This window comes from Oryx dammah, unplaced genomic scaffold (genome assembly GCF_014754425.2).
Source record: "Oryx dammah isolate SB20612 unplaced genomic scaffold, SCBI_Odam_1.1 HiC_scaffold_6, whole genome shotgun sequence".
NCBI classification, from domain to species: domain Eukaryota; kingdom Metazoa; phylum Chordata; class Mammalia; order Artiodactyla; family Bovidae; genus Oryx; species Oryx dammah.
Window position 1 is genome coordinate 2564796 of NW_024070190.1, and position 72089 is coordinate 2636884.

At 40.5% G+C, this 72089-nt stretch overlaps 1 protein-coding gene, 1 long non-coding RNA gene and 1 other non-coding gene across 3 annotated transcripts; 2 read left to right on the forward strand and 1 right to left on the reverse strand.

The window, feature by feature from the left end:
• The first annotated feature begins 2209 nt into the window (after positions 1 to 2209).
• LOC120865399 lies at positions 2210 to 13666 on the forward strand. Its single transcript, XR_005721387.1, has 3 exons — positions 2210 to 2352; positions 4468 to 4477; positions 13656 to 13666. It is a non-coding gene; the product is annotated as an uncharacterized LOC120865399 (long non-coding RNA).
• Positions 13667 to 36289: 22623 nt separating this feature from the next.
• Positions 36290 to 43232, reverse strand: LOC120865397 (zinc finger protein 37A-like). The gene is made up of 3 exons (XM_040242675.1): positions 43110 to 43232; positions 42520 to 42615; positions 36290 to 37608 (listed from the first exon to the last, which is right to left on the reverse strand). The coding sequence occupies exons 1-3, from the start codon at positions 43159 to 43161 to the stop codon at positions 36290 to 36292; spliced, it is 1467 nt and encodes a 488-aa protein (XP_040098609.1). The 5' UTR covers positions 43162 to 43232.
• A 2691-nt stretch (positions 43233 to 45923) lies between these two features.
• On the forward strand, positions 45924 to 45996 carry TRNAG-UCC. The gene has a single exon. It is a non-coding gene; the product is annotated as a tRNA-Gly (tRNA).
• The last annotated feature ends 26093 nt before the right edge of the window (positions 45997 to 72089 follow it).

A 72089-nucleotide genomic window follows, 5' to 3' on the forward strand; every position in this document is an offset into this window, starting at 1 on the left:
GCAATTTGATCTCTGGTTCCTCTGCCTTTTCTGAAACCAGCTTGAACATCTGAAAGTTTACGGTTCATGTATCACTGAAGCCTGGCTTGGAGAATTTTGAGCATTACTTTACTAGCATGTGAGATGAGTGCAATTGTGTGGTAGTTTGAGCATTCTTTGACATTGCCTCTCTTTGGTATTGGAACGAAAACTGACCTTTTCCAGTCCTGTGGCCACTGCTGCGTTTCCAAATTTGCTGGCATATTGAGTGCAGCACTTTCACAGGATCATCTTCTGGAATTTGAAAGAGCTCAACTGGAATTCCATCACCTCCGCTAGCTTTGTTCATAGTGATGCTTTCTAAGGCCCACTTGACTTCACCTTCCAGGATGTCTGGCTCTAGGTGAGTGATCCAGGTCAGTCCAAATTCCCCTCAAGTTCCAACCAAGGGACATATCTGAGCTAACTTTTGTGGAGGGGGTGCGCTAAGTTACGGGGGTAATTTTGGATAAAATGGGGAAGGAGTGCTAAGGAGCTTGGGAGCTGTGGGAGGTGAGCCTTCATGGCAGACTCCTTTTTCTTGGATGTGTGTGCCCCAGACCATTTACCTAATAGGCTACCATTTAAGGCGTACATCAATCCTATACTCAAGGCAAAGTTCCTTCATGTCTGTTAGTTGGAAGAAATTTGGACACTGGGATCTTTGCCCATTTTCCTTGTCTTTTACAGGATAAATCTAGCTTTAGGATGGTATAGTAATTTAGTCTCACATTCTCAAACCAGTGTTTCCTATTCTCTAAAGGCTACTGTAGCTCTGCAGTATTACAAAAGAATCTTTAAGTGTCTTCGTCTCAGAGTCTGAGGGTATAACAGATCTATTATCAAGGACACATCTTAAGGGGATCTGTCAAGGAATTGACTGGTTGTTTTCCATCTGTAAAGCTGGCCATGTCAAAAAAAAAAAAGTTAATAGGCCTCTTTATCTCAGGGGTGGACCCCAGAGCGTCTTTCCTGATATTTATTAAGATAGGCTCAGAGACTCCTGCATTGTGGGTCAGCTCCTGGGAGGCCAGTGGCTATACTGAGGCCAGGGTGCCCTCCAATCCTGGGCGTCCTCCAACATCGGCTCCATCCTTCCCCAGATCCCCTTCCCAATCACTCCAGCAGGGCTTTTGCCTTGACCCCCCAACTGCACGTTGACCGACAACCAACAGCCAGTGAAGGTTAATGAGAACCAGCAGTGGAACAGGGGTAGTGGGCATGTCATCCTGCTATGCTGAGTGGCTGAAGGGCATGTCCCTGCTAGGTAGGGCCTGACAAAACATGGTCCACTGGAGAAGGGAATGGTAGACCACTTCAGTATTCTTGCCTTGAGAATCCCATGAACAGTATGAAAAGGTGAAAAGATGTGACACTGAAGATGAACCCCGCAGGTCCGTAGGTGTCCAGTATGCTACTAGGAAAGTGGAGAAATAGCTGCAAAAGAATGAAGAGCATAAGCCAAAGTAGAAACGATGGCTCCCTTTGGGTTGTTTCTGGTGGTGAAAGTGAAGTCTGATGCTGTAAAGAACAATATTGCATAGGAACCTGGGATGTTAGGTCCATGAATCAAACAGGATGATGTGGTCAAACAGGATGATGTGGTCAAACAGGATGATGTGGTCAAACAGGAGATGGCAAGAGTGAACATCAACATTGTAGGAATCAGTGAACTAAAATAGACAAATATGGGTGAATTTAATTCAAATGACCATTAATCTACCACTGTAGGCAAGAATCTCTCAGAAGGAATGGAGTAGCTCTCATAGTCAACACAAGAGCCTGAAATAAATGACATGGGTGCAGTCTTGAAAGTGACAGAATGATCTTAGTTCATTTCCAAGGCAAAACATTCAACATCACAGCAATCCAAGTCTATGCCCTAACGACTAATGCTAAAGAAGATGAACTTGAACAACTTTATGAAGATGTACAAGACCTCCTAGAACTAACACCAAAAAAAAAAAGATGTCATTTTCATCATAGGGGACTGGAATGCAAAAGTAGGAAGTCAAGAAACACCTGGAGCAACAGGCAAATTTGGCCTTGGAGTACGGAATGAAGCAGGGCAAAGACTGACAGAGTTTTGCCAAGAGATTGCCCTGGTCAGGGCAAACACTCTTCTTCCAACACAAGAGATGACTCTACACATGGACATCACCAGATGGTCAGTACCGAAGTCAGATTCTTTGCAGCCAAAGATGGAGAACCTCTATACAGTCAGCAAAATGAAGCCCTGGAGCTGACTGTGGAGCTGATCATCAGCTTCTTATTGCATAATTAAGGCTCAAATTAAAGAAAGTAGGGAAAAGCACTAGACCTTTCAGGTATGACGTAAGTCAAATCCCTATGATTATACAGTGGAGCTGATGAATAGATTGAAGGGACTGGATCTGGTAGACAGAGTGCCTGAAGAACTGAACGGAGGTTCATAACATTATACAGGATGTGGTGACCAAAACAATCCCCAAGAAAAAGAAATGTAAGAAGGCAAAGTGGTTGTCTGAAGAGGTCTTAGAAATATCTGAGAAAAGAAGAGAAGTGAAAAGCAAAAGAGAAAGGGAAAGATACACCCAACTGAATGCTGAGTTCCAGAGAATAACAGTGACAGATAAGAAAGCCTGCTTAAGTGAACAATGCAAAGAAATAGAGGAAAACAATAGAATGGGAAAGTCTAGAGATCTCTCCAAGAAGATTAGAGATACCAGGGGAACATTTCATGCAAAGACAGGCAAAATAAAGGACAAAAACGGCAAGGACCTAACAGAAGCAGAAGAGGTGACAAGAATACAGAGAACTGAACGTAAAAGCCCTTAATGAGGCGGATAACCTTGATGGTGTAGTCACTCACCTAGAGCCAGGCATCCTGAAGTGTGAAGTCAAGTGAGCCTTAGAAAGCATTAGTGGAGCAAAGCTAGTGGAGGTGATGGAATTCCAGCTGAGCTATTTGAAATTCTAAAAGATGATGCTGTTAAAGTGCTTCACTCAATATGTTAACAAATCTGGAAAAACTCAGCAATGGCCATAGGACTGGAAAAGGTCAGTTTTCTTTCCCATCCCAAAGAAAGGCAAGAATGTTCAAATTACCATACAGTTGCACTCATTTCACATGCCACCAAGATTATATTATGCTCAAAATCCTTCAAGCTAGGTTTCAGCAGTACATGAACTAAGAACTTTCACATCTACAAGTGGGATTTAGAAAAGGCAGAGGAACCAGAGATCAAATTGCCAACATTTGCTGGATCAAAGAAAACGCAAAAGAATTACAGAAAAAGACTACTTCTGCTTCATTGACTATGTTGAAGCCTTTGACTGTGTAGGTCACAACAAACTGTGGAATATTATTAAAGAGATGGGAAAACCAGGCCACATTACCTGACTCCTTAGAAACCTGTATGCAGGACAAGAAACAACAGTTAGAACTGAACATGGAACAATGGACTGGTTCAAATTGGGAAAGGAGTATGCCAAGGCTGTATATTGTCACCCTGCTTAATTAACTTATATGCAGAGTACATCATATGAAATGCTGAGCTGGAGGACTCAAGTGGAATCAAGATTGCTGGGAGAAATATCAACAACCTCAGATATGCAGATGATACCACTTTAATGGCAGGAAGCAAAAAACTAAGCCTCTTGATGAAGGTGCAAGAGGAGAGTGAAAAAGGTGGCTTAAAACTCAACATTCAAAAAAGATCATGGCATCTGGTCCCATCTTTCATGGTAAATAGATGGGGAAACAGTGGAAACTGTCAGGTGTTATTTCTTGGACTCCAAAATCAATGCAGAAAATGACTGCAGCCATCAAATTAAAAGACACTTGCTCTTGGACAGAAAGCTATGACAAACCTAGACAGTGGTTTAAAAAGCAGAGACATCACGTTGCTGACCAAAGCCCATATAGTCAAAGCTGTGAGTTTTCCAGTAGTCATGTATGGATGTGAGAGTTGAACCATAAAGAAGGTTCAGCACCAAAGAATTGATGTTTTCGAACTGTGATGCTGCAGAACTCTTGAGAGTCCCTTGGACAGCAGGGAAGGTCCATCCAGTCAATCCAAAAGGAAATCAATCCTGAATATTTATTGGAAGGACTGGTGCTACAGCTCCAATATTTTGGCCACCTGATGCGAAGAGCTGACCCATTGGAAAAGACCCTGATGCTGGTAAAGATTTGAGTGCACGGGGAGAAGGGAGCAACAAAGGATGAGATGGTTGCATGGCATCACTGATTTAATGGACATGAGTCTGAGAAAACTCTGGGAGTGAAGGCCAGGGAAGCCTGGAGTGCTGCAGTTCATGAGGTCGCAGAGTCTGACAGAACTTAGGGACTGAACAACAACAGAGACCTTGGATGGGTCTCTTGGAATAAGGACTGGCAAGTAGACAGCTGGTATCCCAGATCAGATGCACATGACTGTGAGAGTGCCCCAGAGCCTCTCCAGCCAGCTATGTCAGAGTCTAGGTGTCCCTAGGTCTCCTGATGGCTCTGTGCTGTGCCTCATGGGAAGGGATCTGAAGTCTGCTGCCTTAATAAGGGTTGCATCCTGAGAGCCAGGCTTTCTCAGGTCAAGATGCAGATCGCAAGGCAGGGCTGTGATGCTCCTTGGGACCCCCTTTACAGAGTTGGGTGTCCCCAGGGACTCTAGCATGGAGGAAGGGTGGATGTCCGGTAAGCCTGAGCAGAGACAGAGGCTGGATTCATTGTCATTTTGTCCACCCTGGTATGGGAATAGCATGATGTAGAGACATCCAAGTCTGTGCCCTGAGACTGGGAGGCTGGCTAAATAACCATAAGTCTAATTCTTGCATTGCCCTGAGGGAATGTGAGTTCTTGGTTTCCTCTCTCAATCCCCTGTAGTAACAGGGTATTCCCAGTGGTGAATGATTTCCTATTATGGACCCATTCTAGGTAATAACGGAAGTAATGGTAAAGGTGAGAGAATTGTCTGACCCTGTGTTCAGTTGAGTTCAGTCGCTCAGTCATGTCTGCCTCTTTGTGACCCCATGGACTGTAGCACGCCAGGCTTCCCTGTTTATCACCAACTTCCAGAGTTTACTCAAACTCAAGTCCATTGAGTCGGTAATGCCAACAGCCATCTCATCCTCTGTCATCCCCTTCTCCTCCTGCCTTCAATCTTTCCCAGCATCAGGGTCTTTTCAAATGAGTCAGTTCTTCACATCAGGTGGCCAAAGCATTGGAGTTTCAGCTTCAGCATCAGTCCTTCAAATGAATATTGGACAGGACTCACAGAAGGGGCATATCCTCCAGAAATAGGAAGCTGACCCTCCAACCACTTTGGAGAGAGTAGCATAGATAGAAGGGAACAGGAGGATGGGAGGAGAAAGCAGTATGAAAGACATGGTAAGGAGTCTGCCTCATAGTCCTACCGGGAAGGCAGTGGCCAAGAGGAAATGGGCTCAGTGTTTTGCTTGAACCAGTATGTGCCTGAGTTTCACAGAAGTTGTCTTGCTTGAGGAGAAGTGTAATAACTGTCTGGTCCATTCTGTGACATCCTTATCCTGCCATGCAAGTCTTCAAGCAGCAGGTGCCCTAAAGGCTTGTGTGTGCCTCCCCGTGCCCACACAGTTTTAACTGGCCTGTTCCACAGCACAAGGGAGGTAGAGGAAAGAGAAGCTGTCACCTGCCTGGGAAGCAGCAATTGGGGCACAGTGGGCAGTGATGCCTGTAGAGCAAGCCAGGGGGTAACCCTGGCCAGAGCTCCTCAACTGCTTCCACAGCCACTCACCTGTTCACAGAGGGTTCAAGGAGACAAGAAATGAGAAATTGTAGAGGAGGCTCTAGAGGGAGTCAAGGTCCTTCCAACCATAGGGGGCGAGGACACTTAACTGAAGGAGGTCTTGGATCCAAGTCACAGCACCAAAATGTTGGCTTGGTTCCCTTGGTTCTTGTCTTGTCGCAGCAAAGAATTGAAATGGATAGCTCAAAAGGCAAGATTTATTGAGCAAGCAGTAAGCAGTACATTCTCAAGATATGAGAGCAACCAACCCCCACAGGAGTGTCCTGCCCCAATTTCCCTTTTTATATCCTTTGTTTCCTCCCCTGGGTGGTCCCTGTGGCCTGATTGGATGTGCTCTGTGCAAATGAGGTATGAGCCCAAGACCAATCAGGGAAGATGTGCTGGGTGAGTTTTCCTGCCAGAAATCTTCAGTTAGGCTCCTGGTTCTCCTTTTTTCCCAAGGTTTTTCCCTTTGTTCTCCCTCCAATGTGTGATCTCCTAGCTGCTGCTTTTTCTGACCCCTTTCTTCCTACTCTTAACTGCCTAACATAACCACGCCCCTGCCCCTGTAAAAGAGTTTTGTTGAATGCTTTGAGAACGTTTAGGGTTTTTGAGACATGAGTTACCTGTCTCCTTGCATGGACCTGACCTTTCTCTGCTCCAGACTCCAACGTTTTGGTTTGTTTTGCTTCACTGTGCATTGGGCACACAGACTTCGATTTGGTGACATGGTGACTGTGTTGGTGAAGGGGATGAGTGTGCAGATAGGCACTCAGTCCTGTGAACTGCAACCCCGGGAGAGTGAGACCGTGGGGTTCATGGTGGTGCTGACCATTGGTGAAGCAACTGGGCTAATGGCTGTGTGTTAATAGCCCCAAGCTCACCCCTCTCCCATCATAGCCTTCTTGCCCCTGTTACAGTCCTTCTTCTTTCATGAAGATGGGGTGTGGGCTGCCCAGAGATGACTCCCAGAAGTGGCTGGTCCTGAATTTGCCTGCTCTAGACCTCCTGGTAAATTACCAAAGTTGCTGGGTTTGGGAGTTGAACCAACCTTTATAGCATCTGTAAAGGTTTTAACTCAGAGGTTTCCTGAAGCAAGAACCCTGGTAAATCAGGACACAGCGGGAAAGCATTTTTCCATGTGAAGTGTCTCCAGCCAAGTGAGCTGACTGTGGGGCTGTCACTGATGTGTGAGTGCCTGGTTACCAGGGTTCCGAGTTCTGCTGGACTGTATTGTCAAGGAAGTGACTTCACTTCCTGGGGGCCCCTTACTTGAATCCCTTCCTCAGACACCTCTGCACACAGCCCTCTGGGGTTGTTCACTCCTTCTCGATGCAGCCCCATGTCTCAAACAGTTACACCACGCAGCCCTTTTCACAGCTCCCAGGAAAGGTCTGTGTGCAGTTCTGAGAAGGCAGACCTGGGTGCAGACTCAGCTCCCCATTCTTACCTGTTCTACATACTGGATACATCCTTGTGTTTCTCAGGACCTTTCTGTTTCCCCACTTGCACACTGGAGGCTGCTGTGGCATATACTTCTAAGGATGTCCTCAGGGATAGGTGGAATAACATCTGTAAAAGTGGAGGAGTAGCATCACAGGTTTGCAGCACCTCCAACCCCTTTTTCCTTTCTCTTATAATCTCCCCTTTGTCTGTTCCTCTTCTGACACCACACCACAGTCTAAATGTCTAATGTCACTGTGTGTGTATTTGCCAGTGTTCACTCCCTGAATGCCCAGTAGAAAGTTCTCCCCCAGTAGGGAGAAAAGGGCAAGAACTTTTTAAGATGTCAGGGTTTCTCATTACCAAAATAGCCCCTGTGGGAGAAGTCTGAGCCTGGCCTAGAATGTCATCAGTCAGTCAGTTCAGTCGCTCAGTCATGTCTGACTCTTTGTGACCCCATGGACTGCAGCACGCCAGGCCTCCCTGTCCATCACCAACTCCTGGAGTCCACCCAAACTCATGTCCATTGAGTCAGTGATGTCATCCAACCATCTCATCTGTTTTCCCCTTCTCCTGCCTTTGATCTTTCCCAGCATCAGGGTCTTTTCAAATGAGTCAGTTCTTTGCATCAGGTGGCCAAAGTATTGGAGTTTCAGCTTCAACATGAGTCCTTCCAATGTATATTCAGGACTGATTTCCTTTAGGATGGACTGGTTGAATATCCTTGCTGTCCAAGCGACTCTCAAGAGTCTGCTCCAACACCACAGTTCAAAAGCATTGATTCTTTGGTGCTCAGCTTTCTTTATAGTCCAACTCTCACATCCATACATGACAACTGAAAAACCATAGCTTTGACTAGACGGACCTTTGTTGGGAAAGTAACGTCTCTGCTTTTTAATATGCTCTCTAGGTTGGTCATAACTTTTCTTCCAAGGAGTAAGTGTCTTTTAATTTCTTGGCTGCACTCACCATCTGCAGTGATTTTGGAGCCCCTCAAAATAGTCTGCCACTGTTTCCACTGTTTCTCTATTTGCCTGAAAGAGATGGGACTGGATGCCATGATCTTTATTTTCTGAATGTTGAGCTTTAAGCCAGCTTTTTCACTCTCCTCTTTCACTCTCATCAAGAGGCTTTTTAGTTCTTCCTCACTTTCTGCCGTAAGGGTGATGTCATCTGCACACCTGAGGTTATTGGTATTTTTCCCAGCAATCTAGATTCCAACTTGTGCTTCATCCAGCCTAGCCTTTCTCATGATATACTCTGCATATAATTTAAATAAGCACAGTGACGATATACAGCCTTGACGTACTCCTTTTCCTATTTGGAACCAGTCTGTTGTTTCATGTCCAGTTCTAACTGTTGCCTCCTGACCTGCATACAGATTTTTCAAGAGGCAGGTCAGGTGTTCTGGTATTCCCATCCCTTTCAGAATTTTCCAGTTTATTGTGACCCACACAGTTAAACTGCTAGAAGGTCATAGCACACTCTTATTCTTGGACCCTGTCTGTCATGTGCCCCGCGCCAAACTCTGTCTCTCTACGGTCTTCATTTCAACTCTCCAATGAGAGAGATATTCAGAACTACAAAAACTAAACTCAGCATAGAGCTGTCCCTGGATCCCTCTTCCCTGGTTGTGGTGTGGACAGGGGTTCAATCAAGGTTCCCATAACATAGGCTTCTCCTAGGAAAAGAAGTTGTCAAATACCCATCTAAGCTACAAAATACTGTCCCTCATCCTCATGCCATCTATATATCTGCTCTAACCAGCACAGCCTTTTCCAGAGCCCCCAAAAGAACCTGGGTGCATCCAGGCCCCAGCTTTGAGGACACAGAGTTGGGATTGTACCTGGATCTGCCTTTTGCCAGTCTCTGGTTCTGGGTAAGGCAGTAAGCCTCTAAGGGCCTACCCCTTCTCCAGTCATGGGGGGACACTCTGTGGCCCCCATGTCCTGGTGGATACATCCTTGTGTCACCTCTTACTTTTTAATGTGGACTGGTCTTAGTATCTTATTCTGTTCCATAGAAGATGGCATAATGACACAAGGTCACTTCCAAGATTTGGTTGTCAGCAGTGTCTAAGCTCCTGTTCACCTTGTCTTGCTCTCTTTGTCTTCCTTTTTGTCTCCCCTTCTGTCTCTCTCTCCTGCTCTTTATCTGGTCCCTTGCTATCTGTAGAGGTCCATAGGGCCCAGAACTTGAGGAAATCGTGAGACAGAGGAGAACTCAGAACTTCAGTCCAGACTGAATCTTTACACTACCCTTCAGTGAGGTCAAATCCTGACTCAGTTTTATTCACAGCCCTGTAAACCTCTTGGGAGATACTACAGAACCAGCCAGCTGAGCCACGCTCTATTCTTGGTCCCAGAAACCTGAGGTAATAACTGTTTGTTGCTTAAGCCACCAGGTTTGGGAAATGTTGTCCCCCAGCAATAGATCACTAATCCAGTCATCACATACCTAGACCATGGTTTCCCCATACTCTTGTCCCCTTCTCTCTGCCCAAGGCCCCTTCAAGCCACACTGATCTTACTAAACTCATCTTAGGCCAAACACATTCTGGTTCCATGTCTCTACACAGCTGTGCATTTTTCTCTGCTAAACATCTCCAGACCTGTGGCTGACTGGCTGTTTCTTGTCATACTGCTAGAAATATTAATAGAAATGTCACTCTTGTCAAAGTGTCTTGCACAGAACACTCATATAACCATTTTAAATATGTATATATATTTTCCTTTTAAAAATCATGTTTATAGAAAAAAATATTCACCATATTGCACAAAATTAAAACAACAAAGTCCCCACTGATCTCCTTCAATATGTAAGGCAGTAGTTTATTTTTTTTATTTTTATTTTTTAAAAATTTATTTATTTTAATTGTAGGTAATTACTTAACAGTATTGTAGTGGTTTTGCCATACACTGACATGAATCAGCCATGGGTGTACAAGTGTTCCCCATGCTGAACCCCCCATTCCACCTCCCTCCCCATCCCACCCCTCTGGGTCATCCCAGTGCACCAGCCCTGAGCACCCTGTACCATGCATTGAAACTGGACTGGCGATCTGTTTCACCTATGACAATATATATGTTTCAATGCTATTCTCTCAAATCATCTCACCCTCGTCTTCTCCCACAGAGTCCAAAAGACTGTTCTATATATCTGTGTCTCTTTTGCTGTCTCACATATTGGGTTATCATTACCATCTTTCTAAATTCCATATACATGCATTAGTATACTGTATTGATGTTTTTCTTTCTGACTTACTTCACTCTGTATAATAGACTCCAGTTTCATCTACCTCATTAGAACTGATTCAAATGTATTCCTTTTAACGGCTATGTAATATTCCATTGTGTATATGCACCACATCTTTCTTATCCATTCGTCTGCTGATGGACATCTAGGTTGCTTCCATGTCCTGGCTATTATAAACAGTGCTGCAATGAACATTGGGGTACACGTGTTTATTTCAATTCTGGTTTCCTCAGTGTGTATGCCCAGCAGTGGGATTCCTGGGTCATATGGCAGTTCTATTTCCAGTTTTTTAAGGAAATCACCACACTGTTCTCCATAGTGGCTGTACCAGTTTGCATTCCTACCAACAGTGTAAGAGGGTTCCCTTTTCTCCACACCCTCTCCAGCATTTATTGTTTGTAGACTTTTGGATAGTAGCCATTCTGACCTGCATGAAATGGTACCTCATTGTGCTTTTGATTTGCATTTCTTTGATAATGAGTGATGTTGAACATCTATCTTTTCATGTGTTTGTTAGCCATCTCTATGTCTTCTTTGGAGAAATGTCTGTTTAGTTCTTTGGCCCACTTTTTTTATTGGGTCGTTTATTTTTTCTGGAATTGAGCTGTAGGAGTTGCTTGTATATACTTGAGATTAAGTCTTTGTCAGTTGCTTCATTTGCTATTATTTTCTCCCATTCTGAAGGCTGTCTTTTCACCTTGCTTATAGTTTCCTTCATTGTGCAAAAAGCTTTTAAGTTCAATTAGGTTCCATTTGTTTATTTTTGCTTTTATTTCCATTACTCTGGAAGGTGGGTCATAGAGGTGATTTGCCCCTTCTTCTCCTGCCATCAGTCTTTCCCAGGATCAGGGTCTGTGATTTATGTCGGAGAGTGTTTTGCCTATGTTTTCCTCTAGGAGTTTTATAGTCTCTGGTCTTACATTTAGATCTTTAATCCATTTTGAGTTTATTTTTGTGTATGGTGTTAGAAAGCGTTCTAGTTTCATTGTTTTACAAGTGGTTGACCCATTTTCCCAGCACCATTTAAAAAATAGATTGTCTTTTCTCCATTGTGTATTCTTGCCTCCTTTGTCAAAATAAGGTGTCCACAAGTGTGTGGATTTATCTCTGGGATTTCTAATTTGTTCCATTGATCTATATTTCTGTCTTTGTGCCAGTACCACACTGTCTTGATGACTGTAGCTTTGTAGTATAGCCTGAAGTCTGGCAGGTTGATTCCTCCAGTTCCATTCTTCTTTCTCAAGGTTGCTTTGGCTATTCTAGATTTTTTTGTATTTCCATACAAATTGTGAAATTATTTGTTCTACTTCTGTGAAAAATACCCTTGGTAGCTTGATAGGGATTGCATTGAATCTATAGATTGCTTTGGGTAGTATACTCATTTTCACTGTATTGATTCTTCCAATCCATGACCATGGTATATTTCTCCATCTATTTGTGTCCTCTTTGATTTCTTTCACCAGTGTTTTATAGTTTTCTATATATAGGCCTTTAGTTTCTTTAGGTAGATATATTCCTAAATATTTTATTCTTTTTGTTGCAATGGTGAGTGGAATTGTTTTCTTAATTTCTCTTTCTGTTGTCTCATTGTTAGTGTATAGGAATGCAAAGGATTTCTGTGTGTTAATTTTATGTCCTGCAACTTTACTGTATTCATTAATCTAGTAATTTTCTGGTGGAGTCTTTAGGGGTTTCTATGTAGAAGATCATGTCATCTGCAAACAGTGAGAGTTTTACTTCTTTTCCAATTTGGATTCCTTTTATTTCTTCTTCTGCTCTTATTGCTGTGGCAAAAACTTCCAAAACTATGTTGAATAGTAGTGGTGAGAGTGGGCACCCTTGTCTTGTTCCTGACTTTAGGGGAAATTCTTTCAATTTTTCAGCATTGAGGATAATGTTTGCTGTGGGTTTGTCATATATAGCTTTTATTATGTTTGAGGTATGTTTTTTCTATTCCTGCTTTCTGGAGGGTTTTTATCATAAAGGGATGTTGAATTTTGTCAAAGGTTTTCTCTGCATCTATTGAGATAATCGTATGGTTTTTATCTTTCAATTTGTTAATGTGGTGTATCACATTGATTGCTTTGTGCATATTGAAGAATTCTTGCATCCCTGGGATAAAGCCCAGTTGCTCATGATGTATAATCTTTTTAATACATTGTTGGATTCTGTTTGCTAGAATTTTGTTAAGAATTTTGCTTCTATGTTCATCAGTGATATTGGCCTGTAGTTTTCTTTTTTTTGTGGCATCTTTGTCTAGTTTTGGTATTAAGGTGATGGTGGCCTCATAGAATGAGTTTGGAAGTTTACCTTCCTCTGCAACTTTCTGGAAGAGTTTGAGTAGGATAGATGTTAGCTCTTCTCTAAATTTTTGGTGGAATTCAGTTGTGAAGCTGTTTGGTACTGGGCTTTTGTTTGCTGGAAGATTTCTGATTACAGTTTCAATTTCTGGGCTTGTGTTAAGATTTTCTATTTCTTCCTGGTTCAGTTTTGGAAAGTTGTACTTTTCTAAGAATTTATCCATTTATTTCAAGTTGTTTGGTTTGGTGGGCATTTATCATGTTCCTTTACCTGCTGAATATTTCTCTGCCTTTTCATCTTGTTTAGATTGCTGTGTTTGGGGTGGCCTTTCTGTATTTTGGCAGTTTGTGGTTCCTCTTTATTGTGGAGGTTCCTTGCTGTGGGTGGGGTTGGACGGGTGGCTTGTCAAGGTTTCCTAGTTAGGGAAGCTTGTGTCGGTGTCCACTAGTGAGTTTTGAGATGTCAGTGGGTTTGGTGTGACTGTGGGTACCCTGTATATTGAAGCTTAGGGCTATGTTCCTGTATTTCTGGTGAATTAGCATGGTATGTCTTGCTCTGGAACTTGTTGGCTCTTGGCCAACACTCAAGAGCCAATAGAATTGGCCTCATAGAATGAGTTTGGAAGATTACCTTCCTCTGCAATTTTCTGGAAGAGTTTGAGTAGGATAGGTGTTAGCTCTTCCCTAAATTTTTGGTAGAATTCATCTGTGGAGCCGTCTGGTCCTGGGGTTTTGTTTGTTGGAAGATTTCAGATTATGGTTTCGATTTCTGTGCTTGATGTGTCTGTTAAGATTTTCTATTTCTTCCTGGATCAGTTTTGGAAAGTTATACTTTTTAAAGAATTTGTCCATTTCTTCCAAGTTGTCCATTTGATTGGTATATAGTTGCTGATAGTAGTCTCTTGTGATCCTTTGCATCTCTTTGTTGTCTGTTGTGATTTCTCCATTTTCATTTCTAATTTTGTTGATTTGATTCTTCTCCCTTTGTTTCTTGATGAGTCTGGCTAATGGTTTGTCTATTTTATTTATCCTCCTGAAGACCAGCTTTTAGCTTTGTTTATTTTTAATATGGTCTCTTTTGTTTCTTTTGCATTTATTTCTGCCCTAATTTTTGTGATTTCTTTCCTTCTACTAACCTTGAGGTTCTTCATTTCTTCCTTTTATAGTTGCTTTAGGTGTAGAATTAGGTTATTTATTTGATTTCTCTCCTGTTTCTTGAGGTAGGCTTGTATTGCTATGAATCTTCACCTTAGCACTGCTTTTACTGAATCCCATAGGTTTTGGGTTGTTGTGTTTTCAGTTTCATTTGTTTCTATGCATATTTTGATTTCATTTTTTATTTCTTCTGTGATTTGTTGGTTATTCAGAAGTGTGTTGTTTAGCCTCTATGTTTGTATTTTTCATAGTTTTTTTTTTTCCTGTAGTTGACATCTAATCTTGTGATCAAAAAAGATGCTTGTTCACTTCAGTTCAGTCACTCAGTCATGTCCAACGCTTTGAGACCCCAAAAGCTGCAGCATGCCAGGCCTCCCTGTCCAACACCAACTCCTGGAGCCCACCCAAACTCATGTCCATTGAGTCGGTGATGCTATCCAACCATCTCATCCTCTGTCATCCCCTTCTCCTCCTGCCCTCAATCTTTCCCAGCATCAGGGTCTTTTCAAATGAGACAGCTCTTTGCATAAGGTGGCCAAAGTATTGGAGTTTCAGCTTCAACATTAGTCCTTCCATGAACACCCAGGATTGATCTTCTTTAGGATGGGCTGGTTGGATCTCTTTGCAGTCCAAGGGACTCTCAAGAGTCTTCTCCAACACCACAGTTCAAAAGCATCAATTCTTCTGTGCTCAGTTTTCTTTATAGTGCAACTCTCACATCCATACATGACCACAGGAAAAACCATAGCCTTGACCAGATGGACCTTTGTTGGCAAAGTAATGTCTCTGCGTTTGAATATGCTGTCTAGGTTGGTCATAACTTTCCTTCCAAGGAGTAAGCATCTTTTAATTTCATGGCTGCAATCACCATCTTCAGTGATTTTGGAGCCCCCAAAAATAAAGTCAGCCAGTGTTTCCACTGTTTCCCCATCTATTTCCCATGGAGTGATGGGACCGGATGCCATGATCTTTGTTTTCTGAATGTTGAGCTTTCAGCCAACTTTTTCACTCTCCTATTTCACTTTCATCAAGAGGCTCTTTAGTTCCTCTTTACTTTCAGCCATAAGGGGGGGGGTGTCATCTGCATATCTGAGATTATTGATATTTCTCCCAGCAGTCTTGATTCCAGCTTGAGCTTTGTCCAGCCCAGCATTTCTCATATTGTAGTCTACATAGAAGTTAAATAAGCATGGTGATGATATATAGCCTTGATGTACTCCTTTTCCTATTTGGAACCAGTCTCTTGTTCCATATTTGGTTCTAACTGTTGCTTCCTGATCTGCATACAGATTTCTCAAGAGACAGGTCAGCTGGTCTGGTATTCCCTTCTCTTTCAGAATTTTCCACTGTTTATTGTGATCCACACAGTGAAAGGCTATGGCATAGTCAATAAAGCAGAAATAGATGTTTTTCTGGAACTCTCTTGCTTTTTTGATGATCCAGTGGATGCTGGCAGTTTGATCTCTGCTTCCCCTGCCTTTTCTAAAATCACCTTGAATATCTGGAAGTTCATGGTTCACGTATTTCTGAAGCCTGGCTTGGAGAATTTTGAGCATTACTTTACTAGCATGTGAGACGAGTGCAATTGTGCAGTAGTTTGAGCAATCTTTTGCATTGCCTTTCTTTGGGATCAGAATGAAAACTGACCTTTTCCAGTCCTGTGGCCACTGCTGAATTTTCCAAATTTGCTGGCATATTGAGAGCAACACTTTCACAGCATCATCTTTGGGGATTTGAAATAGCTCAATTGGAATCCCATTCCCTCCACTAGCTTTGTTCGTAGTGATGCTTTCTAAGGCCCACTTGACTTCACCTTCCAGGATGTCTGGCTTTAAGTGAGCGATCACACCATTGTGATTAACTGGGTCATGGAGATCTTTTTTGTACAGTTCTTCTGTGTATTCTTGCCACCTCTTCTTAATATCTTCTCCTTCTGTCAGGTCTGTACCATTTCTGACCTTTATTGAGCCCATCCTTGCATGAAATGTTCCGTTGGTATTTCTAATTGTCTTGAAGAGATCTCTAGTCTTCCCCATTCTATTGTTTTCCTCTATTTCTTTGCATTGATTGCTGAGAAAGGCTTTCTTTTCTCTCCTTGCTGTTCCTTGTAACTCTGCTTTCAAATGGGTATATCTTTCCTTTTCTCCTTTGCTTTTCACTTTTCTTCTATTCACAGCTATTTGTAAGGCCTCCTCAGACAGCCATTTTGCTTTTTTGCATTTCTTTTCCATGGGGATGGTCTTGATCCCTGTCTCCTGTTCAGTGTTGTGAACCTCTGTCCATAGTTCATCAGGCACTCTATCAGATCTAGTCCCTTAAATCTATTTCTCACTTCCACTGTATAATCATAAGGGATTTGAGTTAGGTCATATCTGGATGGTCTAGTGGTTTTCCCCACTTTCTTCAATTTAAGTCTGAATTTGGCAATAAAGAGTTCATGATCTGAACCACAGTCAGCTCCTGGTCTTGTTTTTTTCTAACTGTATAGAGCTTCTCCATCTTCGGCTGCAAAGAATATAATCAATCTGATTTCGGTGTTGGCCATCTGGTGATGTCCATGTTTAAAGTGTTCTTTTGTGTTGTTGGAAGAGGGTGTTTGCTATGACCAGTGCATTGTCTTGGCAAAACTCTATTAACCTTTGACCTGCTTCATTCTGTATTCCAAGGCCAAATTTGCCTGTTACTCTAGGTGTTTCCTGACTTGTCTCTTTTGCATTCCAGTCCCCTGTAATGAAAAGGACATCTTTTTTTGGGTGTTAGCTCTAAAAGGTTTTATAGGTCTTCACAGAACTGTTCAACTTCAGCTTCTTCAGTGTTACTGGTCGGGGCATAGACTTGGATTATCATGATATTGAATGGTATGCCTTGGAAACGAACAGAGTTTATTCTGTAGTTTTTGAGATTGCATCCAAGTACTGCATTTTGGACTTTTTTGTTGACTATGATGGCTACTCCATTTCTTCTAAGGGATTCCTGCCCACAATAGTAGATAAAATGGTCATCTGATTTAAATTCACCCATTCCAGTCCATATTAGTTTGCTGATTCCTAGAATGTCGACGTTCACTCTTGCCATCTCCTATTTGACCACTTCCAATTTGCCTTTATTCATGGGTCTAACATTCCAGGTTCCTATGCAGTATTGCTCTTTACAGCATTGGACCTTGCTTCTATCACCAATCACATCCACAACCGGGTGTTGTTTTCGTTTTGGCACCATCCCTTCATTCTTTCTTAAGTTATTTCTCCACTGCTCTCCAGTATCATATTGGGCACCTATTGACCTGGGGAATTCATCTTTCAGTGTCCTATCTTTTTGCCTTTTCATACTGTTCATGGGGTTTTCAATGCAAGAATACTGAAATGGTTTGCCATTCCCTTCTCCAGTGGATCACATTCTGTCAGACCTCTTCACCATGACCAGTCCATCTTGGGTGGCCCCACATGGCATGGCCTAGTTTCATCGAGTTAGACAAGGCTGTGGTCCCTGTGATCAGATTGGCTAGTTTTCTGTGATTGTGCTTTCAGTCTGTCTGCCCTCTGATGCCCTCTCTCAGCGCCCACCATCTTACTTGGGTTTCTCTTACCTTGGACGTGGGGTATCTCTTCACGGCTGCTCCAGCAAACCTAAGCCACTGCTCCTGACCTTGGAGGTGGGGTATGTCCTCATAGCATGGCTCTTGACCTTGGACGTGGGGTATCTCCTCTCTGCTGCTTGCTGCTTCTGCACCACCCAACTGCCCACTAGCTGATCCTGTGCCACAGCTGCCTCTTGCCATTCAGTTGCTGTTCCCTGTCTTATCAGCTACTGTCTTACTTGGGTTTCTCTTGATTTGGATGTGGAGTATCTCCTCTCTGCTGCTTGCCACTCCTGCACCGTGCAGCCACCGCTTGTGGCTCCTGCACCAAAGATGCTTGAGATGATTTCCATTTTTTTGAATTTACCAAGGTTAGATTTATGGCCCAGGATGTGATCTATCTGGAGAAGGTTCCCTGTGCACTTGAGAAAAAGGTGAAATTCATTGTTTTAGTGTGAAATGTCCTATAGATATCAATTAGGTCTAACTGGTCCATTGTATCATTTAAGCTTGTGTTTCCTTGCTAATTTTCTGTTTAGTTGATCTATCCATAGATGTGAGTGAGGTATTAAAGTCTCCCAGTCTTATTGTGTTACTGTTAATTTCCCCTTTCATATTTGTTAGCATTTGCCTTACATATTGGAGAAGGCAATGGCAACCCACTCCAGTACTCTTGCCTGGAAAATCCCATGGACAGAGGAACCTGGTAGGCTGTAGTCCATGGGGTCACTAAGAGTCAAACACAACTGAGAGACTTCACTTTCACTTTTCACTTTCATGCATTGGAGAAGGAAATGGCAACCCACTCCAGTGTTCTTGCCTGGAGAATCCCAGGGATGGGGGAGCCTGGTGGGCTGCCATCTATGGCGTCGCATGGAGTTGGACACAACTGAAGTGACTTAGCAGCAGCAGCAGCAGCCGCCTTACATATAGTGGTACTCTTATGTTGGGTGCATATATATTTATAATTGTTATATCTTCTTCTTGGATTGATCCTTTGTTCATTGTGTAGTGTCCTCCTTTGTCTCTTTTCACGGCCTTTATTTCAAAGTCTATTTTTATCTGATATGAGTATTGCTACTTCTGCTTTCTTTCGGTCTCCATTTGCATGAAATATCTTTTTCCAGCCCTTCAGTTTCAGTCTGTATGTATCCCTAGGTTTGAAGTGGGTCTCTTGTAGACAGCATATATAGGGGTCTTGTTTTTGTATCCATTCAGCCAGTCTTTATCTTTTGGATGGGGCATTCAACCTATTTACATTTAAGGTAATTATTGATAAGTATGATCCCGTTGCCATTTACTTTGTTGTTTTGGGTTCAGGTTTATAAACTTTTTCTGTGTTTTCTGTCTAGAGAAGATCCTCTAGCATTTCTTGGAGAGCTGGTTTGGTGGCGCTGAATTCTCTCAGCTTTTGGTTGTCTGTAAAGCTTTTGATTTCTTCTTCATATTAGAATGAGATCCTTGCTGGGTACAGTAATATGGGTTGTAGGTTTTTCTCTTTCATCACTTTAAGTATGTCCTGCCATTCCCTCCTGGCTTGAAGAGTTTCTTTTGAAAGATCAGCTGTTATTCTTATGGGGATCCCCTTGTGGGTTAATTGTTGTTTTTCTCTTGCTGCTTTTAATACTTTTTCTTTGTGTTTGATCTTTGTTAATTTGATTAATATATGACTTGGGGTGTTTCACCTTGGGTTTATCCTGTTTGGGACTCTCTGGGTTTCTTGGACTTGGGTGATTATTTCCTTCCCCATTTAAGGGAAGTTTTCAACTATTATTTCCTCAAGTATTTTCTCATGGCCTTTCTTTTTGTCTTCTTCTTCTAGGACTCCTATGATTCGAATGTTGGGGCGTTTGACATTATCCCAGAGGTTTCTGAGGTTGTCCTCATTTCTTTTCTTTTTTCCTCTCTGCTTCATTTATTTCCACCATTCTATCTTCCACCTCACTTATCCTATCTTCTGCCTCAGTTATTCTACTATTGGTTCTGAAAGGTTGTTGCTGAACGAAAAGACACCAGGATTCTTGGCCTCTGGAGGAGAAGAATTCAATCTGGGGTCAGAGACACGGCTTGATCGCTCAAAGCTTTTGTATAATAAAGTTTTATTAAAGTATAAAGGAGATAGGGGACAGAAAGAGTACCCCTTCCCCTCCACTAGTCTTCAGCTGGGTGTTATATAGTCACTAGCAGTCTGTTAATGAAAGAAAGGAATGTCTTAAAACTCAGAAGGGCACCAGGCCCCTCACCCATAAGATGCATTTTGGGATAATCTTGGCACCAGATTCATCCTGGGCCATAAAATGATTAACTTGAATCTTGTAGAAGGGCAGATTACCATACAGATAGTTTCATTTACATAGATTTCTACTACTACTACTAAGTCTCTCCAGTCGTGTCCGACTCTGTGCGACCCCATAGACAGCAGCCCACCAGGCTCCCTCGTCCCTGGGATTCTCCAGGCAAGAACACTGGAGTGGGTTGCCATTTCCTTCTCCAATGCATGAAAGTGAAAAGTGAAAGTGAAGTCGCTCAGTCGTGTATGATTCTTTGCGACCCCATGGACTGTAGCCTACCAGGCTCCTCTGCCCATGGGATTTTCCAGGCAAGAGTACTGGAGTGGGTTGCCACTGCCTTCTCTGTTACATTGATTAGGGGAACAATATCTGAGTATAACATACTGGTTTGTCAAGTAGGTTCTGAGCCATTAGGCAGAACGGACTTGAAGACAGAGTCTGGGGTAAATGTATAGTACATTAAAATAGCTTAAGACAAACATTTCCATAAGAAAAATGAATTGGTTAACTCAAGGTTTGAGAATAATTAACTTAAGGTGAAACCAGGTGTCACTGTGGCAACACAGTATTTAAGAGAAACCTCCTTTTAAATTTGTATAGAGAAGAAAATAATATCGCTAGTTTGTTTCCTCCTGCTTAAGAGAGATAAAAATGTCTGACACGGGTGCAGCAAAATATCGCTAGTTTGTTTCCTCCTGCTGCTTAAGAGAGATAAAAATGTCTGACACTTGCAGGCTATTCTCTCCGTTTGGAGACCCCTGGCTTTCCTGCCTGTTACCCTCTCATTCCTCCCTTTTCTTTTAGGAGAATTATGTTGCCTAGGGAAAAGGGGCATCATTCTCATTCCATAACTGCTTCCGAGCTGACAAGGGGCGTTGTCCCTAAATTGATGAGGCAACATATTCTCCTAATCCGCATACTCAGGATATCTGATCCAGGGGTCCCAAATAGTAGTTGGAAGAAGCTGCAGCAGTAGCAGGAGTTTGAGCAATCATTTGTAACATAAAAGCTTTCATGAGACTAGAAATAAATCCAGTTACACAGTTACAGATGCAGGGAGCAAACAGCAAAAACAAAACAATCAGAATTATTATAATTAAGATAGCTTTTCACCATGAGGAACTAGCTAACTCTCCCAAAGTGAGGCAGTTGAGGCTTCAGGAGTATCCATGGCCACAATCATCTTGTTCATGTGTTTAGTAAAATGAGTAACATTAGTGCTCATATCAGGTATATATGTACAGAGTTGGGTATGAATAATGGCACACGTTCCTCCTTGCACAGCTGTCAGACTATCTAAAGCCAATCTGTTTTGTAAAACCACCTTTCTAATTTGTGCTTGTTCAGCATTAAGAGCTGAAATAGCTTTTTGAGAATCTTGTAATGCCTGTTGAGTAAAATTAGTCAGAGCATCCACTCATAGCATAACACCTGTAGTTCCCAAAGAGGGAACAAACACTGCAGCCAAATAATCACACCAGTGAAATACAGACCTTGCCCACCGAGTTTTAAGGTGGCATAAATTAGCAGGCTTTTCTGGAAGCTCTGAAAACACAAAGCCATGAGTAAAGGCTATACCCAGGGTGCATCTCCCTATCCAACCAGGGGGAAGCCATGCCCATAGGTAAGAGCCACATATCCAATAAGTCCCATTTGGAGCAAGCCAGCATGACTGAGATATCCAGTCCCAATTAGTGCCTGGTCAGACAAAGGGAGGACCTGAACTGGGGTTCGGAGAAGGCAATGGCACCCCACTGCAGTACTCTTGCCTGGAAAATCCCATGGACGGAGGAGCCTGGTAGGCTGCAGTCCACGAGGTCGCTAACATTCGGACATGACTGAGTGACTTCACTTTCCCTTTTCACTCTCATGCACTGGAGAAGGAAATGGCAACCCACTCCAGTGTTCTTGCCTGGAGAATCCCAGGGACAGAGGAGCCTGGTAGGAGGCTGTCTATGGGGTTGCACAGAGTTGGACACGACTGAAGCGATTTAGCAGCAGCAGCAGAACCGGGGTTGGAAAACACGGGAATGATTATGTTGCATATTTCCTGAGGCAAAAATCCCAACTGTTTCCAGTCATTGTAATTAAGTTGTGAGCTAACTTTTGGGGATGGCTCTGTTTATTCCCAGCATATAGGGGTAGTAGATATTGGACGTCCTTTTTCAGGAGTTAGCCATATCACCTCATCCCATATTTGAGAAATGTCAGGTAAAAAACAATTAGATCTAGACCTATTTGCCTTATGTGTAGCAAGATAGTCATTGAACCGAGACAATGTATAATCAAAATTAAAAGTCACATTATGTCCATAGTTAAAGTGCAACGTGTTGCACCAGTCCATTTTAGGGTCGTTAGATGTCATCAGATGAAGAAGAGGCATCCCATATGATTGTTGTTGAAGGTATTCACAGACTTGGAGAAAGTCTTTTCCTTGAAGTGGAGATGTCCACCATGGGAAGCCTTCCACTGATGAAGAGGAGAGTGCTCCGCAGACCTAGCAGTTAGACTGTGGAATGCAGCGTAGGAGTTAGCCCAGGACAGGAAGGCATTGTCTTGGAGATCAAATGGCAGACTCAGGATTTTTGGAGTCAGCAGAAGTAAGCTCACATAAGTTATCAGGCCCATCTGAAAAGTACAAAGTCAGAGCCATAGGAAGTAAAGACATAAAATGAAGTCACTTAGTTTTGGTCAGGGTGCCACCTCTTAACTTGAGTGTGATGTACCCACGAATCAATTCCTGGCACTTTGACAGCTGTGGGAGAAGAAAGAATAACCTGGTAAGGGCCTTCCCAGAGGGGCTCGAGGGATGGGCCCCTAAATCTCAATGTTTTTATGAGGACCTTGGTTTCTGGCTCAAATAGAGGCTTGCTTGACTTAGAGGCTGGGTCAGGAGTCGTCTCTTGGAGTTCTGTTAATGCCTGTTGAAAAGCTGAGAGCTAAGTTACATAACTAGTTAATTCCAAGGCTTCAGGGTCTATAACAATGTCTGTGCATAAGAAAGTCCTTCCATAAATACATTAAAAGGGGGACAGTCCCTCCTTTTTTGGGGGGAATTCAAGCCCTCATTAAAGCTATGGGTAGGACTTTAATCCAGTTATCCTGAGTCTCTTGAGTTAATTTGCACAGGTGTCTTTTGATAATGTCATTAGCTTTTTCAACCTTTCCTGAGAATTGGGGTCTCAAGGAACAGTGTAAGTGATATTCTATTCCTAGAGTGTTAGATACCCGCTGAGTTACAGCAGCTTTAAAGGCAGAGCCATTGTCACTCTGAAGGCTCCATGGGAGCCCAAACCTGGGGACAGTCTCATGCATTAAAATCTTTATAATCTCCTTAGCCTACTCACTATGACAGGGAAAAGCCTCAATCCATCCAGTAAAAGTATCCACCCAAACTTGTAAACAAGAATACCCATTAGCTTTTGGCATATGAGTAAAATCAATTTCCCAGTCCTCTCCAGGATACTTTCCACTTCATTGTAACCCAGATTTTGCTAGCATTGGTTAACTCAAGGTTTGAGAATAGTTAACTTCAGGTGAAACCAGGTGTCATTATGGCAACACAGTATTTTAAGAGAAACCTTTTAAATTCATATAGAGAAGAAAATAATATCACTAGTTTGTTTCCTCCTGCCACTTAAGAGAGATAAAAATGTCTGACACGTGCAGCAAAATAACGCTAGTTTGTTTCCTCCTGCTGCTTAAGAGAGATAAAAATGTCTGACACTTGCAGGCTATTTCCTCCGTTTGGAGACGCCTGGCCTTCCTGCCTGTTACCCTTTCAGTTCCCTCCAGAGTGCTTTTGATCTCAGCTATTGCATTATTCATTATTGATTTACTTAAAAAAAAAATTCCTTCTAGCTCCTTGTTAAACTTTTCTTGCATCTTCTCAATCCTTGTCTCCAGACTATTTATCTGTAGCTCCATTTTGTTTTCAAATTTTTGGATCATTTTTTCTATCGTTATTCTGAATCCTTTTTCAGTTAGACTCCCTATCTCCTCTTTTGTTTGGCTTGGTGGGCTTTTATCATGTTCCTTTACCTGCTGAATATTTCTCTGCCTTTTCATCTTGTTTAGGTTGCTTTGTTTGGGGTGGCCTTTCTGTATGCTGAAGTTTGTGGCTCCTCTTTAATTGTGGATGTTCCTCCCTGTAGGTGGGGTTGGACGAGTGGCTTGTTAAGGTTCCTGGTTAGGGAAGCTTGCATCGGTGTTCTGGTGGGTGGAGTTGGATCTCGTCTCTCTGGAGCACAATGAGTTTTGAGGTGTCTATGGGTTTCGTGTGACTTTGGCTGCCTGTACTTTTGTGCTCAGGTTTATGTTCCTGCTCTGTTGGAGAAGTAGCTTGGTGTGTCTTGCTCTGAAACTTGGTGGCTCTTGGGTGGAGTTTGGTTTCAGTGTAGGTATGGAGGCTTTTGGATGAGCTTTTGTCAATTAATGGCCCCTGGAGTCAGGAGATTTCTGGTGATCTCAAGTTTTGGATTTAGCTCTGGCTTTCCATCTTATACTTGTAGTAGCCTCAAGACTTCTCCATCCACACAGCGCTGATAACAAAACACCTAGGTTAATGGTGAAAAGATTTTCCACAGTGAGGGACACCCAGAGAGGTCCACAGAGTTACATGAAGAAGAGAAGAGGGAGGAGGGAGATAGAGGTGACCAGGAGGAGAAGAGGGGGAATCAAAAAGGGAGAGAGCAGTCTAGCCAGTAATCAATTCCCTATTTGCTCTCCACAGTCTGGAACACTCAGAGAGGTTCACAGAGTTCCATAGAGAAGAGAAGAGGGAGGAAGGAAATAGAGGTGACCAGGAGGAGAGGAGGGGGAGACAAAAGGAGAGAGACCAGTCTATCCTGTGATCAGTTCCCTAAGTTTTCTCCACAGCCTGGGACACCCAAAGAGATTCACAGTGTTAAGTAGAGAAGAGAAGGGGTAGGGAGGAGATAGAGGTGACCTGGGGAAGAGAAAGGAGAGTCAAAAGGGGAGAGAGCAATCAAGCCAGTAATCACACTCCTAAGTAAAAATGGGTACTGAAGATTGGATTTTTAAAGGTACAATTTTGATAACAATTACCAAAAAGCAAAGATTAAAAATCTAGGGTAGAGGTTAGACTCTCAAAAATACAATATTAAAAAAGCAAAACCAAATAGCAAAAGTTATATAAAAAATGAAATTTGCTTTAAAAATAGGGTCTTTTTTTTCAAGGTTAATAGTAGGTTTTAAAAATGAAAGTTAAAGGATTATTAAAGAATTTAAAAATAAAAAAATTAAAAAAATTTAAAAATGATAATAGTAAAATATATCTAGGAATATCTCTGGAGCTGTTGAGGGCAGTGGATAGTCAGTTCAGTTTCAGATAGTTCCTTGTTCCACCTTATACTTCTTCTCAAAGTCTATAGGTCCCTTCCAATTTAGCCAGTGTTAACTACAGGGTTTTACTCTGTTGCACCTGTAACTTCCAGAGCCCTTCCCTCTTGGTTTATTTTGGCTTCCTCTCTTTGCAAGTCTCTTCACTATCTAACTTCTGCCCTGACACAAGGGGGCGAAGGTGGTCATTTATTTAGGCTCACTTGTTCAAATGTGCTACAGGGAGGGAGCAACACTGCAAACAAATACCCTTGGTGTGTGTGGGGAGTGCTCGCAGTGTCTGGGTCACACTGGGTTTGCCCCCACTCACGGCATGTGTGCTTTCCCAGTCTACACTGCTTAGGCTCCAGGTTGCTCTGCTGGGGAACTTTCTGGGGTGGGCCCTGGGTTGCATGCACTTCCCAGATCTACACAGCTCAGGCTCAGGTTTTCAGGTACTCCACAAAGGCACAGACTCAGTTGTGCCTGCGTTTTGTGCCCTTCCCAGGTCCAAGCAGCTCAGGCGACCAGGTGCTTGGCGAGCGCACACTCCCCAGGTGCCATGCATCTTATCACCTCCCTGGTTCCAGCTGCTTGGTTTTCTGGGTGTGCAGCTGCATCTCAGGCGTGCCATCTGTCTCTTCTGGGGAGCTGATCTCTGGCTGTGACTCTCCTGATGTATGTCAACTGTCTAGGATCCCAGGAAGATTTGGTTAGCGACTGAGAACCTGTTCACAGTTTGGTAGAGGATGCCCCTTTCCTTCCAGCTCTGGCTGGCACCCGCCTGCCTTCCTGCCTCCAGCGGGGGGTTGGCCGGTCCCCAGCCGGCTAGCTGTCCTCTGGTATTCGCTTAGTCCATTGTTCTGTGTGCTGCCCGGCAGTGTTAGGTTAGAGCTTTTTGTGGGAAAGTGCTCTCTTTCTCTCTCTTTCCTCCCCCTCTCCTTTTTTTTTTTTCTCTCTTTGGCTATCTCATAGTTTGGGTTGCTGTCTCATGTTAGCTCCCTCATATTGCCCTCAGGGCATTCAGGCCTGGTCCTTACCTTAAGCAGTGCAGCCCGCGCCTCCCTGTTCAGCCCCCACTTGCTGGTGGCGGATGCAAGTGCCTGGGCTACTTCTCCTCTGGGAGTTGTAGTTAGACCTGTAATCTGTGGGGTTTATTTATTTTTTCCTTCTGGTTATGTTGCCCTCTGAGATTCCAAAACTCCCCACAGACCCGCTAGTAAGAGGGTCTCCTGGTGTTTGGAAACTTCTCTTTTAAGACTCTCTCCCTGGGATGGGTCACCATCCCTACCTCTTTTGTCTCACTTTTTACCTTTTATATTTTGTCCTACCTCCTTTCAAAGACAATGGGCTGCCTTTCTGGGTGTCTGGTGTCCTCTGCCAGCCTTCAGAAGTTGTTTTGTGGTATTTGCTCAGTGTTCAAATAATCTTTCAATGAATTTGTGGGGGAGAAAGTGGTCTCCCCATCCTATTCTTCCACTATCTTAGGACTGCATCCCTGTCTCTGCTTTTCAATACACTGTCTAGGTTTGTTAAAGCTTTCCTGCCAAGAAGCTTTCTCATTCCTTGCCTGCAGTCACCGTGTAAGGTTTACCTTGCAGTATAAGTCCTGTAGCTTTATTTTGCTACTCCAGCTATGGCCTTTGGTCATTGCATCTGCACATACATTTTAGATTCAGACTTGTTAATTTCCAACAACAAACCTGCTGTTGATTGGTGATTAGTTTTGTACTACATTAGTCATTCAGTTTAGGAAGAAGACAGTTTTCAAATCAACACTAAGTAAATGTTTTATTTTTGCTGTTTTGGATTTGTTTTTGCAGGTGTCTTTCTTCCCCTTCTTCTTTTGTTATTTCTTGTGATTTGATGACTAACTTTAGTGTTGTGCTTAGATTCCTTTTTCAAAGTATCTGTTGTAGATTTTTGGTTTGCAGTTATAATGAGGTTTTGATATATCAGACTGTCTATAAACAAGATTGTTTTAAGTTGGTCATCTTGTAATTTCAGATTCACCTCCAATATCTTGCATTTGTGCTCTGATCTTTTCAGTTATATGTTTTCATATGTTTGTGTGCAAATGATTTCCTGCCTTTACTGTTTCCCTTTACTGGTGAGCTTCTCCAGTCATAATTTTCTTATTTCTAGTTGTTGCATTTTTTTCTTCCCCACCTGGAGAAGTTCCTTTAGTATTTGCTGCAAAGCTGGTCTGGTGGTACTGAATTATCTTTTATATTATTGGTCGTAGATTGTTCCCTTTCATAACTTTAAATAATTGTGTCACTCCCTTCTGACTTGCACAGTTTTTGCTGAGAAATCAGCTGATGACCTTATGGGAGTTGCCCTGTACATTCCTTGTTGCTTTTAATATTTTTTATCTTTAATTTTTGTCAGTTCAATTACTGTGTGTCTTGGCATATTTCTCCTTGGGTTCATCCTGCCTGAGACTGCCTGCTTCCTGGACGTGGATGACTGTTTTTTTTTTTTTTTTTCCCATGCTAAGGAAGTTTTCAGTAGTTATTTCTTCAAGTATTTCCTCAGATCCTTTCTTTCTCTGGATCCCTACAATGTGAATGTTTGGGCATTTAATGTACCAGAGATCTCTAAGACTGTCCTCATTCCTTTTAATTCCTTTGTCTTTATTCTATTCCATGGCAGTGATTTCTAGTGTTCTATTTTCCAGGTCACTGATCTGTTCTGCCTGTTTTTCTATTGATTATTTCTAGTGTGTTTTTCATTTCAGTTATTGTTCATCTTTTTTCTTTAGTTCTACATCTTTGATAAACATTTCTTGTATCTGCTGTATCTGTGCCTCCATTCTTTTTCTGAGATCTTGGATCATCTTTACTATTGTTACTCTGAATTTTTTTCAGGTAGGTTGTCTATCTCCACTTCACTTAGTTGTTTTTCTGAAGCTTTATCTTGTTCCTTCATCTGGGACATATTCCTCTGCTGTCTGATTTTCTGACACTGTGGTTTCCACTCCATAGGCTGCAGGACTGTAGTTTTTCTGGCTTCTGCTGTATGCTCCCTGATGGATGAGGCCAAGAGACTTATGTAGGCTCTCTGGTGGGGGGAGGTATTGGTAACTGCCTACTGATGGATGGAGCTAGGTCTTGTCCCTCTGGTGGAAAGGGCAGTGTCAGGGGATGTTTATTGGATAGCTCTTTATTCAGGAAGGCTTTAAGCAGCCTGTCTGCTGATAGGAGGGGATGTGTTCCCCCCTTGTTGGTAGTTTTGCCTAAGGCATCCTAGCACTGGAACCTGCAGGTCGTTGTCTTGGTGAAAAATGGAAACCTCCAGTGGCACCAATGAGTATGCACCAGAACTGCTACTACCAGTGTCCTTTGTCCCTGCAATGAGCCACAGCCACCCCCTGCCTCAGTGGTTAAGTCCAATACTAGTGGTTAAGTCTGGCGCAGTCTCTTATGAGGTCACTGCATTTCCTCTGAGTCCTGCTGTGTATAAAGACCCTATGTATGCCCTCTAGGAGTGCAGTTTGTTCCCCCAGTACTGTGTAATTTCTGTGATCAAATCCTGCTAGCTGTCAAAACCAGATTCTCTGGGGACTGTTCCTCCCAATGCCAGAAACCCAGGCTGGGGAGCCAGATGTGGGGCTCAGAAGTTTTACTCCTGTGGTATGTTTTCTAGTTTTTGGGTCACCCACCTGGCATGTATGGGATTTGATTTTATCATGATTGCCATTGTGTTGTGGATTTGGATGTAGGGTATCTTTTTTGTTTAGTTTCAGTGTTTTTTTGGTCAGTGGTTGTTTAGCAGTTAGTTTTGATGTTGATGTTTCTGTAAGAAGGGGTGAGTTCATCTCATTCTGCTCCTCCATCTTTAACCTTCCATTTTGTCTTTAAATGTCTCAATTTTGTGATACTGTTTTTTAAATTATTATTTCTGGAACTGTTTTAGGGCTGCTGTATGTCTAATGACTTGAAAACAATTATTTCCTTTATTTTTCTTTACCCAATTTTGTCAGGCAGAATAAATCTGGTCTGTGTCACCCTATCCAGGAAGGATATATTTCTCCTGGTATTACTTAAATTTTCAATTTGTTATTTATATATAAAAATGATTTTAAAATCATTTGCTAATTCACTTCTAATACTTTTCCCATAGACATTTTTAATGCATACAATGGCATCACCTGCAAATAATTCCAGTTTTTGATGCTTTATTTTTATTTGGCCTTAATGACCTAGCTAAAGCATTCAGTCCAGTGTTAAATAGAAGTGGTGGTAACAAGCATTCATATCTGACTATTAATATAAAGAAGAAACATTCCATTATTTATCTGTTTAGTATGATGCCTGTTGTATGTTAGCTTTTTGTTTTTAGTTAAGTCTTCTATTTCTATTTTGAAATTATGAATGTGTGTGAAAGTTTTATCATATTTTTCTGTATCTGAGACACTACTATGGCTTCACTTCTTTTTCTGTAATGTGGTAGGCTCTATGTCAGTTAACTTAAAACTTTCAAACATTTGCTTGAGAATTTCAAACTTACAAAAATTCACAAGCATAGTACAAAAAACTCGCAATTCCCAATTCTGAATTGCATTTCCTCCATCTACCCCTTACACGTGCTTGAACTCTATATACACAAATTACTTTTTCCTTTCTAACACATTTTAAAATAATCTGCACATGAAACTTCATCCCCCCATACACCTGAGTGTGTATGTTCCCCAAACAAAACACTTACCTACAGACCCAAGTGTGAAAATAAACACTATCTAGTCTACACTCTTAGTTTTTAAATTTTTCCAACTGTTTACCTTAAAATTGAAGTATATTTGCTTTACAGTGTTATTTTCTGATGTACAATGAAGTGAGTCAGCTATATATATATACACATATACCCTTACTCTTGGACCTCCCATTCCCCATCCTGGTCATCATAGAGCAACGAGCTGAGCTCCCTGTGCTATACTGTGCAGGTCTCACTAGCTACATATTTTTATACATAAGTGTATTTATGTCAGACCTAATTTCCCAGTTCATCCCACTGTCCAATTACCTGCCTGTGTCCACACATCCATTCTCCATGTCTATGTCTTTATTTTGCCCTAGAACTAGGTTCATCTGTACATTTTTTCTGGATTCCACATACATACATTAATATGCGACATTAGTTTTTTCTGACTTAACATCACTATGTATGACAGACTGTTGACTCTCACATCTCTCCAGATGACTCAATTCTGTTTCTTTTTTTGGCTGAGTAATATTCCATTGTACCACCTATTCTTTCATCTGTCAATGGACACTTAGGTTATTGCTGTGTTCTGAGTATTGTACATACTACTTCAGTGAACACTGGGTCTTTCTGAATTATGGTTTTCTAAGGGTTTATGCTCTTTAGTGGGATTTCTGGGTCAAATGGTAGTTCTACTTTTACTTTTTTAAAGAACCTCCCTACTGTTCTCCATAGTGGCTGTATCAGTTTACATTCCTACCAAAACTGCAAGAGGGTTCTGTTTTCTCCATACCTATTTTATAGACTTTATGTTAATGGTCATTCTGACCCATATGAGATGATACTTCACTGCAGTTTTGATTTCCCTTTCTCTAATAATTAGTGATGTTGAGCATCTTTTCATGTGCCTGTTGGCCATCTGTATGTCTTCTTTGGCACGTGTATGTGTGCTCAGTCGTCTCCAACTCTTTGTGACCCCACTGATTACAGCCCACAGGCTTCTCTATCCATGGGATTTTCCAGGCAAGCGTACAGAAGCAGGTTGCCATTTCTTCCTCCAGAGGATCTTTACAACCCAGGGATAGAACCCGTATCTCTTTGCATTGGCAGGCAGATTCCTTACCATTGCACCACTTTTGGGGAAGCCCATGTCTTCTTTGGAGAAAAGTCTATTTAGGTTCTCTGCCCATGTTTTGATTAGGTTGTTTGTTTTATACTGAGCTGCATGAGCTGTTCATATATTTTGGAGATGAATCCCTTGTCAGTTCCTTCATTTGCAAATATTTTCTCGCATTCTGAGGGTTATCTTTTTTTCTTCTTTATAATTTCCATAAAGTTCTATTTGGTCACATTTTTTTTTTTACTTTCTAATGAAAGTAGGAGGTTGGTAAAAAAAAAATCTTGAGGTGGTTTATGTCAGAAACTGTTGTACCTATGTTTTCCTCTTAAGAGTTTTATAACACCTAAACTTACATTTAGGCTATTAATCCATTTCTAGTTTACTTTTGTGTGTGGTGTTAGGGAGTTCATTCTTTTACATGTATCTGTCTAATTTTTTTAGCACCACTTACTTAAGAGATTGTCTTTTCTCCATTGAATGTTCCTACCTCCTCTGTCCTAAATTCAGTGACCACAAGTGCATAGGTTTACCTCTGGGCTTTCAATCCTGTTTCATTTCTATTTGTTCTGTGATAATGCCATTATGGTCTTGATTGCTGTTGCTTTGTAGTATAGTCTGAAATCAGCCTCATTTCTCCAGCTCTATTTTTCTTAAGGTTGCTTTGGCTATTTGAGGTCTTTTGTCTTTCCATGCAAATTTTAAAATTTGTTGTTCTCAGTTCAGTTCAGTCGCTCAGTCGTGTCTGACTCTTTGCGACCCCATGAATTGCAGCACGCCAGGCCTCCCTGTCCATCACCAACTCCTGGAGTTCACTCAGACTCACGTCCATTGAGTCAGTGATGCCATCCAGCCATCTCATCCTGGGTCGTCCCCTACTCCTCCCGCCCCCAATCCCTCCCAGCATCAGAATCTTTTCTAATGAATCAACTCTTTGCATGAGGTGGCCAAAGTAGGAGCTTCAGCTTTAGCATCATTCCTTCCAAAGAAATCCCAGGGTTGATCTCCTTCAGAATGGATTGGTTGGATCTCCTTGCAGTCTAAGGGACTCTCAAGAGTCTTCCCCAACTCCACAGTTCAAAAGCATCAATTCTTTGGTGCTCAGCCTTCTTCACAGTCCAACTCTCACATCTATACATGACCACAGGAAAAACCATAGCCTTGACTAGATGGACCTTAGTCGGCAAAGTAATGTCTCTGCTTTTGAATATGCTATCTAGGTTGGTCATAACTTTTCTTCCAAGGAGTAAGTGTCTTTTAATTTCATGGCTACAATCACCATCGACAGTGATTTTGTTGTTCTAGTTCTGTGAAAACTTCAAGTGGTAATTTGATAGGAATTGTGTTGAATCTTTAGATTGCTTTGGGTAGTATAGTCATTTTTACAATACTGATTCTTCCAATCCAAGAATATGGTATAATCTCTCCATCTATTTGTGTCATCTTTGATTTTCATCAGTTTATGGTTTTCTGAGTCCAGGTCTTTTGCTTCCTTGAGTGAGTGAAGTCGCTCAGTCGTGTCTGACTCTTTGTGACCCCACAGACTGTCCATGGACAGGCTCCTCAGTCCATGGAATTTTTCAGGCAAGAGTACTGGAGTGGGTTGCCATTTCCTTCTCCAGGGAATCTTCCTGACCCAGGGATTGAACCTGGGTCATCTGCATTGTAGGCAGACACTTTACCATCTGAGCCACTGGGGAAGTCCTTTGTTTCCTTATAGAGCTGTATTCCTACATATTTTATTCTTTTCTGGGGATGATAAATTGGATTATTTCCATAATTTTGCTTTATCTTTCATTCTTATTGTACAGAAAAGCAGGAGATTTCTTCACATTAATTTTGTACACTGCAACTTTACCAAACTCATTGATTAGCTCTGTTAATTTTCTGGTAGCATGTTGAGGATTTTCTACATATAGTATGTCATCTGGAAAAAGTGACAGTTTTACTTCTTTTCCAATTTGGATTCCATTTATTTCATTTGATTGCCTTGGCTAGGACGTCTAAAACTATGTTGAATAAGAGTGGTGAGAGTGGCTATCCTTACATCCTTATTGTGTACAACCTTGTCTTCTTTCTGATATTAGAGAAAATATTTTCAGTATCTCACCACTGAGAATGATGTTTGCTCTATGTTGGTTATGTTTATGGCCTTTACTATGCTGAGGTAGTTTCCCTCTTTGCCCACTTTCTGGAGAGCTTTTTTTTGTTTTTTTAAATCATAAATGCTGTTGAATTTTGTTAAAAGCTTTTACTTCATCTATTTAATTTTTTAATATAGTGTAGCACATTGACTTGTGTGTATTGTGAAGAGTTCTTGCAATCCTGAGAGAAATCCCACTTGATCATGGGGTGTGATCCTTTGAATGTGTTGTTGGATTCTGTTTGCCAGTATTTTGCTGAATAATTTTTTATCTATGTTAATCAGTGATATTTTGGTATCTGTTCATCAGTGACCAGTGACATTGATATCATTTTCTTTTGTGTGTGGTATTTTTGCCTGGTTTTGGTATCAGAGTGATGTCAGCCTTGTAGAATGGATTTGGTAGTGTGCTTCCCTCTGCAATTTTTGGAAAGACTTTGTGAATAAGTATTAACTCTTCTCTAAATGTTTGCTAGAATTTGCCCATGAAACCATCTGTTCCTGGACTTTTGTGTGTTGGAAGACTTTTAAACTATACTTTCATTACTTGTGATTGGTCTGTTTCCCAATCTGGGAAAATCCTAACCTGGTTCAGTCATAAAAGGTTATACCTTTCCAAGAATTTGTCTATTTCTTCCAGATTGTTGATTTTATTGGCATATAGTTGCTTGTAATAGTCTCTTATGATCCTTTGCATTTCTGCAGTGTCAGTAGTAATTTATCTTTTTCATTTCTGATTTTCTTGGTTTGAATCCTCTCCTTTTTTTTCTTCTAGATCAGTATGGCTAGAGGCTTATCAGTTTTGTCTTCTCAAAGAATCAACTTTTATTGTTATTTGCTATTGTTTTCTTCATTTCTATCTCATTTCTGCTCTGAACTTTCTTTCCTTGTACTGACTTTGGGTTTTGTTCTTCTCTAGTTGCTCTAGGTATGAAGTTAGATTGAGATCTTTGTTTCTTGATGTGAGATGGAATTATTATAAACTTCTGTCTTAGAACTTTTTTTGCTCCATCACTTAGGTTTTGTATCATTGAATTTTTATTGTAGTTTGTGTTTTTTATTTCCTCTTTGATTTCTTTGGTAATCTCTTGGTTATTTAGCAATGCAGTGTTCAGCCTCCATGTTTGTGTGTTTGTTTTTTTTTTTTTTTTAGTTTTCCTGTAACTTGATTTCTAATCTCATAGCATTGTGGTCAGAAAAGTTGCTTGATAAAATTTCAATTTTCTTAAATTTTCTGGGGCTTGATTTGGGACCGAAGATGTGATTTTATTCTGGAGAATGTTTCATGTGCACTTGAGAAGAAAGTGTACTCTGCCACTTTCAAGTGGTGTATCCTGTAATGTAAATTAAATCTATCTGGTCTGTTGTGTCATTTAAAACTGTATTATTTTGTCTGGATGATCTGTCCATTGGTGTTAAAGTCTCCCACTATTGTGTTACTGCCAATTTCCCCTTTTATGGCTGTCAGCATTTACTTTATGTATTGAGATGCTCCTAATTGTTGTATCTTTCTTGGATCGTTCCCTTGATCATTGTGTATTTACTTATAATATTCTTTAAAGTCTGTTCTATCTGAGTATTGCTATGCCTGCTTTCTTTTTGATTCACATTTGAATAGAATATCTTTTAAAATCCTCTGATTTTCGATCTGTATGTGTCCCTAGGTCTACAAAGGGTCTCTTTTAGATGGCATATATACAGGTTTATGTTTGCATCCATTCTGCCAGTTTGTATACCTGATTAGTATTTTGTGGGGAAATACTTAGAGATTATGCCAGTATATTAAGCTTCTGCATACAAAGTAGTAGGCTAAGTATGTTAAGTAGACATGCTGAATGAACCACCTGTATGATGGCTGCCAGTGATGTTTTTATCTATTGCCATTATTCTTCCTACATTTATTAGTTGGCATTGTATACAGAAAAGCTTTTTTTCTGTTCCTCTATTTATTTACAAATTAATGTTACTGTTATTTGTTTTAATGTTCAAATTGCCTCAGATTAGGCTAAGGATACCTGTCCAAGGTGGTTCTTTTGTTGTTTTGACATGTCTGAATAATTCTTTGAACATTTTCATATTGTTTAATAGATAAGACCATCCTGTATTTCTCCTCATGACTGACTTAGAATAAGGCATTACTCTAGAGATGCGGTCCATTTTTGATGGCAGGGTAGTATTTAGTAGTTAATAACTTGGTACTTGGTGTGCTCAGTCCTACTGAGGTGTCATTATGTTCAGGCCCTCTCAGCTGAGAGATCTGTAAAACACACACACACACACACACACACACACACACACACACACGACCACTAATATAACTATTTGTGTATTTAAAATATGAGTTACAGTCCAGTCCAACCCTCCAAGATGTTTTCTAGCTTCTCTTGTTTCCATTTTAACAGATACCTTTTCCAACAGTGAGGAATTTGACTTTAAACATTCTCCACACATTTACTTATCTGCCCAGTGTTACCAACGCATCAGCCCATGCTAACCGTCTTTTTCACCTGCACTCAGCACTCATGATGCAGGTGGACAGATCACCTTTCTCATCCCTGATGACAGACTTGTGGGGAGGAATGTAGGAGGACCAGCAGACATTTGAATTCCTTACAACCACTGATTCCAGTTCACATCTAATACCTTAAATTGGAAGGAACAGCACACTGAGCATTGGGCCATACTGTATAAATGCTCTAAATGCAGACATTCTACACATTTCACTGATTGATTAGATTAGGCTTAACCTAGAGCTTCTGCCCATTTAAAATGGAAATATTTTTCTGGTAATTACTGTCTGACGTCCACTGAGATGCTACTTCAAACATTTCACACAACTTCAATAAAAGTATCACCTCAAAGTAAATGATTTCCTATAATTTCCTATAGTTTGTGCATTTTCTCTGGCCTGTGGACGAAGTCTTTTCTACAAATACTGATAGAGGGTTTACCTTGATTTCTCTGATATTTAGGGACGTGGTTTTGGGCAGAAGGTTCCCTGTATTCATTCGCCAATAGGTCTTCTCTATTCTGAGCTTAATTCCAGTAGAAGATTTTTCTATGTCCTGAATATCTTCATATTATTTGCTCCCCTCTGAAAGTTATCTGCTGTATTTTAAGAACTGACTTTAGACCAAAGGTGTTCTCAAAATGCTAACAGATTTTTCTCCCTACTTGGTGTTCTTTGTTCTATAAACTGTTGACTTCACCCAGAGTGATTTCCCTCATTTATTACACCTATAGGGTTTCTTCTCCAATGTGTTCTCTGATGTACAGTAAGTTTTGACTTCACATAGAATGATTTTCTGCAAACATTACATTCATAGGGTTTCTCCCCTGTATGGGTTCTGTGATGTGCAATGAGTTTTGACTTCTCACAGAAGGATTTTCCACATTCATTACATTCATAGGGTTTCTGTCTTACATGAGTTCTCTGATGAACAATTAGAGCTGACTGCTGACGGAAATTTTTTCCACATTCAGTGCATTCATAGGGCTTCTCACCTGTATGAGTTCTCAAATGTTTAGTGAGAGTTGACTTCTCAGAGAAAGATTTCCCACAATCACTACATTCGTAAGGTTTTTCTCCTGTGTGAGTTCTTTGATGTTTAATGAGATCCGATTTTCTTAGGAAGGCCTTCCCACATTCATAACATTCATAGGGCTTCTCCCCTGTGTGTGTTTTCTGATGTACGGTAAGGACTGACTTAAATGAGAAGGCCTTCTGACATTCACAACATTCATATGGTTTCTCCCCTGTGTGTGTTCTGTGGTGTTGGGTGAGGGTTGACTTTTCACTGAAGGATTTCCCACATTCTCGACATGCATAAGGTTTCTCCCCTGTATGAATTCTCTGATGTTTAATGAGGTCTGAATTCTTGTAGAAACTTTTCCCACATTCATGACATTCATAGGATTTCTCCCCGGTGTGGGTTCTCTGATGTCTTGTGTGGGCTGATTTCTGGTTGAATGTTTTTCCACATTCATGTTTTTCTCTTGTGTGTATGTGCTGTTGTGCACCAAAGACTATGGTTCCACATTCATTATATTCAATTATATTATCAGTTGAGTGGGTCATCTGAATTGGAGTCAGGTCTGACTTTTGGCTCGAAGGGTGAACACTATGTTCAAAGAGAATGGAGTCCTCAAATAAATTTTCTCCACATTCTTTAAATGCGTAGTGATTCTCTTTTGGATGTGTTCTTTGAGCAATGAGAGGTGAAATATCACAGGTTTTTCTGTATTCAGTGTATTCACAGGTGTTCTGTCCTGTGTAAGGTTTCTTACGTTTAACAAAGAGTGAATTCACATGGAAAGCTTTCCTACATTCATTGTATTCAAAAGGTTGCTCCAAAATTTGAATTTTTTGATGCTGAACAGAGTCTTCATTAAGACAGAAGCCATTCTCATTTTTATTATATTCATAAGACTTCTCTCCATAATGAATTCTTTCATGCTTGTCATCATGGAACCATTTTCTACCTTTGTTAAAGTCAAACTTCTTTCTGCTGCTGTTAATTAATTCTGAAACAGAGGGACAAGAAAGATTAGTTCACAAGGATATTTAGAGGAAATAGTATTAGGTTTGGGGGAGTTGGTCAGTTTAGGTCCTAATCTCTTCATGCCTAGAGTATGACAACAGTGTATACATCCAATTTCATCTCTTTTTCAATTCTACCCAGGAGCAACAAGTCCATATTCTAAAAGCACTAATTCATAAAGGAACAGTATTAAAACCCATGCTGCAATTCTGTTTCTAGCTGATTCATGATGAATAAAAATATGCAACAAAAGAGCATGTCAGTGAACCATTCTTCCACAGGATCAGACTCACAGCTCTATTCTAGTTAGTGTGTGTGTGTGCTCATGTGCACGCTCAGTCATGTCCAACTGTTGCCAACCCCATGGACTGTAGCCCACCAGGCTCCTCTGTCCATGGAATTTTCTGCAAGAATACTGGAGCAGGTTGTCATTTCCTCCGCTAGGGGATCGTTATGTTCTCCTTATTATAATGCATCAGAGTTACTCATCAGGGGACCTTTCCTGACATCAAACCCTGTTTCAATCCCTTCTGGCTTTTCCTCCAAATAAATCTCAATCCTGCTTTCACATACATGTTTCAACATCTCCGTATACCATGAAAATGATAAAATTCTAGACCTGGTCCTAAAATTTCATTATCTTTAACCTTATGATTTTTTGGTTATTATAGATAGCCTCTGAGTGAGTGATAGTTGTTCAGTCATGCCTGACTTTTTGCAACCCCCTGGACTGTAGCCTGACAGGCTCCTCTGTCCATGGAATTCTCCTCGCAAGGTTACTGGAGTGGGTTGCCATTTTCTTCTCCAATAATCCTCTATATCCTTGAGTTTAATGTCCTAAGTGAAAACTCATTTATAATTTTACTTTATTGTAATATAGCTGATTTACAGTGCTGTGTTAGTTTCTGGTATACAGGAAAGTGACTCAGTTATACATATTTTCATACTCATTTCCATTGTAGTTTATTACAGCATACTGGATATAGGACCTTGTTATTTATTCTACATATAATAGTTTCTATATGCTAAATCAAAACTTCCAATGCATCCCTTCTCTATCCCTCTTGCCTTTGGTAGTCACAAGTATGTTTTCTGTGTCTGTTTCATAGATAAGCTCATTGGTGTCGTATTTTAGGTTCTGAACAAAAGTGGTATCATATGGTGTTTGTCTTCCTGACTTAGTATGATAATCTCTAGGTCCATCCATATTCCTAAAAATGGTATTTCCCCTCTTTTTTATGGCTGAGTAATCTTTGGCCACCTCATGCCAAGAGTTGACTCGTTGGAAAAGACTCTGATGCTGGGAGGGATTGGGGGCAGGAGGAGAAGGGGACGACAGAGGATGAGATGGCTGGATGGCATCACTGACTCGATGGACGTGAGTCTGAGTGAACTCTGGGAGTTGGTGATGGACAGGGAGGCCTGGAGTGCTGCGATTCATGGGGTCGCAAAGAGTCAGACACGACTGAGTGACTGAACTGAACTGAATATTTCATTGTATATATGTATCACATCTTCTTTATCCATTTCTCTGTTGATGGACATTCAGGTTGCTTCCATGTCTTGACTATTATAAATATTACTGCAGTGAATACTGGGGTACCTGTTTCTTTTTGAATTACAGTTTTCTCTGAATACATGCCCAGGAGTGGGATTGCTAGATCATAGGGTAGTTTTATTTTTTAAGGAACCTCCATACTGTTCCCCATAGGGGCTATGTCAATTTATAGTTGTACCAACAGTGTAGGAGAGTTCCCTTTTCTCCACAACCTTTCCAGCATTTATTGTTTGTAGATTTTTTGATGGTAGCCATTCTCTGGTGTGAGGTAATACCTCACTGTAGTTTTGATTTGTATTTCCCTAATAATGAGCAATGTTGAGCATCTTTTCATGTGCCTGTTGGCCATCTCGGTATATTATTTGGAGAGAGATCTATTTAGCTCTTTAGCCAATTTTTTGTTGAGTTGTGTGAGATGTTTGTATACTTCGGAAAATAATTTTTGTTGGTTCTGAAGGATTTAAGTATCATTGAGACAGTTTTTTAGCCATCATTTTCCAAACGTTGAATGGATATATTTTTCTCTAGGTAAGCCCAGCTATTTATCCCCTATAAATTGCTTTTTCATCTACTGTCATCCACTCCTCACTGTTCCCCTAGTTCTGTCTTCTTTGTGTGTTCCAGCCCGTCCACCTTTAGATGTATAGATGTATGGGATTCTCTGGTGTCCTGGTGTGTTAGGCAGAGGGATTTGGTGGTTCCCAGATTTTACTGCTTGGAGATTGAAGGCAAATAACAAGACAGATATCTCAACTATAACCATAGTGACATCACTCAAAGGGCAATTTTTAAAAAAAGCTTTGTGTTTTGTGGATACTGCATCAGACTATATGGTATAAATCAGTTTGTCCTAAACCCTAGAGAAAGTCATCCCAATCAGGGAAAGAAGTTTTTGTGGGTGAAAATTTAGTGTTCATGCCTAGAATCTTATACTACCGGAGACAGAACAAGTTCCCATGATGGATAATTTTTGCCTATGGGGGCATTAAAAAAGGATTAGGTTCTCAGGGAAGGTAGTATACAAAGGAGACCACATGACCAAGGTGGTCTTCAGATGACCAAGGTGGTCTTCAGATGGAGCTACTTTGGGAGATGCCTTTTGGAAAAGTAATAGAATTTTCTAATGAGTTCCTGTTGAAATCTGTTGCCTGACCCATTAGAAGCTGATAATGGGTCTCTAGCCTATTGCACCTACTTTTGGGTGGATCACTTGGAATCTACCAGACAACCTGTAAAAAAAAAAAAAAAAAAGACAAGCATAATCTGGGATTATGTTTATGTGTGTGAAAGTCTGGCATTAATTTGTCCTTTAAGTGTGAGCCCTCTGATAACAGGGATCGTTATCAGAATGTTCAAATACTTGTGCAAGCCCCTGATAATGAAACAAACCTCAGACAAAACCTCAGACATGCAGTCTGTAAGCAGTTTTCCTATAGTGTGGTTACTTCATTAGAAAGAGGTGTGAAATTTGTTCTTGAATTTAGCTGAAGAGATTCATGGGCCTGCCTCAGCCTAGAAGGCATTTAAACCAGCTTCATCTGACTGGCCAGAATTGTATGGATAGCAAAATGTGCCACTGACTTCATTGCAGTTCAAGGCACAGTGTGGGCAAAATACTAATGTATCCTGCTTCACCTGGGTACAGCTAGGCCAGGTAAAACCTTCATGTTAAAGGCTAAAACAAAATGAGAAATGGCTCATTATATAGAAAAACTGGCCTGAAGTCACCTATGGAGAAGTAAAATGAGTGGCACTGTGGGATTCTACAAAATATAATTTTACTTTGCTGCACAGTTAGAACTTTGTGAGTGAATATTAACAAAACTTAGAACCTAAATGTTGGAGAGTAATTTATTACATATGGATAGAATGCTAGAGAAATTTACATTTCATTGAGGGTGCTGAAACCTGGGACCCTGATGCAATCTTTGGTATAAGGCTGGAGACAAAGTGTTTGTTCTTTTTTTCCCTGAAGAAATTTGTCTACCAAAAAGTTAAGAGAAAGAACTCCAAATCTTCTCTCTCGTCTCTTAACAGAGGAGAGGGAGTGTTACCTGTCCCTTCTACAGAACCATGCTCAGATTCATTGTTAGTGTTCTTCACCTGCAATACCAACTTCAGCAGGACTCCTGGCTTCTCTCTCATTGCACCAAGACAGTAGGTACATCAGGCCACAGAGTTAGTAGTTCATATTAAGTAAATATAATTCATCATTATTCTGTTCCAGAAACTATATGTACTCTATTTATGATATGGACAAAAATAAATATGTACAACTTAACACTCTGAAAATCTCCACAACAATAACTTCAGACCCAAATGGCTTCAGTGGTGAAATTTTCCAAACACCGAAGAATTTATTATAAAAACCATGAAACAATGTTCTCTTGACTCATCTTACGAAAATGAGTGTATATGCAAAACGGAAAACAAACTTATGGTTACTCAAGGGGAGACTGAAGGGTGGAGGGACAAATTAGGGGTCTGGTTTAAGAGATACAAACTGTTATATAGCAACAAGGATATACTGTATAGCACAGAGACTTATATGTATTGTCTTGTAATAACTTATAATGGAGTATAATTTGCAAAAATATTGAATCACTATGTTGTTCACCTGAAACTAATACTGTAAATCAACTATTTAAAAAGTGTAATACTATTTTTCAAATACTGAAAAATTCAAAATAAATCTTTTAAAACAAGTATGTTTCAAATATGTACCCCAATTATGTTTCAGTAACAGAATGGAGGGATAAGTTCTGGGATAGTCACAGTGGAACACTGCAAAGGAATAAATTACTGATACACGGCATGTATGACAAACACAGTGCTGATCCAAAGACAGCAGACACATTATATAATACATACATAGTGCACATATATTTACATATAGTACATACTGTATGACTACAATTATCTGAAGTTAAAAACAGGCAAACGATCTATGCTATTAGAAAGGGGAGCAATGTTAGTTACTGGGAGGACACCACCAGGGGCCTTCTGGGGTGATTAAAAAATTGTTCCATATGTTCATCATGATTGATATATGGGCATCTCTGTATAGACTATTTACTTGAATGTTTAAACATTTGCATTTAACTCATTATATAATTTATACCTTAAAAGAGATACCACCATTTTGACCCTGGGAAGATATGCATGATTCAATGACATTGAATACTTGAGCCATGTTAATGTGCATTCCAAAGGTCCAAAGCCACAAAAACATGATTCCTGAAGACCCTTTCAATGGTCTTAATCTCTGAAGTAACCCTTTGTGATCTTATTTTCTCCTAAACAGCATGTGGCTTATACTCCCACTGACTCACTCACCTGGGACACTCTGACTTGAGCACTCTTCCTCTAATATCCATGGCTCCTCTCCTTGCTCCAATTTGAGGATCACTTCTGGCTTAGGGATACAGTACCCTGTGAATGAGGATTATATGACTTGAAACAAATTGGATAAGTATCAGGGTCTTTGAAGGAACAGGACAGTGTACTTCAAAGAATATACAATTAAAGAAGGCTCATTTAATCCTATAATGGGGCAGAGGTGGCTCCCCTGGTGGCTCAGAAAGTAAAGAATCAGCCTGCAATGTGGGAGATCCGGGTTTGACTCCTGGATTTGGATGATCCCCTGGAGAAGGGAATGGCAACCCATTCCAGTGTTCTTACCTGGAGAATTCCATGGACAGAGCCTGGGGGGCTATAGTCCATGGGGTCACAAAGAATTGGATATGACTCTGTGTGGGCAGAGGACAACACACTCTTTCTGGTACTCAAAAGGGATAAACTGACCTTGGTCTCTAAATCCCAAACCTAAGTATTATTTTAGTCTACAAAAATCCCACAAGTTTCTATAAGTAAGAAGGTACATGTACACTGGGAGTCTACATACATGGGAAACAAGTGCTACCTACCCACTGAGATGAGGTGGCTGTAGTTCTCTAGCATCACATCCCTATACAGCATCCTCTGAGCTGGATCCAGGTGCTGCCACTCCTCCTGAGTGAAGCCCACAGTCACATCCCAGAATGACAATAATCCCTAGAAAACCACACTTCGGCTCAATCTCCAGGGGTGAGAATCAGATGATTGATGTGGGGGAAGAAAAAGAATTTAAAGACTAATTCTTACCATTTTCCTGTAAAAATGTTAACAAAGGATCTTTACTTTGTAGCTTACACTTTGGTGTTAAAGTGTGTATAGTATTACACTTTGTGATTAAACAAAAGAAACCACGGTAGAGATACCATTGGCAAATCGGTTTATTACTTAATGGAAAAATACCCTCATGCCTTTATATGACTGAAATTGTCCTAGTTTTTGAGAATTCCAAGTTGAATAATTTAGTCTTCCTGGTCTCAAAGAACTTATTCTCATAAGGAAACATATCAAGACATACCTACCATATAACTTAAAGGATTCATATCACAAATACATGCAATGCAGACAGAGATCATAAAGGGATGCTATGCAAGTTCATGTGAGAGTGTCAGCCCCTTGGATTTCACTAAACAGATAACACTTACAGTGCTTATATAGAAATAGTAGTTTATTTGCAAATATATGGAAAAACTGCTGGAAAAGAAAATGTGTAGCAAGCCAATGGACTGCACAACAGGACAGGAGAGTAAGTCTGAAGCTGTGATGAGATGAAGGCTGTAGAGGCAGGGGGAGAAGCTTTGGGGGAAGGAAACCAGGGACTATATTTGGCTTAAATTCTGTTAGTGATTTCCAGATATTTCATCACTCAACCTAATCTATAAAATTCTTGAGCAACCACTAGTTTTATTTCTCTATAAATTAAATATTATCAATTCACATACAAGAACTTAATTCTGTTCTTACTTTTCAGATAAAAATCTAAACAAGCTAGTACTTTCTTCCTGTGTCCTAAAGAACAGACAGTATGTGACATACACACAGTTATCTTGCACACTCCCTTGGGGCACAGCTTCCCTCTCTCCCCCACCTCTACTCACCCCAGGTCATTGCTGTGAATAGCAGGAAGCCAATGGTGAAATGGAAACACACAATTCAGTCCCACTTAAACTAATTGTTGCTGAGGAAGCAGTGATCTCAAAGTAGGGTGGAGACTGTGCTGGAGAGCACTGTTGGAGCTGGATCGCATATAGTAAGGGGGCAGCAGCAGCAGAAAGGCTAAACAGACAACTTGGTTAACAGAGGGAGAGAGAAAGAGTTACTCTCAGAGGCTCTGCATGGTCTGTTAGAGGTTCTGGAAGCCTCTTGTCAAGTCTGGGGAAACAAAAGGAAGAGCAGGGTAGACACACAAGTGAAATGAAACAGACATAAAGTACACCAAATAAACAGAACAAAGAAGTGGAATATCAACTGGAAGTTTGGATAGATGATTCTGGAAAAGAGGAGAGAGCTCTAGTATGAAAAAAAAAAAGACTTGGGTGAAAATGGCAACTCCATGTCACTGGGCTCACCAGAGTGAATCAGATGGTCACAGAGGAGATAAGGAAAGAAAGAAATGCCAGCACAGAATATGAAGGAATACCAATATTTGAGTGGCTGACAGAAAAAAGAAAAATAGGCTAGAAAAAAGAAAAATAGGCTATGAAAGCCAAGAAGAAAATTTTTGAAATGTAAAAAAAGAACCAAATGACAGGAGAATAATAGGAAATAATAAGTAACAGTTTCACAAGTAACACAGTTTCACAAATAACTGACACTCCCAATTAAAGATGGCAGACTTAAAACACATCTACTTCTGAAGCCTCTGATGCCTCCAGCAATGTAAGTGGAAGAAACAATAAAAATAAATGTGCAAATAACAGAATATACTGGAAGACAATTTTATTCAACTTCTAGATGATATGAGCAGATAGTATTAGAGAGAAACTACAAGCATGGTACCTACAATTTATATAAGCACAGATGTGGAAGCTTCTGACCACAGCCAGTGACCACCAAGCTCTAAGCCCTCCAACCAGGGCTAAGGGTCAGCCTAGGTGGTAAGACAAATGGCAAAATAGCTGACAGTTGACTGCTAGAGCATTTTAGTGTCCCCCTTACTCTGTGGAGATCCAGCAGTTAATGAAGACCAAAGTTGAGGAGCAGCCATTTTATGAAGTTGGGACACTTAAAAAAAAGCTCCATACATAGTTGGCCCTCCATATGTACAGGGTCCACATCCACAGATTAAACCAACCACGAACTGAGAATATTTGGGGGAAAAAAACTAGAAAGTTCCAAAAGGCAAAACTGAATTTGTCACACACCAGCAACTGCTTACAACTACATACTATTTAAATAGTATTTACATCATATTTGGTATTAGAAGTAATCTGTTGGTGCTGCTGCTATGTCGCTTCAGTTGTGTCCAACTCTGTGTGACCCCAGAGATGGCAGCCCGCCACGCTCCCCTGTCCCTGGGATTCTCCAGGCAAGAACACTGGAGTGGGTTGCCATTTCCTTCTCCAATGCAGGAAAGTGAAGTCGCTCAGTCGTGTCCGACTCCTAGCGACTCCCTGGACTGCAGCCTACCAGGCTCCTCTAGTAATCTAGAGACAATTTAAAGTATATGAGAGGATCTATCACAAAGGAGGCAAGAATATATAATGGGGTAATGACAGCTTCAATAAATCATGCTGGGAAAACTGGACTACATGCTCACACCATAAAAAGTAAAACTCAAAATGGATTAAAGACTTAAATGTAAGACCTGAAACCATAAAACTTCTAGAAAACATAGGCAGGGAACTTCCTTGGTAGTCCAGTGGTTAGGACTCTGTGCTTCCATGGCAGGGGGCCCGGGTTCAAACCCTGGTCAGGGAACTAAGATTCCACAAGCCATGTCCAAAAAAAAGGGCTAATAACCCCTGACCCCCCCACCCCCAAGACCTATGAGCACTACCTTCTCTTTAACATTAGTCTTAGCACCATCGCCAGGCCGACCATTGGCAACAAGAAGAACCAAGAGATATGGGGCATCAAATGCCAACTGTCACTGGAAAAGCCCAGTTGTCTATGAAGCCTCTACTGCAAGATGGTGGCTCCTCTTTTGTTTGAACAGGGAAAGTAAGCAGGAAGCCCAATTGTGGAGAGTTCACCTATTTTTATTCTTGGTTTTCTGTTGCCTTCCTTCTACAAGTATATTAGAGAACCACTGGAGACAGAAAACTATGAGGTGTTGCTTTTTAGAAATGATTATGAAAGCTTTTATCACTGCTATACCCTTAAAAGCCTAAGCTCTACACTTTTTGAAATTTTAGGGAGAGTGAGCCTATAATTTCAAGATACCTTAAATAGCAAAATTTGAACCATGTCTTCCAAGTGCCATTCTTCATAAATCTATTTAGAATCAAGGTTAAAAATCACCACCAGCAAATCATTTTCGTAGCCTATATGGCAACTGAATATTCTATTTAATTTTTCAGCATTGCTTTATTATAAGACACAGGTTGCAAAAAATAATAAGCTATTTGTATTGTAAGCTGAAAAGAATGAGAATCATAGAGTAGATCTGCAGCAATCTCTTCTGAGGATAGCAAGAAAAATAGACATTTCAACTGAACCTTTAGATTCGCAATCAGGTTGATGGAAACATATAGCCCCAGGTCATTCACCTTAAAACCTAAATAAAGAAACAGTCAGCCAACCAGAGGTATAGAATTGGTATAGAATTTAAAGGCTCAAGAGATAGTTTTCTATGACAGTTAACCTGGGGTATCCTCTAATGCACATTAATGAAGTCTCCTTTATGTACAGTTGGTAAGGTCCCCTGGAGGAAGAAATGGCAACCCACTCCAGTATTTTTGCCTAGAGAATCCCATGGACAGAGGAGTCTGGTGGGCTACAGTCCATGGGGTTGCAAAAAGTTTGACATGACTGAGCGACTAATACTTTAGCAATGTTTTGGACATTCTACTCAAACAAGGGAAACAAAAGCAAAAACTACCAGGTAGGGACTAGATCAGACTAAAAAGGATTTGTACATTGAAGAAAACTATCAACAAAATGAAAAGGTGGCCTAATGAATAGGAAAAGATATTTGTAAATAATATATCCAATAAGGGGTTAATATCCAATGTGTATAAAGAACTCATACAGCTTGACATTAAAAAAACAAAACAGTTAAAAATGGGCAGGGACTTGAACAGACTTTTTTCTAAAGAAAACATACAGATGGCCAGTAGAAACATAAAACAATTTCTGGCTACCAAGTGGCAGCGGTTGGGGAGGGAGGAATTAGATGAAGGTAGAATAAAATGTAAAAACTTTCAGTTATAAATAAGTACTATGGATTAAGTACAGCTGATAAAGATAATTTACACTGCTACATGTTATTAAATGAAAGTTGAGAGCAGACAATCCTGAGTTCTCATCAAAAGGAAAGCAAATTTTTTTTCTATTCCTTTAGAAAAAATGAGATGATGGATATTCACTTAGCCTACTGTGGTAATCATTTATGATATAAGTCAAATCATTATATTGTACACCTTAAATGTAGGTGCTATATGTCAATCACATCTCAGTAAAATTGGGAAAAATTTAAAAGTACATGGCATGATGTGAGTAGGTTTTATGCAAATATTACACTATTTTATGTATGGAACTTGTGCATCTGCAGATTTTGATATCTTTGGGAGGTATCTAAAACCAACCTCCATCAGATACCAAGGGATGAGCATATATGGACAATATGGACAATTCTGCCCAAAGTTAAGTTAACTAAGAAATACAACTCTTCAAACTTCAGTCCTCCATAATGTGGTTCAGTTGCTAAGTCATGTCTGACTCTTTCTGACCCTATGGACTGCAGCACACCAGGCTCCCCTGTCCTACACTATCTTCTGGAGTTTGCTCAAATTCATGTCCATTGAGTCAGTGATGCCATCCAACCATATCACCCTGTGCTCCCACCCCTACCTTGCCTTCAATCTTTCCCAGCATCAGGGTCTTTTTCAGTGAGTCGGGGGTTTGCATCATGTGGCCAAAGTATTGGAGCTTCAGCAACAGTCCTTCCAGTGAATATTCAGAGTTGATTTCCTTCAGGATTGACTGGTTTGCTCTCCTTGCAGTCCAAGGGACTCTCAAGAGTCTTCTCCAGCACCACAATTCAAAAGCATCAATTCTTCATCCCTCAGCCTTCTTTATGGCCCACATCTCACATCCATATATGACCACTGGAAAAACCGTGGATTTTTGTCAGCAAAGTGATATGCTGTCTAGGTTTGTCATAGCTTTCCTTCCAAGAAGTACACGGTTTTTTAATTTTATGCTTATAGTCACTGTCCATAGTGACACTGAGTGAACTCTGGGAGATGGTGATGGACAGGGAGGCCTGGCGTGCTGTGATTCATGGGGTAGCAAAGAGTTGGACATGACTGAGCGACTGAACTGATAGTGATTTTGGAGCCCAAGAAAATAAAATCTGTTACTGCTTCCACCTTTTCTTCTTCTATTTGCCATGAAGTGATGGGACTGGATGCCATGATCTTAGTTTTTTGAATGCTGAGTTTCAAGCCAGCTTTTTAACTCTCCTTTACCACCCTTACTGAGAGGCTCTTTAGTTCCTCTTCACTCTCTGTCATTAGAATGGTAACATGGATGTACCTAGAGAGCACCATGCTAAGTGAAACAAATGAGAGAAGGACATGGATGTACCAAATGGGTGCCAAGTGAAATAAACAATACAGAGAAAGACAAATAATGTATGATTTCACTTATATCTGGAATCCAAACAAATATATGAACAGATATAACCAGACAGAAACAGAGTCATTAAAAAGAACAAACCGACAGACCTTAGTGCTCTGATTCCAGGACACATCACCCTCCACTTCAGGAACTGAAGGGGGACCTCCTACTTGCCTGCCTGGCCTGAAGGAAAGTCCTCTGTGTCTATCCCTAGCCATTACCTACAGAACCTTGTGGTAAAAAACAGCCACATCTACATCCTTAACTATCCATTTACTTTGTCATAGTTACTGAAGCTAATCAAACTAGATCTTCATAGAGAAATATGAAAAGAAAATGAAGACTTATCAAACAAGTAGGGAGAACCAAAGCATTAAAAGTAAGCCATCAGAATGAACAGAATGATTGAGGAGTAAGGGAGGGGGGAAGTACAAAAATAAGGGTAAGCAGTGAAATATTCTAAACAAAATCCTCAAAGAGGGACTTCTCTGGTGATCCAGTGGTTAGGACTCAGTGCTTTCACTGCCGTGGCTGAATTCAATCCCTGGTTAGGGAACTCCTATCCCACAAGCTGTGTGGCATGGCCAAAAAAAGGATACGCAAAGATATTCCAAAGAATATTGCTTCCACATAAAATGAGAACAGCTGTCTATAAGAATCCATCAGAGAGAAAACAGAGTACTTGGAAATGTTCATATTTGCTTAAATTGTGGAAATATAAGATAAATGCTCTCAAAAGGCTACTAGAAAACGAACTTGACAAAGAATACAAAATTGTCTCTCAAAATAAAAATCAGAAAAATAATGAGCTTATAAAATGTGAATGAATTCATAGATAAATACCACTCTAAAAGAAATTCTAGGACAGACCACATAGGATAGTGGAAAAAAAAAAAAAGAAATAACAGCACATATGCCCAAAGAAATAGATGAATCTTCAGATTTAAAAGACACACTGACGGCTGAGACACTGTGAGCACACGCCAGTGTTACTTGCTTGCAGTGTCCCTCCCTCCCCACAGTGCGACTGAACAAGTGAGCCTAAAAAAAGTGTTCACCACCGCCCCCCTTGTGTCAGGGCAGGAATCAGACACTGAAGAGACCAGCAAACAGAAGAAGCTAAAACAGAGGGAACTGCCTTGGAAGTGACAGGTGCAACAGATTAAAACCTGTCGTTAGTACCGACTACATAGGAAGGGGCTATAGATCTTGAGAAATATAAGCCAGACCAAGGAACTATCTGAAAATGAACTAACCCCACACTGCCCACAACAACACCAGAGAAAGTCCTGGATATATCTTTACTATATTTATGATCATTCTTTTTTTTTTTAACTTTTAAAAAATTTTTAAGTCCTCTATTACTCCTTTAATTTTCATTTTTATAACCTACTATTACTTTTCAAAAAAAGACCCTATTTTTAAAGCAAACTTCATATATATATTCTTTAATAATTCTTATGACTTTTTTTTCTTCTTCTTCTTTAATATTGTATTTTTGAAAATCCAACCTCTACTCTAGATTTTTTAATCTTTGCTTTTTGGTATTTGTTATCAATTTTGTACCTTCAAAAACCCAATCTTCAGTACCCATTTTTACTTGAGAGTGAGATTACTGGCTTGACTGCTCTCTCCTCCTTTGGACTCTCCTTTTTCTCCACCAGGTCGCCTCTGTCTCCTCCCTCCCCCTTCCCCTCTCTACCCAACTCTGTGAATCTCTGTGTGTTCCAGATGATGGAGAACACTTAGGGAACCGATTACTGGCTGGATCTGTCTCTCTCCTTTGCATTCCCCCTTTTTATCCTCCTGGCCACCTCTGTCTCCTTCCTCCCTCTTCTCTTCTCTGTATAACTCTGTGAACATCTCTGAGTGGTCCAGACTGTGGAGTGCACATAAGGAAGTGATTACTGGCTAGCTTGCTCTCTCCTCTTTTGATTCCACCTCATCTCATTTGGGTCACCTCTAACTCCCTCCTCCCTCTTCTCTTCTCCATGTAACTCTGTGAACCTCTCTGGGTGTCCCTCACTGTGGAGAAACTTTTCATCTTTAACCTAGATGTTTTATCAACAGTGCTGTATAGAAGGAGAAGTCTTGAGACTACTGTAAAAATAAGACTGAAAACCAGAAGCAGGAGGCTTAAGTCCAAATCCTGAGAACATCAGAGAACTCCTGACTCCAGGGAACATTAATTGATAGGAGCTCATCAAACGCCTCCTTACCTACACTGAAACCAAGCACCACCCAAGGGCCAACAAGTTCCGAAGCAAGACATACCATGCAAATTCTCCAGCAACACAGGAACACAGCCCTGAGCTTCAATATACAGGCTGCCCAAAGTTACTCCAAAACCACTGACATCTCATAACTCACTACTGGAAACTTCACTGCACTCTAGAGAGAAGAAACCCAGCTCCACCCACCAGAACACAGATACAAGCTTCCCTAACTAAGAAACCTTGACAAGCCACTGATACAACTGCACCCACAGCGAGGAAACTCCACAATAAAGAGAACTCCACAAACTCCCAGAATACAGAAAGGCCACCCCAAACTCAGCAATATAAACAAGATGAAGAGACGGAGGAATACCCAGCAGGTAAAGGAACAGAATAAATGCCCACCAAACCAAACAAAAGAGGAAGAGATAGGGAATCTACCTGAGAAAGAATTCCAAATAATGATAGTGAAAATGATCCAAAATCTTGAAATAAAAATGGAATCACAGATGAATAGCCTGGAGACAAGGATTGAGAAGATGCAAGAAAGGTTTAACAAGGACCTAGAAGAAATAAAAAAGAGTCAATATATAATGAATAATGCAATAAATGAGATCAAAAACACTCTGGAGGCAACAAATAGTAGAATAATGGAGGCAGAAGATAGGATTAGTGAGGTAGAAGATAGAATGGTAGAAATAAATGAATCAGAGAGGAAAAAAGAAAAACGAATTAAAAGAAATGAAGACAATCTCAGAGACCTCCAGGACAATATGAAAAGCTCCAACATTCGAATTATAGGAGTCCCAGAAGAAGAAGACAAAAAGAAAGACCATGAAAAAATACTTGAGGAGATAATAGTTGAAAGTAAAGTGAAGTCGCTCAGTCATGTCCGACTCTTTGTGACCCCATGGACTGTAGCCTACCAGGCTCTAAGGAGCCTCTCAGTCATGGAATTTTCCAGGCAAGAGTACTGGAGTGGGTTGCCATTTCCTTCTCCAGGGGATCTCCCCAACCCAGGGATCAAACCTGGGTCTCCCGCACTGCAGGCAGTTGCTTTACCGTCTGAGCCACCAGGGCAGCCCCTACTAGCTGAAAACGTCCCTAAAATGGGGAAGGAAACAATCACCCAAGTCCAAGAAACTCAGAGAGTCCCAAACAGGATAAACCCAAGGCAAAACACCCCAAGACACATATTAATCAAATTAACAAAGATCAAACACAAAGAACAAATATTAAAAGAAGCAAGGGAAAAACAACAAATAACACACAAGGGGATTCCCATAAGGATAACAGCTGATCTTTCAATAGAAACTCTTCAGGCCAGGAGGGAATGGCAAGACATACTTAAAGTAATGAAAGAAAAAAACCTACAGCCCAGATTACTGTACCCAGCAAGGATCTCATTCAAATATGAAGGAGAAATCAAAAGCTTTACAGACAAGCAAAAGCTGAGAGAATTCAGCACCACCAAACCGGCTCTCCAACAAATGCTAAAGGATATTCTCTAGACAGGAAACACAAAAAGGGTGTATAAACCAGGACCCAAAACAATAAAGTAAATGGCAATGGGATCATACTTATCAATAATTACCTTAAACATAAATGGGTTGAATGCCCCAACCAAATGACAAAGACTGGCTGAGTAGATACAAAAACAATATATATATGTTGACCCCTATATATATTGTCTACAAGAGACCCACCTCAAAATAAGGGACACATACAGACTGCAAGTGAAGGGCTAGAAAAAGATATTCTACTCAAATAGAGACCAAAAGAAAGCAGGAGTAGCAATACTCATATCAGATAAAATAGACTTTAAAACAAAGGCTGTGAAAAGAGACAAAGAAGGACACTTCATAATGATCAAAGTATCAATCCAAGAAGAAGATATAACAATTATAAATATATATGCACCCAACATAGGAGTCTGCAGTATGTAAGACAAATGATAACAAGTATGAAAGGGAAAATTAACAATAACACAATAATAGGGGGAGACTGTAATATCCCATTCACACCTATGGAGAGATCAACTAAACAGCAAATCAACAAAGAAACACAAACTTTAAATGATACAATAGACCAGTTAGACCTAATTGATATCTATAGGACATTTCACCCCAAAACAATGAATTTCACCTTTTTCTCAAGTGCTCTCAATAGATGCAGAGAAAGCCTTTGACAAAATTCAACATCCATTTATGATAAAAACTCTCCAGAAAGCAGGAATAGAAGGAACATACCTCAAACATAATAAAAGCTATATATGACAAAACCACAGCAAACATTATCCTCAATGGTGAAAAATTGAAAGCATTTCCCCTAAAGTCAGGAACAAGACAAGGGTGCCCACTTTCACCGTTACTATTCAACATAGTTCTGGATGTTTTGGCCATAGCAATCAGAGTAGTAAAGAAATAAAAGGAATCCAGATTGGAAAAGAAGAAGTAAAACTCTCACTGTTTGCAGATGACATGATCTTCTACATAGAAAACCCTAAAGACTCCACAAGAAAATTACTAGAGTTGATCAATGATATAGTAAAGTTGCAGGATATAAAATGAACACACAGAAATCTGTTGCATTCCTATACACTAATAATGAGAAAGTAGAAAAAGAAATTCGGAGAAGGCAATGGCACCCCACTCCAGTACTCTTGCCTGGAAAATCCCATGGATAGAGGAGCCTGGAAGGCTGCAGTCCGTGGGGTCACTGAGAGTTGGACACGACTTAGTGACTTCAGTTTCACTTTTCACTTTCATGCTTTGGAGAAGGAAATGGCAACCCACTCCAGTGTTCTTGCCTGGAGAATCCCAGGGATGGGGGAGCCTGGTGGGCTGCCCTCTATGGGGTTGCACAGAGTCGGACACAACTGAAGTGACTTAGCAGTAGCAGAAAAAGAAATTAAGGAAAAATTCCATTCACCATTGCAATGAAAATAATAAAATACTTAGAAATATATCTACCTAAAGAAACTAAAGACCTATATATAGAAAACTATAAAACACTGATGAAAGAAGTCAAAGAGGACACTAATAGATGGAGAAATATACCATGTTCATGGATTGGAAGAATCAATATAGTGAAAATGAGTATACTACCCAAAGCAATCTACAGATTCAGTGCAATCCCTATCAAGCTACCAACAGTATTTTTCACAGAACTAGAACAAATAATTTCACAATGTGTATGGAAATACAAAAAACCTCAAATAGCCAAAGCAATCTTGAGAAAGAAGACTGGAACTAGAGGAATCAACCTGCCTGACTTCAGGCTCTACTACACAGCCACAGTCATCAAGACAGTATGGTACTGGCACAAAGACAGAAATATAGGTCAATGGAACAAAATAGAAAGCCCAGAGATAAATCCACACACCTATGGACACCTTATCTTCGACAAAGGAGGCAAGAATATACAATGGAGAAAAGACAATCTCTTTAACAAGTGGTGCTGGGAAGACTGGTCAACCACTTGTGAAAGAATGAAACTAGAACACTTTCTAACACCATACACAAAAGTAAACTCAAGATAGATTAAAGATCTAAATGTAAGACCAGAAACTATAAAACTCCTAGAGGAGAACATAGGCAAAACACTCTCCAAAATAAATCACAGCAGGATCCTCTATGACCCACCTCCCAGAATACAGGAAATAAAAGCAAAAATAAACAAATGGGATCTAATTAAAATTAAAAGCTTCTGCACAACAAAGGAAACTATAAGCAAGGTGAAAAGATAGCCTTCAGAATGGGAGAAAATAATAGCAAATGAAGCAACTGACAAACAACTAATCTCAAAAATATACAAGCAACTCCTGCAGCTCAATTCCAGAAAAATAAACAACCCAATAAAAAAAATGCCAAAGAACTAGACAGACATTTCTCCATAGAAGACATACAGATGGCTAACAAACACGTGAAAAGATGCTCAGCATCACTCATTATCAGAGAAATGCAAATCAAAACCACAATGAGGTACCATTTCACACCAGTCAGACTGGCTGTGATCCAAAAGTCTACAAGAAATAAATGCTAGAGAGGGTGTGGAGAAAAGGGAACCCTCTTACACTATTGGTGGGAATGCAAACTAGTACAGCCACTATGGAGAACAGTGTGGAGATTCCTTTAAAAACTGGAAACAGAACTGCCATATGACCCAGCAATCCCACTGCTGGGCATACACACGGAGGAAACCAGAATTGAAAGAGACACGTGTACCCCAACGTTCATTGCAGCACTGTTTATAATAGCCAGGACATGGAAGCAACCTAGATGTCCATCAGCAGATGAATGGATAAGAAAGTTGTGGTACATATACACAATGGAGTATTACTCAGCCATTAAAAAGAATACATTTGAATCAGTTCTAACGAGGTGGATGAAACTGGAGCCGATTATACAGAGTGAAGTAAGCCAGAAAGAAAAACACCAATACAGTATACTAATGCATATATATGGAATTTAGAAAGATGGTAATGATAACCCTGTATGCAAGACAGCAAAAGAGACACAGATGTATAGAACAGTCTTTTGGATTCTGTGGGAGAGGGAGAGGGTGGGATGATTTGGGAGAATGGTGTTGAAACATGTATACTATCATGTAAGAAATGAATCGCCAGTCCAGGTTCAATGCAGGATACAGGATACTTGGCACTGTGCACTGGGATGACCCAGAGGGATGGTATGGGGAGGGAGGTGGGAGGGCGGTTCAGGATTGGGAACACGTGCATACCCATGGTGGATTCATGTTGATGTATGGCAAAACCAATCCAGTATTGGTTTTTACTTTATAAAATAAAGTAAAATTAAAAAAAAAAAAATAAAAGACACACTGAATACAAAGGACGGTTTCTGGAAAAAAATTAAAATGTGTATGTAGCTCCACCTGATGAAATATCTGAAATCCAATTAAAAATCCTTAAACTTCTATGAAAGTAAACAAGTAATGGCTGACTGCAAAGCAATAAGAATCAAACTGATACCTGATTCATCCTGAGCAAAAATCAGTAACAGAGGAAAGGAAGAGAGAGAGATGCTTACAATTTTCTGAAGACAGTAACTTTTTTTTCCTGCCCAGAATTATATAGCCAGCCAAAAAGCCATTCATACAACAAAGAAAAACAAGTATATGATAAAATTAAAAACCATACATCCTGAGCTTGTTTTACAAAATTATTCCAGAGTATACACTATTGAAACAGCAGAATCCAAGAAAGAGAAATACATGACACAAGAAAAAAGTGAGAATGTAAGAGATCAGCATTAAATAGTTTCCAGTAAAGCCAGAAAAGACAGTTATCAGGGTTATAAATGGAAGGGAAGTGGTTCTGTTTACTGAACAGGTGGCATAAGACTGTCAACATCCTGAGAAGTACATGTACTCAAAGCATCCCTCCATAATGACCATGGACAGTGCTGCAGGCTTCAGACTCAGGCTGAGCTGCTCTGAAACAAGAGAAGTGGCATTGTTCCACCAATGAACAAAGAATTAATATAAAGAAAAGTGCTGAAATAGGCAACCTAAAATGAGATGATAAAACCTGCAAAAAAAGACAAAACAAGTCCACTATCATTTACTGCAGTGGGCTCAAACCCAGGTAAAAAGTCCCAACCATTTTCAGTGTTCCTTTGAGTAAATCACTCCATCTACCTTCCACATGGATGTTTGTTGACTACCATTCATCACCTCTAAAATGATATAAAAAGAGCACTGGAATTATATGAGCTAATAAAGGGATGGTACCTGAAAGGCCTCACACATGGTCATTTTTCAATTACAGCTTTTCTACAGGTCAAGAACTACTGTTCTCACAAATTACTTTTGATATTGCCAACAACAAAATAACCTGAATACTTCAAGCAAGTCTAACTAGCATTCCATTTTTTAAGAATAGAAAAAATATTAATATTAAACATGTAAATAAACCATTAAAATGATTTCTATAAAACATGGGATATGAGAGGGGGAGAGAGTAAAACCTGCTGGAAAAATCACATCTTGTTTATAGTTTTGAAATATATACGAACATCAAATTATATGTCTGAAATTAACATAATATTGCAAATCAAAAAGAATTCAGTCCAGGCAGAAAACCAGTAGGCATTGTTCAAAAACATTTTAAGACCAAAGAAAAACCCATAGCTACCTGGGCAAAAGATTCCTTACAGACATACAATACGTTACCTAAAGCCTGGGGAAAAATGTTGGGGATACAGTTTCTTTTTTGGGTTATTCAGATAATGAAAAATACTTGTGTACACTAGGAAATTTAGAAAGTCATACACATACCCAGGATAGGCTGCACTCCTAGGAAAGACCTCAGAAGACCTAAGCTTGTATGTCTAGTTGATCTCTACATGCAGAGCAAGCAGGATACTGTCAGGAGCCGCGTTAGGCATTACTGACAAAATGGAGGCATGGCCCCAACTCCCTCTCTTTGTCCCACAGGCACGGACCCGGGATGAAGGAGTTAGGCCTTGTGATTCTGACTTGTTTTTTCCTCTCCTCAGCTGAGTTGACTGAAAAGAATATTAAGGTACTTACTGTTCTTATTGCACAAAGCCTTCTGCAGCTGTGCTCAGAGAATAATTCATAAAGTTAATCATTGACATTTGTTCAAAGACTTTTACAAAAGAGTGTTCCAGGATGAGCACCTAGGCTGGAGCTTGAGGCCATAGGAGGGATTGCTATCTGAAGCCTCTTTGTGAGGAAAGTGTTTATGGCAAAGGAGTTTGCTGAATTTAGGGCTTAGGAATAATTAAAATAGAAGCTGAAGATTTAAGGAATGTTGTAATGTTAGCATATTCTACTACAGCGTATAGAGATTAGGAACTTTAGAAATATTAATAGCTAGAAGCCCTTTTTAAGAAATAGTGAGTTTAAGATACTAGGGGCAAACAGGACTTAGAAAGGTAAGAAATAAGCTGAGGTTTGTGGTATGCAGTCCAGACTTAAGCACGAATTACAAAGTAATCACGAGTTAAAGTAAACACTATTCTGAGAGAACCGCTGGAGCAGAAACTGTTTGAAGGGCAACAATGACTTATGGAGACAATAAATCTGGGTGAGGGGAAATTGAAAATGTCAAACCTCTGACCTAATGCTTTTGTTAAAGTATAAAGCGAATCTTAAGCTTGAAATAAAGTTATGCAGTCCAAGTAAAATGAGAGGCTGCATAGTGACTCGCCGACACCGCCCATTTCTTCAGGTTGATTCCCTGGCTGCTGGAGCTGGATTCCGGCAGGATACGAAGGCTAGGGCAACTGAACATGGGCGTGCTAAGTCCTAAAGAATAACTCCAGCACTGTGTCAATTTGCAAAGACTGGGAAAGGTGGTTGCTTGGGAGGTTTTTTTTTTTTCTTTCATCCCAGCTTTCAAGGAACAGTCTGTCAAAACACTAACTGAACACAAGCTAAAAGAACAGAGAATTCAGTGACCAGAGACGAAAAGAAATACCTTGCAAAAACAAAAGCAGCTTGAAAGTCATATGGGTAACTATAGCCTTCAACAATTGAAAACAAAAATCTGGAAAAGAGCAAGAAAGTAATTTCTAAAATTACAATGTTACTTTTCAACAACAACAAAAATCACAAAGCATACAAAGAAACAAAAAAGTATGGCCCAATCAAAGGAAAAATGTAAACTGACAGAAACATTCCTGAGGAAGACCAGACACTGAACTTCTTAATAAAGACTTTACTCAAAAAGCTAAAACAGAGGTAGGAGTCAAGATGGTGGAGCAGGACATGGAGTTCATCTCGCCCCACAAATATATCAAGAATACATCTACAAGTGGAACAATTCTCCCAGAATACCTGCTGAACACAAACAGAGACCCTCAGACACCTGTAAGGACAAGATTAATCCTCAGGTAACCAGGTAGGACCAAAGAAAGAAACTGAAAAGTGGCAATGGATGGGACCTATGACCCTAAGCAGGAGAGGAGGTTCCCACACCCAAGGAAGCTCCCTCACCAGGGGTAGGGGGGGTCAGTTGGAATAAAAAAGGGGGCTTCAGGGGTTGGAGGAGAGTGTAGCACCTTTCTGTGGCATGCAGGACAGAGATCTATACAGGTGGTCTGTGCCACAGCTTTGCATGCTCCAGGCAGAGACATGTGTCTCCCAGTGCGATGGGGGCTGGATGCTGACCAGGGTGTTGGGAGAGCAGACCCAGAAAGAGGACTGGTATTGCCTGTGAGGAGGCAGCCTGAGAATGGGTGTGAGGAGCACCATAACTGGGAATGCTCTTGTAAGAAGCCCGGGCTGCCACAAAAGTGAAGCAGCATTGTTCAGTGACATGCAGAGAGAGGAGTCACCACTGTAGCCTCTGTCCCCACATGCTGGTTGCTTCCACTATGGGCACTAGGGGGGCACCTGCAGGAGTGGGCTGGTGTGGACCTGGTTGCCATCTCTGGCCCCTCCCACTTGGTGGGCAAGTGTGCCACAGTTAGTTATTGCCTCTGCCCCCTCCTGCCTGGGCGGGCCCATGCACCCTTGATCCCTTCCCACCTGTGAGGGCTTCATGTGCTCTGGGATAGCCCTGGGAGGAGACACCTATAGGTAGCGCACACGCAGAGGGGAAGATAAAACCACAGCTGAACCCCAGGAGCTGTGCAGCTAAGAAGAAAGCTGAAATTTCTCCTCCAGGCTGGCTGCATGAACAAACGATTTACTCCCCCAAACCAACTTTGTAGACATGGCACCTAGAGAACATCTAAACATATTCAATAGCTCTCGTAAATGAGATGGGTCTAGCCATAGCAGCTGTGGGCTCTGGGGGCACTAACACGTGGGGGATGGGCTGGGCTGAGCTGTCCCCATAAGCAGTCACAGTGGGTCCAGATGCATGATTACTGCAATCCTGGGACCTGACCTCAGTGAATCCAGGCTGGTGACCTGATGAAAACAATTGGCCTGAGAGAAGCCAGAGCCAGCTGCTAGAAAACCTACAGTTAAGGTGAGGCTGTGAGCAGTGCCAGCAACAGTATAATCTGTGAGCATGGACAGTGGGTAAAAGGTGACATAACAGAGCGTGCTTGCAGATGAATAGCTCCACAAGAGGAATACTCAGTGGCTTCTCTCCCAGCGGGAATCCTCCAGTACCACCGCAGATCAGAAACACAGCTGAAATACAGATGTACTCCCACAGCTAGGGAGGGCAGTGACAGCACAGAGCAAAGGGGAGGCTCTGCTCAATATCCAGGTGAGGCTGTGGTCACCACATCATCAGTCACAGCTCTTAAGGTGATAAGCATAAGCTGAAGAGCAAGGTGGCACACATTCGAACTAAAAACAGCCCTTGGACCAAAAAATGTTAAAACCCACACAGGCTACACAGAGCCATTTCCATGTTAACAACAGCCCTCCAAGACAGTATGAGGGTTTGCTATTGGGAGGAAGATCTCCAGAACATGTAGCCTTGAATGCCAGTGGGGCTTCAAGTGGGCGTGCAGGACCTCCACAGGGCTGGGGGAAACACAGACTACATGCTTGGAAGGTGCACTTGAGGTCTTGTGCAGTGTGACCCAGCTCAAAGCAGTACTTCCAAAGGAACCTGGGCTAGAGCTACCTAGTGGTCTTGCAGGGTCTCCTGGGAAGGTGGGGATTGGCTGTAGCTCATGGGGGAAAGAATACTAGTAGTGAAGGCCCCAGGGAACTGTGGCATGAGTACTCATCTAGGTCCCCATTCTGGCAACAAGATCTGATCCTACCCAACAGCCTGAAGGCTCCAGTGCTGTAAAGTCTCAGGCTAAACAAACCAACAAGACAGGAGCAGAGCCCCACCCACCAGCAGACAGACTGCCTAAAGTCATACTGTGCTCACTGCCACCTCACAAACAAACCCTTTGAAGCAGCCTTGTGCACTAAAGGAACCACACCCAGCTCCACCCCACAGAGAGCACTCACCAGTCTCTCTGACAAGGAACCTGCACAAGTCCCTAGACCAACCTCACCCACCAGGGGCCAAACACAAGAAGGAAGAGGAAAAATAATCCTAAAACCTGAGGAAAGGAGACCACAAACATATAAATTTAGAGAAAATGAAATGACAGAGAAATATGCTGCAGAAGAAAGAACAACCTAAAGACCTATAAGAAAAACTAAATAAAGAGGAGAAAGGGAATCTACCTGAAAAATAATTCACAGTAATGATAGTAAAGATGATCCAAAATCTCAGAAAAAGAATAGCAGCACAGACCAAGAAGATACAAGACATGTTTAACAAAGAGCTAGAAGATTTAAAGAACAGAGATGAATAACAAAATAACTGCAATGAAAAATTTACTGGAAAGAATAAATAGGATAACTGAGGTAGAAGAATGAATAAATAAGCTGGAAGACAGTGGTAGAAATACTTCCACAGAACAGGATAAAGAAAAAGGAATGAAAAGAAATAAGGACAGTCTCAGAGACCTCTGGGACAACATTAAAAGCAACAATTGAATTGATTATAGCTGAAAACTTCCCCTATCATGGAAAAGGAAACAGTCACCCAACTGGAGGAAGCAGAGTCCCATACAGGATAAACAAAAGGAGGAACACATGTTAACAAAATGTTGAGACACATGTTAGTCAAGCTAACGAAAATTAAATACAAAGAAAAAAAACATAAAAGCCAAAAGGGGAAAAGCAACAAATAATATACAAAGGATTCCCCACAAGGTTATCAACTGATTTTTCAGCAGAAACTCTACAGGTAAGAAGGGAGTGACACGAAATATTTAAACCAATGGAAGATAAAAATCTATAGCCAAGAATACTCTACTCAACAAGGTTCTCTCATTCAGATTTGACAGAGAAATCAAAAACTTTACAGATGAACAAAAGCTCAGAGAATTCAGCACCACCAAACCAGCTTTAAAACAAATACTAAAGGAACTTCTCTAAAGGTAGAATAAATATGATATCAAAGCTATCAACTGTTAGATGAGGAGAGTACTGATGCAGGAAACAAGGACAGCAAATTGAAACTGAAAGACCAGCAACTTAAAACAATCTATACAGACCACTATATTGAAACCACATTAAAACACACACACACACGGGAACTATAAACCAAGAAACAATAGATGCACACACAAAAAGAAAAAGGAACCCTAACACAACACAAAAGATAGTTATCAAACCACAAGAGAACAAAGAGAAAGGAAAGAAAAAAGACCTACAAAAACAAATCCAAAAATATTCAGAAAATGGCAACAGGCACATACATATCAACAAATACCTTTAATGTCAATGGATGACATGCCCAAACCAAGATACAGATTTGCTTAATGGATACAAAACTAAGATCCATATACATGCTGTCTACAAGAGACCCACTTCACATCTAGGGACACATACAGACTGAAAGATGCTGGATGGAAAAAGACGTTCCAGCAAACGGAAATAAAAAGAAAGCCAGTGTAGCAATACTCCTATCAGACAAAATTAGACTATGAAACAAAGACTGTTACCGAGAGAGAAGGAAAGACACTACATAACGACCAAGGGATCAACCCAAGAAGAAGCTAAAACAATTTTAAGTATATATGCACCCAACAAAGAAGTGCCTCAATATTTAAGGCAAAATCTATCAGCCATAAAAGGAGACATTGACAGTGATGCAATAATTGTGGGGGACTTCAATATCCCATTTTCATCAATGAACACATCATTCAGAGAGAAAAATCAATACAGAACCACAAGTCTTAAATGAAATATTAGACCAGACAGAATTGATATTTGTAGGACATTCCATCCAAAAGCAGCAGAATAAACTTTCTTCTCAAGTGAACACAGAACATTCTTCAAGATAAATCACATCTTAGGCCACTCTTCTTTGGTCGCAAAGAGTCGGACATGACTGATCGACTGAACTGAACTGGGCTGCTAATCAAGCCTCATTAAATTCAGGAAAACTGAAATCAGATCAAACATCTTTTTGACCACAATGCTATAAGATTAGAAATCAATTACAGAATACCTAGAGACAAACGACACTGAAAACACGACAATCCATAACCTATGGGCTGGAACAAAAGCAATCCTAAGAGTAAAGTTTATAGCAATACAATCTTACTTCAGGAAGCGAACAAACAAAACCCCAAACATCCTAACTTTATACCTAAAGCAACTAGGGAAAGTAGAAAAAACAAAACACAACATTAGTAGAAGGAATCAAGATCAGAGCAGAAATAAATGAAATAGAAGTGGAGAAAACAGAAAGGAACCACAAGTTCCACGTTTGTTCAGTGGATTAGAGGACATGGAAAACTGTAAAGATGAAGAAAAGAAGGTTTTCTATGTCCTACTGGTCATACTTAGAAGACATTTCCATACTATAACCATTGTTTTGTGTATGCATCTTATTCCTTAACACTATTGTTGTTCAGTTGCTCAGTCATGTCCGACTCTTTTGATCCCATGGACTACAGCACGCTAGGCTTCCCTGTCCTTCACTATCTCCTAAAGTTTGCTCACACTGATGTCCATTGAGTCAACGATGGCATCCAACCATCTCATCCTCTATTGCCCCCTTCTCCTCGTGCCCTCAATCTTTCCCAGCATCAGAGTTAATACTATATACGAGGAGTCTCTTGAGAGTGAAGAAGCTGGCTTGAAACTCAACATTCAAAAAGCTAAGATCATGGTATCAGGTCCCATCACTTCATGGCAAATAGAAGGGGAAAAAGTGGAAGCAATGATAGATTTTATTTTCTTGGGCTCCAAAATCACTGGGGAGTGTGACTATAGCCCTTACATTAAAAGACACCTACACCTTGGAAGGAAAGCTATGAGAAACTTAGAGAGAATATTAAAAAGCAGAGACATCACTTTGCTGACAAAGGTCCATAAGTCAAAGCTATGTTTTTTTTCAGTAGTCATCTATGGATGTGAAAATTGGATCATAAAGAAGGCTGAGCGCCAAAGAATTGACACTTTCAAACTATGGTGCTGGAGAAGACTCCTGAGAGTCCCATGTACAGCAAGGAGATCAAGCCAGTCAATCCTAAAGGAAATCAACCCTGAATATTCATTGGAAGGACTGATGCTGAAGCTCCAATACTTTGGCCACCTGATGCGAAGGCTGACTCACTGGCAAAGACCCTAATGCTGGGAAAGATTGAAGGCAAAAGGAGAAGCTGGTGGCAGAGGATGAGATACTTAGGTAGCATCACTGACTCAATGGACATACATTTGAGCAAACTCTGGGAAACAGTGTAGGACAGAGGAACCTGGCATGCTGCAGTACCTGGGTCACAAAGAGCTGGACACAACTTAGCTACTGAACAACTGTGTGTGTGTGTATAGTTGACAGTAAGTACTTTTGGGGAAATATCTAGTCATTCTAGATGTTCTGAAGTGCCTGATATATGTTAAAAGTAGAGGTAGTAAAGAGGCATTTTGTGAATACATTTTTGTTAAAATTCATATGAAATATTGTCAATTTCAGAGGGGCTGGCCAAACTACCTCTCTGAACAGTACGCATTGTGTTTGTGCACTGAGGGGAAGGAGACGGAAGTGAAAAGAGCTCTGTGCCAGTGTTTATACTGAGGCAAGATTAACCATTGTCTTTGTGCATTTTTCCCCCACTTTTACTGTGTATTTAGTGTATGTAATGGACAAACAAGTCCTAATTTACATTTAGTCTTTCCAGATGTTATAGAGGTTGTCACTGTATGACAAAACTAGAATTAGTAAATAATACATTTTGTGTTAAAATTTCTAGGAAAGACTGTCTTCTGAAAATTTGAGCATTATAGATAGCCCTTTGGGTTGGTGAAGGTGGAAGAGAAGGGAAGGATATTGGTCTTAGGCTACAGTGTTCTCATATGTTGAAGACACTTTGAGATTATAACTGTTACATATATGCTGTTTATTCAAGACTGCTCTATATATAGTAGACAAATTAAGTCTTTGTTTGAAATAACTAGCGCATTTAGATGTTTAGAGGTGCCCAATGTATTTTAAATGTAGAGGGAGTAAGATAATCACTTTGTAAATATCTTTTTGGTTAAATTCATAGAATTAGATCTTTGGGGATGTTAAATGTTAAACCACCTCTTGAGCAGTATACTATTGTCTGTACTTATTCAGTGGCTCAGAGGAAGTGGGAGGGAAAGAATTAGAAAAGGTAACATGCTAGTGTGTTCATACCTGGACATTTTCAGACAGAACCATTTTGGGGTTCATGTATATTTTATTTTGTTGTGTATATAATCTATATAGTGGACAAATGAGTCCTAAGTTTGCAACATCTAGTCTCTAGATGTTACAGACATCGCCACTGTATGATAGTGATAAAATTAGCACATTTTGTACACTATCTACTGAAATTTATAGGAAAGTTGTCTTCTGTAAATGATGTTTGGATATGAATTTGTTCAACTACCTCTAAACATTACATGTGCCTATTATTTGCCCACTGGATTGGTGGTGGAGAGAAGGAAGTGAGGGAGGGAACAGTTCAGATCAAAATAGTCATATTTAGAAGATACTTCAGGTTAGGGCTTCCCTGGTGGCTCAGATGGTAAAGCGTCTGCCTGCAATGTGGAGACCCGGGTTTGATCCCTGGTTTGGGAAGATCCTCTGGAGAAGGAAATGGCAGCCCACTCCACTACTCTTGCCTGGAAAATCCCATGGATAGAGGAACCTGGTGGGCTACAGTCCATGGGGTTGCAAAGAGTCAGACGATTGAGCGACTTCACTTTAGGTTATAACCATTGTTACATGTGTGCTATTTTAATTAACTGTTCTGCGTACATAGTGGATAAGTAAGTTCTCATATAAATAGCTAGTCTATCTAGATATTTAGAAGTGTTTGATGTATTTAAAAGGAGAAGTAATGAAATAATACTTCTTGTAAATATATTTTAAAAACTGATGAGAAGGCCTGCCCTGGTGGTCCAGTGGTTAAGAATCTGCCTGCTAAAAGCAGGGGAAATGGGTTCAATCCCTGGTATAGGAAGATCCCACATGCCACAGAACTAAGCCCATGTGCCACAACCACTGAGCCTGCACTCCAGAGCTTGTGCTCTGCAACAAGAGAGAAGCCCAGCTCACCACAAGTAGAGAAAGTCCATGCACAGCAACGGAGACCCAGTGCAGCCAAAAAATAAATTAATTAAAAAAAAACACTGATGGGAAATATTGTCTTTAGAAATAAAATTGTTAAACCTCCTCCCTGAACAGTAAACTCTGTGCTTTTTCATTGGATTGATGGAAGTGAGAGGGAAGACTGCAAAAGATGTTTTGCTAGTATGTACTAGAACATTTCAACTTGTCCATTTCTCTGTATGTTACATATACTTCACTGCATATATTATGTATATACTGGACAAATGGGTCCCAATTTTACAATATCTAATTTCTAGATATTAAAGAGATTGCCAGTGTATGATAAAATTGAGTTAGTAAATTAATACATTTTGTACACTGTATGTTAAAATTCATTGAAAGGTCATATTCTGAAAAGGACCTTTGGAAGTGAAATTGTAAATCACATTTAAGTGACAAAAAGACATTAATCTACAACAAAGGAGCAAGACTAATTAATGGAGAAAAAAATCTCTTCAATAAGTAGTACTGGGAAAACTGGACAGCTACATGTAAAACAATTAACTTAGAACATTCTTTAATCTATACACAAAAATAAACTCAAAATGGATTTTAAAGACCTAAATGTAAGACCAGATGGATACTATAAAACTCTCAGAGGAAAACATAGGAAGAACACTTTCTCACATAAATTGCAGCAATATCTTTTTTAATCATCCTCCTAACATAATGGAAATAAAAACAAAAATACACAAATGTGACCTAAGTAAACTTAAAAGTTTCTGCATAGCAAAGGAAACCATCAGCAAAATGAAAAAAAAAAAATGGGAGAAAGTATTCGAAAATGATGCAACTGACATGGGATTAATATTCAAAATATACAAACAGCTCATGCAGCTCTATGTATAGAAACAAAAAAAGAATGAAAAAGTTGGCAAAATATCTAAATACATATTTCTCTAAAGACATACAGCAGGCCAAAAACCACACAAAAAGATGCTCAACATCCCTAATTTAGGCCAACTTTTTCACTCTCCTCTTTCACTTTCATCAAGAGGTTCTTTAGTTCTATGCTTTCTGCCATAAGGGTGGTGTCATCTGCATATCTGAGGTAACTGATATTTCTCTTGGCAATCTTGATTCCAGCTGTGCTTCATCCAGCCTGGCATTTCCATGATGTACTCTGCATATAAATTAAATAAGCAGGGTGACAATATACAGCCTTGACATGCTCTTTTCCTGATTTGGAACCAGTCTGTTGTTCCATATCCAGTTCTAACTATTGCTTCTCGACCTGTATACAGATTTCTCAAGAGGCAGGTAAGGTGGTCTGGTATTTACATCTCTGGAAGAATCTTCCACAGTTTGTTGTGATCCATGGCAACCCACTCCAGTACTCGTGCCTGGAAAATCCATGGAGGGAGGAGCCTGGTAGGCTACAGTCCATGGAGTCTTGAAGAGTCCGACAGGACTGAGCGACTTGTTTCACTTTCCATTTTCATGCATTGGAGAAGGAAATGGCAACCCAACCAGTGTTCTTGCCTAGAGAATCCCAGGGACGGGAGAGCCTGGTGGGCTGCTGTCTGTGGGGTTGCACAGAGTCGGACACAACTGAAACGACTTAGCAGCAGCAGTCAAAGGCTTTGGTGTAGTCAATAAAGCAGAAGTGTATGTTTTTCTGGAACTCTCTTGCTTTTTCGACATGTTGACAATGTGATTTCTAGCTCCTCTGCCTTTTCTAAATCCAGCTTGAACATCTCAAGGTTCATGTACTGTTGAAACCTGGATTGGAGAACTTGGAACATTACTTTGCTGGTGTGTGAGATGAGTGCAACTGTGTGGTAGTTTGAGCATTTCTTTGGCATTGCCTTTCTTTGGGATTGGAATGAAAACTGACCTATTCCAGTCCCATCACTTCATGGCAAATAGATGGAGAAATAATGAGAGAATTTTTTTGAGCTCCAAAATCAATGCAGATGGTGACTGCAGCCATGAAATCAAGATGCTTGTTCCTTGGGAGAAAAGCTATGACCAACCTATACAGCATATTAAAAGCAGAGATATTGTCAACAAAGATCCGTCTAGTCAAAGCTATGATTTTTCATGTAGTCATGTATGGATGTGAGTAGGGACTATAAAGAAAGCTGAGAGCCAAAGAATTGATGTTTTTGAATTGTGGTGTTGGAAAAGACTCTTTAGAGTCCTTTGAACTAAAAGGAGATCCAACCAGTCCATCCTAAGAAAAGTCAGTCCTGAATATTCATTGGAAGGACTGATGCTGAAGCTCCAATACTTTGGCCACCTGATGTGAAGAACTGACTCATTGGAAAAGACCCTGATGCTGGGAAAAATTGAAGGCAGGAGGAGAAGGGGATGACAGAGGGTGAGATGGTTGCATGGCATCACCAACTCAATGGACATAAGTTTGAGCAAGCTCCGGGAGTTGGTGATGGACAGGGAAGCCTGGTACGCTGCAGTCCATGGGGTCATAAAGAGTTGGACACGACTGAGCGGCTGAACTGAACTATAATCAGAGCCTTCAGCAAGTCATGATCTTTTTGCAGTCATAACATCAGAGGTCACTGATCACAGATCACCTTAACAAATATAGTGTTCAGTTCAGTTGCTCAGTCATGTCTGACTCTTTGCGACCCCACAAACCAGAGCACGCCAAGCTTCCCTGTCCATCACCAACTCCTGGAGTCCACCCAAACCCATATCCATCAAGTCGGTGATGCCATCCAACCATCTCATCCACTGTCGTCCCCTTCTCCTACTCCCCTCAATCTTCTCCAGCATCAGGGTCTTTTCAAATGAGTCAGCTCTTCACATCAGGTGGCCAAAAGATTGGAGTTGCAGCTTCAACATCAGTCCTACCAATGAATACCCAGGACTGATCTCCTTTAGGATGGACTGGTTGGATCTCCTTGCAGTCCAAGGGACTCTCAAGAGTCTTCTCCAACACCATAGTTCAAAAGCATCAATTCTTCAGCACTCAGCTTTATTATAGTCCAACTCTCACATCCATACATGACCACTGGAAAAACCATAGCCTTGACTAGACAGACCTTTGTGGACAAAGTAATGTCTCTGTTTTTTAATATGCTGTCTAGGTTAGTCATAACTTTCCTTCCAAGGAGTAAGCGTCTTTTAATTTCATGGCTGCAGTCACCATCTGCAGTGATTTTGGAGCCCAGAAAAATAAAGTCAGCCACTGTTTCCACTGTTTTTCCATCTATTTCCCATGAAGTGATGGGACCAGATGCCATGATCTTAGTTTTCTGAATGTTGAGCTTTAAGCCAACTTTTTCACTCTCCTCTTTCACTTTCATCAAGAGGCTCTTTAGTTCTTCACTTTCTGCTATAGGGTGGTGTCATCTGCATATCTGAGGTTATTGATATTTCTCCCAGCAATCTTGATTCCAGCTTGTGCTTCATCTAGCCCAGCATTTCTCATGATGTACTCTGCATAGAAGTTAAATAAGCAGGGTGAAAATATACAGCCTTGGCATACTCCTTTTCCTATTTGGAACCAGTCTGTTGTTCCATGTCCAGTTCTGACTGTTGCTTCCTCACCTGCATACAGGTTTCTCAAGAGGCAGGTCAGGTGATCTGGTATTCCCACCTCTTTCAGAATTTTCCACAGTTTATTGTGATCCACACAGTCAAAGGCTTTGGCATAGTCAATAAAACAGAAATAGATGTTTTTCTGGAACTCTCTTGCGTTTTCCATGATCCAGCAGATTTTGGCAATTTGATCTCTGGTTCCCCTGCCTTTTCTAAAGCCAGCTTGAACATCTGGAATTTCACGGTTCACATATTGCTGAAGCCTGGCTTAGCAGAATTTTGAGCATTACTTTACTAGCGTGTGAGATGAGTGCAATTGTGCAGTAGTTTGAGCATTCTTTGGCATTGCCTTTCTTTGAGATTGGAATGAAAACTGACCTTTTCCAGTCCTGTGGCCACTGCTGAGTTTTCCAAATTTGCTGGCATACTGAGTGCAGCACTTTCACAGAATCATCTTCCAGGATTTGAAATAGTTCAACTGGAATTCCATCACCTCCGCTAGCTTTGTTCGTAGTGATGCTTTCTAAGGCCCACTTGACTTCACATTCCAGGATGTCTGGCTCTAGTTGAGTGATCACACCATCATGATTATCTGGGTTGTGAAGATCTCTTTTGTCCAGTTCTTCTGTGTATTCTCGCCACCTCTTCTTAATATCTTCTGTTCCCATTAGGTCCCTACCATTTCTGTCCTTTATTGAGCCCATTTGTGCTTGAAATGTTCCCTTGGTATCTCTAATTTTCTTGAAGAGATCTCTAGTATTTCTGTTGTTTTCCTCTATTTCTTTGCATTGATTGCTGAGGAAGGCTTTCTTATCTCTCCTTGCTATTCTTTGGAACTCTTCATTCAAATGGGTATTCTCTCCTTTTCTCCTTTGCTTTTTGCTTCCATTCTTTTCACAGCTATTTGGAAGATCTCCTCAGACAGCCATTTTACTATTGGGTTAACCAAGAAGTTCATTTGGGTTTTTCCATAAGAGGTAATGGAAAAACTTGAACGAACTTTTTGGCGAACCCAATAATAATGAAAAAGTTTGAAATGTTGAATGTTATTAAGAAGTAAGCAAATGGTCTTGCAAAAATATCACAATAGAATTTCTTAATGCAGAACTGCCACAAAACTTCAGTTTATTTAAAAAAATCTGCAAAGCACAATAAGATATACCTACATGTACCTTACTTTCAAAGAACTGTGTTTTGATCTGTTGGTCTGTTTGAGGAGAATTCCTACAACTCAATAACAACAACAAAATTTTTAAATAGACAATGGACTTGAACAGACATTTCACCAATGAATATATACAAGTAGCTAGCTTATGAAAATATGCTTAAAATCACTAATCATTAGGGAAATGCTAATCAAAACCACTATCAAATATTACTTACACCTATTATGAGAGCTGCTATTTAAAAAACCTGAAAATAACAAGTGCTGGTGGGAATATAAAAGGGTGCAGCTACTGTGAGGAACAGTATGGTGTTCTTAAAAAAAAAAACAAAAAAACCCCACTGAATTACCATATGACCCAGCAATACACTTCTTAGTGTTTATTGAAAAGAACTGAAAGCAGAATCTCAAGACATGTTTGTACAACCATGTTCATAAAAGCATTATGCACAGCAGCCAAAAGGCAGAAGCACATATCCATCAACAGATGAATGACTAAACAAAAATGTGATATATATACACACACATACAACATGGATGAACCTTGAGGATTATGCTAAGTAAAAGAAGCCAGTTACAAAAAGACAAGTCCTTTATGCTTTCACTTCCAGGAAGTATGAAAGAGTAGTCAAACTCATAGAAACATAAAGTAGAATGGAGGCTTTCACTGGTCAGGGAGCAGAGAGGAATGGAGAGTTTTTGTTTAATGGGTGCAATGTTTCCGTTTTATAAGATGAAAATATTTTGGAGGTTGACTGTAACATAACGTGAATAAACTTAACACTACTGAACTATACACTTAAGAACATTAAGATGGTAAAACAAAACAAAAACAAGGATGCCTACTTTGGCCACTTTTATTCAACTCTGCACTAGAAATTCTAGCCTGAGCAATTAGGCAAAAAAATAGATAAATAAAAGGTATTCAAACTGGATGGAAGAATTAAACTATCTCTATTTGCAGATGACATGACTGCATATATAGATAATTCTAAAGAATCTACAAAGCAACTATTAGAACTAGTGAACAAATTCAGCAAAACAGGGTATAAGCTCAACACTCAAAAAAATCAGTTGTATTTCTACATGCCATCAATAAGCAATCAAAAAGGGAACTAAGAGGAGACTTCCATTTACAATATCATCTAAAAGACCACTTAATAGTAAATTTAAGCAAACATGTAAGATCTGTATTCTGAAAACTACAAAGTAGAAAATCTAACTTATTGGA

Bases quoted from the DNA above. Each gene is read 5' to 3' on its own strand.
- LOC120865397 (XM_040242675.1), bottom strand. From the start codon at position 43,161: ATGCTGTATAGGGATGTGATGCTAGAGAACTACAGCCACCTCATCTCA. The intron at 42,616-43,109 runs GTAGGTAGCACT...CCTCATTCACAG, and splicing joins CAGCCACCTCATCTCAGTGG to GGTACTGTATCCCTAAGCCA. The intron at 37,609-42,519 runs GTGAGTGAGTCA...CCTCTGTTTCAG, and splicing joins CTCAAGTCAGAGTGTCCCAG to AATTAATTAACAGCAGCAGA.